We start from the raw sequence: 70,358 nt of genomic DNA, 5'->3' as shown, positions 1-70,358 counted from the left end.
CCACGTCCATGGTGACGGCGCTCGCGTCCTACACTGACCCTCCGCCTCATATAGGTTGGTCGTTGATGGAGTGGGATGTGCCGTTGCGGTTTGGGGAGGCGCAATCACGATCTGGTTGGGATCTCAGTGTGGACTCGCTCTCTGCGATGAAGGATGGCGCTGCCTCCCTGGCAAATGGGAACGGAGGAAGGGGCTCTACGTCGTGAATGTCGGCGAGGCAGCGGCCGAAGGCGAGCCCGACGGTGAGCACGGGTGTTCGTCCCATGAAATAGGTGGCCACGGAGGGCGGATCTGAGGCCACCCCAATCGCCAGTGGCCCTTCCTCCCATCGCTCATCGCCTCCATCCTCTCTCTCCTCTAAATCTTTGTCGCCCCTGCTTGATTCTGGCCGATGCCATCCGGCTCTCGCATCGACCACCACCAGCACGGCTGCGGACGAGGCGCAATCGCAGACGCCGCCGCCGCCATCCTCATCCACCTCCTCCACCATCCTTCCCAGCCGTCGTCGGGGGCACCCGCCATCTGCGCTCTAGCCCACCCGCTCCCTCCTATCCCCTCCCCTGCCTGCCAGCCCCGTGATCCATCGCACAGATGGCAGGTACTACAGCGATCTCCTCCCCAGCGGATCCGGCCTCCTCCGATGGAGATCCATCCTGGGCACCGCCTTATTCTCATGCGTGCACGTCTATATCAATGTCTCATTCCACCTCACCTGAGCCTTTACCTTCCCACCTCTGCTTTAGATCCACATCACTTTGCAAGGTATGTGCTTGATTGTTTCGAACTGGATCGATGGATTGTGCAAGGTACTTTGGGTGTCGTCATTGACGGCAATTGTCACGCCATGCTACCATCGGAGGGGTCCCTCATCGATGATTAGGGTCTTCCGAACTGCACGAGCTCCATTGAGAAGGATGTTTTTAATTCTGGTTCTGCCTACATGCTTTCTTTGCCTGTATCTACTTAGCTAATGTCTTCTTATAGATAGTAGCTGCTGAAGTGGTGATCAAAGTTGTTCACTATAAGGAAACAACCATGATAACAAAAGTGTATATTCCCTGACCTTTGACCTGAAGTACTTTTTCATTAGAAACTTGCAACAGCCAGGCATTGAAATTAGCAACAGCTTCGTACGTACTAAACTAATTTGCAGCACCACGTACTGAACTAAGTTAGGTTATGCTCATCGTTCGAACATGCTTAGTGATAACCACCTAGCAAGCTGATCAAACATGAAAAAATTGAAGTGCTACTACTAATCGTACTATTCTGAATGTGATAATCTATTTAATTGGCTCTTCTCTAATTGTACACTTGCATAAATCTCAGATCTTGCAAATTACAGTATAACCATAAAAGTCATGCTTTGACTCCTATAGGGCCTTTTGCACTTTGATATGACTAATAATTTGCCTTAATATCACAGATTGTATTACTACCTTTCTAAGTGAATGACATTCAAGAAGGTCATTAAATAAAACCAAGAAATCCTTCTGGTATTGGAGTGTAGGAAAGTTGAGACTATAAAACCAAAAGGTTATATTTACGTTTATTAGAGAAGGTTCTTTACTTTTTATAGGAAAACACAAAATGTTGCGATGTAGAGTCTAGGTGGTGGGCCTCCTTGATCCACTTGGTGGATGAGGGCGACTCCGGTCCTGGCACCCATAGTGCCAGTTATCCAAAAATCATAGGGCCTGGATATAGCTCTAGCAGACGTATGCGGCTTGCGCATCGAGCTTGGTCGTCTCGAGCATGGAGATAGGCGAGTTGTAGACCAAGAGATGGTACAGAGATAGGCGAGTTGTAGACAAGAGCTGGTGGGCAGCAAGAAACGCATGCACACCAAAGAACAAATCTGAGTCACATGCCTACTTCTATTGGTTTCTACAAAGAGCGGCTAGCTTAGATCTTAGACCAGTCGGTCACTGTAGAGGTCGCCAAGGTGATCTTACAGCACCGTCGTGGGGATTTCTCATGATTTTATGTAGGCAAGCCGCAAGCGGTGGTGGTGATTGGCTGGGTGGTGTCGCTGCCTTGGGAAGAGACGAAGTGATGGTAAAAGTAAGCAGGATCCGATGATTCTTCCGTGGGGATAGCCAAAGTCAAGATGTCGACTACAGACTCGTCGCAGACTTGCAGTGAACATGGATGCGGCGAGCCTGATTTGTGGATCGATGGCGGGTCTTGACTTTGTTAGGCTGTGATTGGATGGTTGCGGAGGGTGGTGTGCTTGGTTGGGTTCCCATGGAAGAATGTGGCCTCCTCGTGGATCTGGTCATGCCTATCCTAGAGAACATTGTGTCCCTAGCTCCCTCGAGGAGCAAGGACAGTGCAAGCGGCAGCAGGGGGTAGGGGTAGATGTGGGGAGGGATGTCGGCGGCTGCTCGAGGTCATCATGATGAAACCCTTGACGTCCCATCTTTATCAATGGAAGTGGAAGAGCACGAAGTCGAGATTGGATATGAGTTTGAGTTCTTTTTGGCACCGATCGGTTCCCCACTTTAGAGATGTATTTTTTTGCGTGCGAGCAAACAGTGGGTTGATTCTAAAAGGGATAGGCACTTTTCAACAGAAGTGCATGACGGACCAAAAATATGACCTCATTTTATTCGTTTAATAGATATCGTATTATTCGTTGTTGTTCGTTCGGTGAAATTTCCTAATATTTGATTGTTGTGTTTCTAATTAGAGCACCCCATAATCACCTAATATGAGGGGATGATAAATGAAAGATACTGATTATAAATTTTGAAGAGCCCGTGGCAACGCACGGGCGTTATACTAGTATCAGTAGGGTTTGTGAGAAACAACGATTGTTTGATGCAATAAATGTCAACTAAGGTTTTCTCCCAGCAGGCGCCTCACAGCAGCAATGATGTCGCCTAGTTGGACCAGGGCTTAAGCATTTTTATCTTTTTTTGGGTTTTTCTTTTTCTTGGTAATTTATTTTTCTCCTTTTAAAACTTTATTACTCTTTTTGAAATATGTTCAAAAAGTTGAAACTTGTTTTCAAATATTCTTTGCAATTTTAAAAAGTGTTCTAGAATTTCAGAAATGATCACGCTTTCTATAGTTTTTGTTCATAAATTTAAGAAACGTTTGCTTTTTAAGTAAAAGTTCATAGATTTTAAAATGTATGTAGTTTTCTACTCCCTCCGTTCCGAATTACTTGTCATGGGTATGAATGTATCTAGATGTATTTTAGTTCTAGATACATCCATTTTTGCGACGAATAATTTGAAACGGAGGGAGTATTTGTGTACAAAATTTTCAACAATTATTCAGAATTTGTCAACAATTTTTGAAAAAGTGCTCAACCTTGTAAAAGTTTCACACACAATTTTTTCATGTTGATTGATAATGACAGAAATTGCAATTAACATTCAAATTAGGAAAAACTACATGCTCATGGATGCACCCCAACTGGTGGTTTATTTTGATATATGAATAAGTGACCCTGACTTTTACGAGCAGGTTGGCATGCCTTGGTAGGCATCCATCCATGTTTGAACAATTTTCGACATGCCTGGCCATTTATTTGCCTTTCTCTAGCAAGAAACTCCAGAAAATGCAAAATTTATCAAAAAGGACGTGCTTCCAAACGGGGCTTTTAATGTGCTTTCAAACTTTTGTTCGCTCTTTTTAGAAAACATTTGTGTTTTGGCATTCTGCGAAATTTTGAAAGGCATGAACATTTAAAAAAATTCATACAATTTTAAAAAATGCTAATATTTGTATTTATGAACAATTTTTTGAAAGCATGAGCAGTTTTTGGAAAATAAAATGAAAAATGAAAAAGAAGCAAATAGCAAATAGAAAAAAAATAAAAAGAAATATTGTGAAAAGACTGGTTCTCTATAGTAAACCGGTCGCTGATGGATGGTTCTTATAGTCTGCGTTACCTAGTTTGATACGGAGGCCTTTTAGCTTGTGTGGCTAGCGACAAGTGGTCAGCAGTGGGAGTTACATTGTTCGATCCCATGCCCTGCCATTCTTTTTTCAGTGAGTTTGTTCTTATTTCGGCGTGCGACAATAGGGTGGCTCAGTCAGGCGGCCTTCTGTGCATGCTGCCGTCTATTTGACGTTACTCCCCGAACGTACGAAATTTCCTATTTGCCACATGTTGTGGCAAAAAACCGGGCAATCACACACACAATCGTTGAATGGGCCGGCTCATTTGAGCAATCGAGCCACAGTATTGTGAATCTTCTGGAAGGTTCCTGGCTTGTTTTGGGAACTATCTAAAAGGTGCCTAAACTGATTTGTCGTATTTTTCAACTATTTTTTTGTTTCCATTTTTCGCATTTTTGTTTCTTTTCTGATTTTATGTTTCCTTTGGAATTTGCTTATGTGAACATTTAAAAAAAATCAGAATTTTGATTTCTTTTCTCTTTTTGAATGTATTCATAATTTCAAAATGTGCTACAAATTTTCAAAAGAATGTTCTCATTTTAAAATATTTTTCACATATTTAGAGTAAAATTCATGCATTAAAAAAGTTTATGAATTTCAAAAAATGTTCGTGTTTTCAAGTTTATTTTGGAATTTCGAAAATGTTTATGTTTTAAAAAAAATTCACAGAATCTAAAAAGTATTCGTTATTAAAAAAATCACAATTTTCAGTGAAGCGTTCGAGAATTAAATGTGCTGCTTCTTGGTGTTTATGAAATGAGTGCGCTTGTAAACTTTTAAGGTTGGTTGCTGGTCGATTGACTAGCAGCACTACTACGCATCGCTTTGATCGCAAGATCGAATCCCTGGTAGCACGTATCCTACTTTTGTGATTTTGAGTTGCGCCTGCTCGGTTCCTGTTAGTGGGCCGGCCTAGTCGTTGCGCCTGCTCGGTTCCTGTTGGTTGGCCGGCCCAGTATCGGATCCTACGGGGAAACATACGATGTATACGTCCAGATACTCCCTCCGTCCGAAAATACTTGTCATCAATATGGACAAAAAAGGATGTATGTAGAACTAAAATACATCTAGATACATCCTCTTTTATTCATTTTAATGACAAGTATTTCCGGACGGAGGGAGTACATAAGAAAGTGGGTATAAATTGTGAAATGACTCTATTGCCTTTTATACGTTTTGTGAGGGGGGTTGTACAGAAGCGGAACTCATATACAGTATATACGTAGCAATAGCCTTTGGTAGGCCATCACATTTCCTTACTTAACATGTGCTCAATAATGTAGTGCCTGCTTTATATATATACCACCGCTGATGATACTTTTTGTAGTGGTCATATCATATCATATTGTATTCTTGTCGGATATATGATCAATCAATGTAGCACTTCGCAGATTGATTATCCACTTCAAGATTTGTGTCTTGTGCTAGGTAAATATGTGCATGATGCATGGCTGGAGCCTTTACTTCACGAGACTAAGCCACCGATTAGCTTAGCTCCTGGCCGGCAGCTTACCTTGATTAGACTAGTCTCCAGCCTTGCAAATTTCTCAGTAGCTTGTTTTTTGTTTCCCCGCAAGGATGCAAAAGTCAAAGAGAGAGAAAAGGAGATTCCCATTTCAGTGCGCGAAGAAGCAACTAAGAAATTCAGAAAAAGGCACAACCTTAATTTTTCCTTTGAGCATGCATGCATGGTCGCTTTTCCGACTTCCTTCAGAAATTAACAGCCATAAATTCTTGTCACGAGCAAAGACCTCATCAACTAATTTATTGGTCACACTCATAAGAGGAAAAGTGCAAAAAGAGCAAAAGAGAGAAAAAAAAGGGGGGGAGTTGGCATTTATCTGGAGTGCGCTGTGCGGTCAGAATGCAAATTGTAGTTGGACCTACCGGCAGATGCATATGGCACCTTTTTTTTTCAGGATATACATAGATGCCTTAATTTGGTAGGTCATCACACTTCCCCACTTAAACATGTGCTCTATTGATAATGCGTGCTAGGATTTAGCTTCTTTGTAGTGGTCATATCAAATCATTCTATGGCCTGATCTTTCAATGGGACACTTTGCGAATCATTTCCCCACTTGTAGATTTTGCATTCATGGTCTTATCCTAGATAGATATGCACACATCATATAATTATGTGGGGATGTTATCTAAACTTTTATTTATTTATTTTACTAGCAAAAGGGTCCCTGTGTTGCAACGGGAGAAAAAAAATCATAATGTCCAATGACCATGACAACATTTTGCCGCATCACCGATAACATTTTGCCAAACATTTTGTTAGATTTAATTAATATTTTTAATACACAAACTTTTTCTAAAAAAATCATGAACATTTTTTGGATTCCCATCATTTTACAATAAATTGAACACTCTTTTTTAAAATTTTCAAAAAAAAATTGGACTAACAAATTATTTAAAGAAGAAAAAACGAAAATGCAAAAGAAAAATAAAAACAGGCAACCCGCACAAGGGCCGACCCAACATTTTTTGATTTCTCTAAAATTTATTTTCAAAATTTCAAACATCTTTAAGAATATGCGAACATTTTTTAAACAATTAGGAACATTTTATGAATCCACAAATATTTTATGATTTATTGAACATTTTATTTTAAATTTCTCATTTTTAATAAATTTGAAACTGTTTTGAAGTACCAAATTATTTGAAGGAGAAAAAACGAAAAACGAAAAAGGAAAATAAAAAATAAAAAATAAAAAACAGGCCGCCCGCACATGTGCCTGCTCAAACGGGCGTGTTGTGTTGTGTCTTCTCCTAGTGCGCAGAGCGCAATATAGGAGGTCCTTACTCTGTGGGTTGGCCCAGACGCGGGGATTACCTGTGTGAAACGTTTTTTTGTTACTTATAACTGATATAATGTTTTTCAACTTTGGGGGCAATTTATATTACGTATCGCTGGAAGCACTAATGACTTTGGAGGCGCATGGATACCCCTCTGTTCAACTAAATAAACTAAATTTCCAGAATTCACTTCATTCCTGAAACTTTAGTATTGGAATAGTTTGGATTGCTAAACTATTCCAAAACTAAAGTATCAAAAATAAAGTAGGGTCAGAGGGTACCCTAAAGGTTTCAAATTTGCATCCCTACTGTCCTAGGTGCAGCTTGACTTGATCCATGAAGGGTGGCTTTGACTCGTGTACATCTGATTGGAATCGGTAAAACTGAGAAAACAGTGCATTCATATTAATTCATGCATATCATATCTTTTGGCACTTTGGGGTTTGTCTTGTACTACCTCCGTCCTGGTTTATTGGTCCCCTTTGTAATTTGTACTAAATTTTGATCAAAGATTTAACTGACAAAAATTAGTGCATGTCAACAAAAATTATATCATTGGATTCGTATTTAAACATAGTTTTCAACAATGTAATTTTTGGTGACATGCATGAACACTTTGTTAGTTAAATTTATGGTCAAAATTGGACACAGAACACAATAAGGACCAATAAACCAGGACGGAGGTAGTACTTCTCTCGATCTTGTATTCAACTAATGGAAACAAAAGGTCACAAGGTTCACGGTCTAGCTATTCTGACCAAAGTGTGAGCTTATTTGAAGTAATCAATGAACCCTTTGAATAGAATCCAAGTGCTTGAGGTGAGTGTGACGTTGATGTCCTCTCATGATTTCACATAGTATATACCATGGTATATATATTGAATTGATGTACACATTTGACTATTTCGACCAGCAACACTCAAGTAAAGTACATGAAGGACGGTTCCCCACGAACATGGATGCTTAATTAATTAGTTAAGTCAAAAGTTGTTGCTCATGTAAGCATGAATCCACAACTACATCTACTCCAATCTGGACACATCTGGGAGAACACAGGGCATGGTCCTTTGGTTAACACATAAACATGGCTTCACTTTGGTCTAAAACGCAGACCAAAGACCAGACGAAAGCACAGTAGTAGCTAAGTTTGGCACTTATATAATGAGTATGTTTTGAAACATTCAAGTCCCGGAGGTGCTCATAACTTTTCAAAAGTTATTCATTTTTCCGGTTCTATTTTTTGAGTGGTGTGAGACAGAGTGCCCGTAGAAATAGTGTGGGTACACTCGTTTATTATAGTGATCATACGTAGACGCCTCTCTTGTTTCTTAAAAAAGATGGCGTTTGTTGGGAAAATTGTGCCATCGGTCTTCGATCTGGACCGCACATTTTGAATCCGATGGTCCTACACACAGACATTCATGCATGCTAGACGGACAAGTATGTAACTTGTAATCTTCACAATAGGTATATGATCACTTGGTTCTGGAATACGTAGAGTTTTAAGTTTATCCTATGTCAAACATCTTTAAGTTTGAATTTATATGTTGTATGAATGTGTATTTTATGGTGAATCTAATTTGACTAATTTGACATCGTAGGTCTTAGTATATTTTTCTATTTATTTAATCAAATTTAAATTTTAGGTTCAAGATAAATCTAAACCTAATTGTTTTGAAACAGAGTAGTATTATTCAGGGACCCGTATTTATATACTAGCAAAAGTGTCCGTGCATTTCAACTTATGAACAACAAAGAAAACCATAAAATTTATAGCCTCCAAAAATAAAACTATTCAAATTCAGTCGAATTGCACCAATTTGTTGTCTGTTTTACAGATTAATAATTAAGAATATTTTTTGTGGGGTAATAATTAATAATTAAGAATACTTTTGTGTGGGGTAATAATTAATAATTAAGAATACTTGATGCAAAAAAGGCGAAGAACAAGAGATATCAATTTGTGACCCATGGAAAAATAAATTGATTAGTGAAAGAGATACTAGTTCAAGATTTTTTTTACTAATACTGTTTTAGTTAGCCCATCATATATTGTTGCATGCCTATCCATTTAATTAGCGCACCTCTTTTAATTGTGAATAATTTTCTTTCCCTCCTTATTTCTCTATCACGTTGTGTTTTCTTAATATTCAGCCCATACATCATGTATTCAATCGGGGTTCTTTTTTATAGTTTAGCCTTCATTTTATTGATCCTGAGATGACTTCTTGTACCTAGGGAACTCAAATCAAATACTTATATAAATTGACAAAATTATACGTAAGGGAGCAAGGTGAGGCTATTTAAGAAGACGAACCAACCTTTATGTGAGGCACGATAACATCGGCATGGCAGCGAGCCGAGGCCCGATAACAACATCATGTGCATGAAAAATAGAATCACTATATAAATCGGCATGGATGGAGCAAAAACTCAATTGCTATAGAAATCATTGATAAAAAAAAGTGTAGATCGAAAGAATTTAACTTATAGACATACGAACAAAGACTGGATTCAAACAGATCCATCAAAGACCAGCATTAATCGAATCCAACTAGAGCCACAACTCCTCGCCCCCTCCGATGACGCTGGACGTTCTTTCGTTTTTGACGTCACGTAGCATGTCGTACAAGTCACACACAGAGAGGATATGTACGCGCCACCGCCACGATCTGGCATGTGCATGGCACGTGTAGCTAGCGTGAGCAGGCATAAGCAGTAGAGCCACGCAACACGCTTACCTCTGATGGAGCCATGCGTCGTTATTACTGTAATCTTGACCGGCGATGGCGCCCGCGTGGTGGCCAACAGCGGCGTGCCCTGTCGGCTACCGTACGTTTCAGTGTGCTGTGGCACGGACGAGCCGGCCGGGCCCATGTCCGGTCCCTGCGTCCAGATTGACCGCTATAGTATATATATTTTTTTAACATTAGTACAGACACAAGCGCTCATATATACGCGCATACACTCATCTCTATTAACGTACACATGTACACCCTATCTCTATGAGTACCTTTGAAAGACTGAGCCGACATATCATTTTGAGATTTACAAAGTCATCGTAAACGTCTTGTCGTTGACGGAAACGTCTCTTCCACAGATTGATTCGCGACCGCTATAGTATTTGCGTACGCGCAGGTACCTACGACAAGTTGAGCGCGCTCTCTGTCCGTGTCCCCATCGCGGCATGTCGCAAGTCAACGACGACCAAGCCAAACCTGTCAGTACATCACTTTCTTGAACCATCACTCACGTATTGCAAGGACCCATTAAGCCAGGGAATCCTCAGCCGGGGGCTGCCTCCAGCAAATGACCATAAGAAACAATTTTCAAAATATATCGTGTTTGGAGGGGAGAAAATCCTAAAGTTGTCGATTTTCTAAAAATTGCCATATGACTCTTAGCAACAATTTCAAAAATTGTCAAGTCTTATAAACCAAAAAAACAAAAAAAATGCCATCTAAAACACTATTTTGTTGCCATGTGGACAATACAAAATTGTAAAAAGTTTCCATGTGACAAGTTTTGAAATTGATGAATTTGCTATGTGGGCATTGAGAAAAGTTGTGTACTTGCCATGTACCTAGTATAATTTTGTTGCCATGGCACGAATAAGATTTGCCATGCCATGAACTATACATTTTGGGTTTTGTCATGAAAAAAAATATAATTTCTAGATTTAGATTTGCCATGCCATGAACTATACATTTTGGGTTTTGTCATGAAAAAAATATAATTTCTAGATTTGCCAGGGGAATTTGGTCAATTAGCATCACACCCAAAATGATTTTTCATTAACCATGGAAATATTTAGCCAATTAGCATCACACTGCAAGATTGGCCAAGCCATGATGCTCAAAAAGCATAATGCCAACACACTAGTTCTGAAGATTTTCCATGGTGCATACAAACAATTTGTTGTGATGCTCCAAAAAAGTCATGATTTTGAAAGCAAAATTCCTAAAAGCTTGCCACATGAACATTATGAGAATTCCTACAAATTGCCATGTTTGGAATACAAAAATGTTATGAAATTGTCATGTGACCAGAAACAAATTATTCAAATTTTGCCATATGTGATTATTAAAAAAAAATCCTAGAATTTTCCATGTCTTGGAGGACAATTGTAATGAATTTGCCATGTGAGGAGATATATTTTTTAGGCCTCACAAACTCACATCTAGCGATTGAGAGGGATTAGGGATTGATAGTTTTTTGCCATATATCAGATAGATACTGTCAAAATCATTTCACTGTCTACCTTACCATTCAAAAGAAAAAAAGAGGGAAACTCACGAGCTACCTAGTTTCTCACAAATATTTCAGATAGTGATGTCTTTTCTTTTAGATACGTAGATAATGTTGAGGGAAGGAGGCGAGAAAGAAAACCTATTACCGTAAACCCTTCTGTATATATCAGTGGCAAAAACAAAAAACAAATAAAAAAATGTATGCATGCCTTGTAACTCCCGCCTTGAACATATATGGTGATGGTCACGGAAACACACTGATTAATTAGTACTATTTTTGTTTGTTGGTACGTCGCTCTTTAGGTACAATTCCCTGCAATTTTCTCCTGTTCTCTCTGAATGTTACTATTAGCCTTCTTTCCTTGCTGGATTCATTTTTCAGGCACTTTAATCAAATCATAGCTAGTCTTGCAAGCTCACCGGACACATAATAAATCTAATGCACATATGGATGTGTGCATCATAATGATGCAGAGGCCGGAGTAGTTACCTCCTTTTCAAAAAAAAAAAAAACTGATGTGCATAATCAATCTAGTCTTCGTTGGCCAAAGAGCAGCTGACGTCACCCCCTGCTAGCTTCATTGCCATCGTTTCAGCCTTGCAAAAGGAAAGAGGAGCTGTGGTTCCAGCCAGTGCCCTGAGGAAGCAACCAAGAAAACTCAGAAGAGGAAGAAAAAAAGAAGAAGCACAATTCCCCTTTGAGAGCGTGCACGGTCGATTTTCTGGCTTTCTTCAGAGACTAACTATCATCATTTCTTGCCACGACCCGGTTGATTAATTAATCTCTTTGTCAATAGCTCGGGATAGCGAAAGCGCGAAAAAGGCAGAGATTGGCATTTTTTTTGTATCCTGTTACGCGTTGTGCGATCAGCTGATTGCAGTTGGACATGCTGGCAGATGCACACATGGCTCATTTGTTTTCAGTGTTTTCAAGTCTAGTCAACTCATACTACATGGACATATATACTAGGATAAGTTTAGCAATAGTAGATGGCTAGCATGCCTCAATTTGGTAGGCCATCACATTTCCCCACTTAACATGTGCTCTGTTGATAATGCGTGCTACCTTAGCTTGTTTTTAGCTAGCTAGTGGTCATATCATATATATATCTATATCATAGCCAGATATATTGATGTCGCGCACTTTACGAATTAATTGTCCACTTGTGAGATTTTGTGTTGGTCTTGTGTGTCCTACATAGATACGGCGCATATATGCACGATGTAATTATTATCTAGGAATGCATTTGATTATCGATATCTTGATTAAGCAACATCAGAAATGATCCAACTTGTTCCTACGATCAAGTTGCCCAATCGCTTATAGTCGCAGTAAAGGCCGGTACAGCTTGACTTGATCCACAAGGCTTAGCTTTGACTTGTGCACATCTGAGATTTGAACCAGTAATCCTGAGAAAACATATGCATTCATATTCGTTCAACAGCATGGTCGTGTGGATCAGTGGATGGGTCCATCATGCCTTTTGGCACTTTGGGGTTTTGTCTTGCATAAAAAAGTCACAAGGTTGAGGAGCAGGCTATTTTTCTGACCAAAGTCTGTTTTCGTTTGTTTAACTGTGCTGATTAAGACAGTACAATTGAATGGATTACTATAGGATCAAAGTGTTTGAGGTAATTAAGGGATATGTATATGCATGGTGATGTCCTCTCATAATCTCACATAAATACTTGAGGGAATAAATGTATATATATTTGACTAATTCAACCAGCTCTCAAGTTACACCCATGAAGGACGATTCGATTCCCCGCAAACAAGGATGCTTAATTAATTAGTAAAGTCAAAAGTTGCTGCTCATGTAAGCACAAATCCACAACTGCATCTAGCTAGCTTCTTTCTGTAGCACATATATGTGTGAACAGATCTGGGAGATGCAAGACATGGTCCTCTGGTTAACACATAAACATGGTTTTAGATTGGTCTTTTTTTTTAGAAAAGGAGGATGACCCCCGGCCTCTGCATCTAGACGATGCATACCTAGACGATGCATACGGCCACTTTATTAATTATTCTCACAAGACTTTATAAAGTCATACAACAGCAAGACTAAAGCCACCATCTAAGCAACAACTGTCGCTGCACCTATCTAATTGATGAAGGGGCACTGATAGCCTGGGCCTAATACTAAACAGACATCGCAGCCAAACCTAAACATCTAAGACCTGAGGTTCCAACCAGGATGTCTTCCTCGTATGGGGCACCTACTAGTCCGGCGCACTCCTCAATCAGGACGCCTGCCGGATATGAGGCCGTCGCAGCCACCTGCCACGAGTCCATCTTCAGAGTTATACTATTGCATTACCGTGCCAGGTCTCTCTGCCATCGACGCCACCACGACGCCAGACAACGTCGTCCTTCTGCGCGAGTCCATCCTCCCACATCGAACTCCGAATCTGCACTGCGCCACGCCGTCAAGATCCGTCGCCATCAATGTATGGATGAATCACCGCTCCACCAAAGAAACCGTCCGCTGGATCCATGAAGCAAGGCGCAACACCAAGTAGAAGGCCGAAGCGTACCGCCACCACGCACCAGCAGCCCCACCACCAAGAGTTGTTCCCAGCCGCCGCCTTCAAGAAGGAACACGACACCAAGGTGTTGTCGACGCCCAGAACAGGGGAACAAAAGCTTTCGCTATAGCTCGAGGAGGAGGCGGAAGGGAGAGGATCCACCCGAAAGCCTCCAGGAAGGGGATCGGCACCAAAGGCGTCGACTTTGGGGAGGCCGCCGCGCCAGCCAGGGGTTTCCCCCGGAACCACACCCGCACGCCAGATCCGCCAGGCCGGCAATAGAAGACGCCGAAAGCAGCCGCCAAAGACCGGCGCCAGCACGGATCGGGACAGATCGGAGCAGGGGCGGATCTTCTACATGGAGCCATGACGGATTGCGAGGAGCCGCCACTGCGCCAGCGTCCGCAGCCCCCACGCCGCCCGCGCGGCCGTGGGAGGCTGCCCACTAGATCCCACCGGCGCAGCCCACCGGCTGCACCGCATCCACCAGCCGGGGCCACCGCCCCGGGGAGCCAAGGCCCTCCAATGGAGAGGAGGCGCCAGATCCCGCCGCCACCATCATTGGGGCCGAGCACCCGCGCCTCGGAGGCCCTCAGGTGGCGGCGGGGGGAGGGGAGGAGAGGGGGAAACGCGGCGGCGGCACTAGGGTTGGCCCCCCGAGTCGCCTCAAAGGAGGCGACGCGGGGGTAGAGGGGGTTCATGAGATTCGGGGTTTTAGATTGGTCTAAACCCAGAAAAAAGACCAGATGAAAGCACAATAGCTAAGTTTGACACTTGATGAACTCGTTCGGGGTACAGATCTTAAGATCATTGGCAGTCGCGGTTGCAGGAAGGGAGAGGGTGGCAGACCTTGCTCTAGTTTTTTGGGATCAGACACTGAAGGCTTTTCTTTGAGATGCGTAGATGTTGATGAGTGAAGCAGGCTAGAAAGGGAACCTACTTCCTCCGTTCCATAATAAGTGTCGTGGTTTAGTAGATATCCTTAGCCAGACTTCTACATAATATACGCATTACATTTGCCAGTACATGACAACATAAAATTGGTGCAATGTATATTGTTCCGACTCATACATTACATTACCTGTCAAGCCTGGTAAGCTATCCAAACAACCATTTGGGCTTGGATCGACATACTCAATATGATCATGATGGTCAAAGAAATACACTTATACTACACTGAATAATTAACTGTTCTTGTTGGCACGTCGCTCTCCTCCCCTAGTTAAGTAAATTTCCTGCAATTTCGTCTCCTGCTCTCTGAATCCTTCCTTCCCACCTGTATTCATTCTTCAGGTATGTATCTTAACCATAGCCAGTCTTGCAACTTTGCCGGCCGCCTGATAATTTACTATCAATCTCATACTCATTCTGGTCTTCGTTGGACAAAGCGAGCAGCAGACGTCACCCGGTCGCATGACATCACCCAGTTATCTTAATTGGCATCGTTTCTAGCCTTGCAAAAGGAGAAGAGTCGTTATTCCAGACAGTCCCTGAAAATTCAGAAGATAAAAAGTCACAGTTCTCCTTTGAGAGCATGCATGGTTGTTTCCACGCGGTGCAAAGTGCAACGATTTCTAAAGTGATGGTTTTCTGCGTCGCAAATGGGGTGGTTCTATGCATCTAACTCCCGACTCGTGCATTACATTACCAGGTGGCAAGCCTGGTAAGGTTTTCAAACAACCGTTCGGCTTGGATCGACATACTCAATATGATCATGATTGTCAAAGAAATACACTGAATAATTAAGTGTTCTTGTTGGTACGTCGCTCTCCTTACCTAGTTAAGTACCCCCTCCGTAAAGAAATATAAGATCGCTTAGATCGCTTATTAACTTTCCTGCAATTTCGTCTACTGCTCTTTTTTCTCTCTCTCTCTGAATCCCTCCCTGCTTCCCTCCTGTATTCGTTCTTCACAGGCACCTTAACCATAGCCAGTATAGCAAGTTTACCGGCCTCCTAATAATTTTTTATTGATCTAATGCTCCTACTCAATCCGGTTTTCGTTGGACAAAGAGAGCAGCTAGCAGACGTTCCCCGGTCGCATGAGGTCACCCCCGGTCAGCTTGGCTGTGAGTCCAGTGCCTGAGGAAGCAACCAAGAAAATTAGGAAGATAAAAAGGCACACTTCTCCTTTAAGAGGAGCATGCATGGTCGCTTTTCTGACTTTCTTCACAAACAAACCATCATTTCTTGCCACGAGCAAGCACTCGTTAATTGATTTTTGGCCACACTCGCAATAGCGAAAGTGCGAAAAGGGCGAAAGAGAAAGAAAAGGGGAAAGGTGGCGTTTATCTGTAATGCTTCGTGCGATCAGCGGATTGCCGTCGGACCTGCCGGCAGATGCACATACATATGGCTCATTGTTTTCAGTGTTTTCAGGGTCTAGTCAACTCACACTCACACTACATGGATATATAAATGTCCAGCATCCTTAATCTGGTAGGCCATCACATTTCCCCACTTAACATGTGCTCGATTCATAATGCACGCATGCGTCCGTGCTGCTAACTTTAGCTTGTTTTTAGTGGTCATGCTCATATCGGTTGGGCACTTTGTCAACCGATGATTGTCCACTTGTAGATTTTGCATGGCCTTGCCCTACAAAGATACGGCGTGTGCATGATGCAATTATTGCCAAAGGGATGCAGTTCATTCTCAACATTTTAATAATTAAGCCAAGGCAGAAATGATCGGAATTGTTCGTACGACCGAGTTGGCCGATCGATCATGGTCACAGTAAGGTGCAGCTTGATCCACGGAGGCTATATTAGCTTTGACTCTTGTGTGCGTATGAGATTTGAACCAGTAAACCTGAGAAAAGAATGCATTCATATTCGCATGGTCATGTGGATGGATCATGACTTTTGGCACCTTGGGGGTTTGTCTTGCATAAAAGGTCGTAATGTTGAGGAGCTGGCCATCTATCTGACCAAAGTGTGTAAGTGTGCGCACGCGCACGTGCCGTGTGCGCCTGTGTTTTTGTTTGTTCAAATGTACCGATAAAGACAGTACAAACTAATGGGTTTCATGTATATATATAATCAAAATGTTTGAGGCGAGAGACGTGTATATGCATGGTGATGTCCTCTCGTAATCTTGCATATATACCCCATGGTATGGATTGAATTAGTGTATCTGACTATTTCAACCAGCTCTCAAGTTAGACCAAACAAGGATACTTAATTAATTAATTAGTTAAGTCAAAAGTTGTTGCTCATGTAAGCACAAATCCACAACTACATCCAGCAGTTTGTTTTATAGCACATATATGTATATGTGTGAACATACCTGGGAGAAGCAAGAAATGGTCCTCTGGTTAACACGTAATCATGGTTTTAGATTGGTCTAAAACCAGGCCAAAGACCATAAGAAACCACAATAGTTAAGTTTGACATTTGATGAGCTCGTTGGGGCTATGGATGCGATGATCATTGACCGCCATGGTGGCAGGAAGGAAGAGGGTGACGGATTTAGCGCTGGTCTTTTCAGGTTCGACGAGTCCATGGACTTGCTGCTGGCATTGATGTTTCCTCATCAACTTCTTCCTCTGCATCGACCTTTACCGCCGGAGGAACGGATCCACACAAAGCATTGTCTCCGGCAAGCGATTTGAGCGGTTAGGACCGAACATGGCATCAGGTGGATATGCTAGCAATCTACGATGCCCCTGTGTCCATAGCATCTCCGACGAGGTCATCGGAGGGTTCAAGACACGATTGCATCCTTGTTTTTCCAAATGGGGTCCTAATGTAAACCAGGAGGACTTGTTGGTAATTTCCTTTTGTTTTGGGGTCCTCTATGTAATGTTGCAAAACTGTTATTACTATAATGCCAGCTCTGAGACCTTCGTATCCCTTCATGTGTTTAAAAAAACCAGGCTGCTCTCAAGTCAATTTTTCCCTTTCTAGAACACACTTGCTCTCAAGTTACAACCATCCTTGTGGGATGATTCCCAGCAAACAAGGATGCTGATAATTAGTTAAATCAAGATTAGTTTCTCATGATGCACAACTTGTGGGACCTAACATTGTTTCCACTCGACCCGACCCCTGCGTCGCCCCCGCTCGGGTGACTCGGGCGGGGCTGAAACTCTAGCCGCCGAGGGCACTCCTTCCTTTCCTTCCTCTCTCGCCACCGCCAGGCTAAGCTCGGGGGCCGACAACGGTGCCGGGGGTCTCCCTCTCTCTTGCGTCATGGGTGTGGTGCGGGGCCCCTCGGTGTGAGGAGGCGCAACCGATCTGGCCTTGGCGGCGCAGCGGCCAGCCCTGCTTGGACGGCGGCGGCCGGCCCTGCCTCAGGCGGTGATGGCTGCGGGGCACGATGGCCGTCCCTGCCTCGGGCAACGGCGTTGGCTGCGTTAAGCGGTTGCTGCTGGATTAGCGGGCGATGTGACCTCGGATCGGCGACGGCAGCATGGAGGGCCTGGTGGATGGGTCGGCGACATGTGTGGTCTAGCCTTCGGTCAGATCTTATCTGCAAGGTGCGGCCTGCTTGCTGCCTGGCGGCACAGATCAATGGCAGCCTGGGGACACGATGCTAGATGGAGGTTCGTTGAGCAGATCGGGGTAAAAAAACCTTGCTCTCGGCTAGTTGCCAAGGCCAGCGATGGCAGCACTCTTTTGTATCGTTTCCTTGTTCAAGGGATGCCATGGAGAAGCTCCAGACCTCTATCTGCTACCTTCAGGGGAAACCCTAGATTAGTTGATCGGATGACGGCGACGCTCTTGTGTCACCCCCCTTTGGGGGTTTCATTCTTGGAGGGGTGCATAGGCTCGAGGGGCTAGTGGACGGCTTATGCGGTGGAGCGGCAGTACCTGTGACGCATGGACCACGTGGAGTCTCGATGGCATGGAGTTGCATGTTTGCGACGGATGCATGATGGTGGACATGCATAGGGTGGTGGTGTTGTCTGGCGCCGTGTTGGCGTCGACGACAGTCCTGGCAAGGTGGATGCATCAGTACTTGCTCCGAAGATGGATCGGTGGAATATGGTGACGATGGCCTCTACAACGCGCGCACGTGGTGCTCGCTGAGAGTGCATTGGACATGTGTGTGGACCAAACCCGACAATTTGTCTTGGTTGGAGCCTTCGGCTTTAGATGTTGTGCTTAATTTGGTGTGAAGTCTAGGTATGCGGCCCTGACAATCTGCACCCCTTTATCAAAGTGGATAGGAGTAGCGAGAGAAGTCGTCAAAATGGTGGCTTCAGACATATTGATGTGTTACTTTATAAGATCTTGATGAATAATTAATAAAACAGCTACATGCATCGCCCCGATGCAGAGGTTGGAAGTCATCCTCCTTTTAAAAAAATTAGTTCCTCATGTAAGCGCGCACAAGTTCATATGCTAGCATATAGATGGAATCATGTGAACACATCTGGGAGAATTAAAGTCGTGGCCCTCTCTGGTTAACACGTATAAACATGGTTTTAGATGGGACTAAACCAGATCAAAGACCAGCTGAAAGTACAGTGGCTAAGTTTGACACTCCATGAGGGCATGCTTTGACACATTCTAGCTATGGCCATCAATGATAACTCTGGTGCCACTATTGTCAACCTCCCAGGATCTCATGCACCAGTCAAGTCTCATATTCCTCGTCTGCTTTTGGAACAAGATGGAGAAAAGGACACGAAAGGACAGCCAAACTAATTAACCATCCATCACTTGTGTGGTACTCCCTCCGTTCGGAATTACTTGTCGCAGAAATGAATGTATTTAGACGTATTTTAGTTCTAAATACATTCATTTTCGAAACAAGTAATTTTGAAAGAATGGAGTAATTGAAAGGAAACTCTAGCTGGATAGCTCTGCTTGGTCAAACTAACTGATTAACCACGGGCTCGCTCGATGCGTGGTGCGATCTGCGGACCATTTCCAGCCACACCCAACAAACCAAGGTGAAAAACAATTTTGCGATATTAGATGTAGTACAATATCTTTTATTATAGCATTGGTCTTATGTAAACTCGTTTTTTTAACGTTACACTGGTGCCAAAAACCATCTTGCATTATGGGACGACGAAAGTATATTTTTATAGTTGCATATTCCTCGTCTGGAATAGGGTTTTATGAACAATTCCTCACAAGTTGAAACCTCAGTCCCTTTTTGCTGCCCACCAGCAATGCCATGGGAGCGCTATATCCCTCTCTTACACACACAGACACACACGCACGCACACACAAAAAAACACGCTTACGCACGCCGATATCGGTATCGTCGAAAAGGGAAATTCCCTTTCCATTCCAGGGTTACAAGGGTTGCACATCGGTTTTAAATAGAAAAAATGCTCTCGTATTACGGGACGGATGGAGTAGAACGGAGGCATTGCGCAGCATCTTGTGTCCATTTTTTACACGCGGCCGCGGGCAGCTGGAAGAAGACTTGGCCTTTCCGGGCAATATACTATGAAGAAATGGGAGGAAAGCGGCACGCGGAGTTTCTTCCTGAGCTGAAAGGGAGAGGTGGAGTGCGGCCCGGGGCAGGCGAGGCGGGGGCCGGCCGGCCACGCCCACACGGAGACGGAGGAACAAACAAAGCCGGAGACTTTCTCGCTTCAGTTTGCAGCAGCGTCCTCTCCTTCGTCCGTCCGTCCGTCCCCCCTCGCAAGCGCTCCAGTCTCCGCTTACTTATCACGGCCAGCCCCCCCTTGACTTCCCCTCCATTCCATACTCCTCGTCTTCTTCCTCTTCCGCCTCCCCGGTTCCCCTTGTCTCCTCCTCCGCAAGCAACCCTCTTGCGTCGTTCCTGCTGGTTGGCTCCGGCGGGAGGGAGGAGGGGGCGCGGTGAGATGGGGAACATCTGCGGCGGCGCGGGGAAGGCCGATGTGGCGGCGGACTACCGGCCGTCCAGCCCAGGTGAGGACGGATCTGCTTCTCTCCAGGAACCTGATTCGGGATCCCCCTTTTCCTCCTCTTTCTGCTGACGTTGCTCTTCTTACGATCTTGTCGATCCCCGGATCCCGCGAGCTCCCCCGGCGGGGGGGATTTCTTGGTTCCTGCTCGGACGTCTTGTTTATTTATGTTGTCTGCTGCGCAGAGGCACCGTGGCTGCTGCCTCGGCCAAGACCCTGTTTTGATCCAGTCGGATTCTGATTCTTGGTTCTCCGAGGAGCTCAAGATTGCGCTGCTTCTTTCATCTCTGTCCGTCAGTCAGCCAGTCGTCTGTCGAGTTGTTTAGGGGTTGGTTGGTGGCAGTGAATCAGCACATCCTGCTTAATTTCTTCCTATTCTCTTCTCAGATTCCCCCTGTTCTTCATAGGAGTAGTCGACAGAGATCAGGGATTGGAATTGACTGAATCAGTATCATGCAACCATAGTTTTCCAATTACTACACTTGACGCTTTAGTCTTCCAAATTTTAATTTACGAGTGGAGTATTTTGTCAGTAAAAGAGAGAGTAGATTTCCCCGCTTCATGAATCATACAGGGTAAACTGAAGCAACCTATGTTACTGATGCAATCCAAACTGTTTGCTCGGAAGGGGAACTTCTCCATGTTCTCTGTAAAATTTCTCCAACAATCAAATTCAGTATTGTTAAAAACGTGTTGCTTATTGTGTAACAGGAACATCCAACTACAAGACGAGCGGCAGCGTCACCACCAGCAACAGCACCACGGGGAAGCTCTCATCGGGAGGCAGCAGCACCTTCATGGCCTCCACGGGCAGCGGCGGCACCAGCGGGGGCTTCGACGAGGCCGCGGCGGGTTTCCTCGAGGGCCAGATCCTGGAGGCGCCCAACCTCCGCACCTTCACCTTCCTCGAGCTCAAGACGGCCACCAAGAACTTCAGGCCCGACAGCGTGCTCGGGGAGGGAGGGTTCGGGAGGGTCTACAAGGGGTGGGTGGACGAGAAGACGATGAACCCCACCAAGAGCGGCACCGGCATGGTCGTCGCGGTCAAGAAGCTCAACTCAGAGAGCATGCAGGGGTATGAGGAATGGCAGGTAAATATTTCTTGAGCTCTCTGAATTACAAACCGATCGAGTATGATGAGCATTGGAATTTGGCGGTTTGACTTTGTCTTGTTTGCTCTTGATGGGAACTTCGATTCAGCTTCGGCACATGTGGAACAACTGCTATGAGTTTACTTTTGTAGTTTTAGCTGAGTTTACTGTCCACTTTCTGACAACTGTTACGAGTTTACTTTTGTAGTTTTAGCTGAGTTTACAGTCCACTTTCTGCACACGCGCACACACCATTAGTGGTCAGGTTTAAACAAATCACAACAATTTTAAAGATTCTCTTGGTCGTTACATGATGTCTTGGCTGCTAGATCTATTATATCGTAATGGAGTTGCGCTGTCTGGCCAGTGCCATTTGACTAATGCTAACCAGAGCCATCTTGTTTGAAGGTGGTATGATAAGCCGTTCACAACTGCTGACCAGGAACACCCAATAACCCACATGTTTATCACAATGTAGTCGCTTCTATTTTTGTTTGGTCAGCTCTGGTACATATAAAATGCTACTATTAGGCCGGCGGACGTGACTCGGTGCTCCTAGTTTAGTCTAACAGAATCATTGTTTCCAAAGGTTGCCGCAGCTGCTGTATCTGATAAACATTTCTGGTTGTCAACTTGCAGTCAGAGATAAACTTTCTGGGAAGGCTCTCGCATCCAAACCTTGTCAAGCTGTTGGGCTACTGCTGGGAGGACAAGGAACTGTTGCTTGTCTACGAGTTCATGGCCAAAGGGAGCTTGGAAAACCATCTTTTCAGAAGTGAGTTATTATACTGCCAATAAAAGAAATTCGTCCTTTCTTCTAGGCATTTTACCTAAAAATAGGTTCATGACCTTGCTCGTGCTCGTTGTAATCTTTCTTCTCTGCAATTATCGGAAGCGGTTGCAGTTCTTGAGCAACCAGTTGAATTCAAAATACTGATATTGGAACCTGTTGCATTTCTGTAGAAGGATGTGCTCCGCTGTCATGGGAACTGAGGCTGAAGATAGCCATTGGTGCAGCTCGAGGACTTGCATTCTTGCATGCATCAGAGAAGCAAGTTATCTACAGGGACTTCAAGGCTTCCAATATTCTTCTAGATGCAGTAAGTGTTGTACCAAGTACTCCCTCTGTAAACTAATATAAGAGCATTTAGATCACTACTTTAGTATTCTAAACGCTCTTATATTAGTTTACGGAGGGAGTACTAGGCAATGTACCTTTTTTCTGATGTCTACATATCAAGGTCAAATGCTGACTGCTTTTTTTTTGGCAGAGTTATAATGCGAAGCTCTCCGACTTTGGGCTTGCTAAGCTTGGACCAACGGGTAGCAACTCTCATATCACGACTAGGGTTATGGGCACCTATGGATATGCGGCTCCGGAATACGTAGCCACCGGTATGTGTCCTTATGCCAGTTTATTTATCACACATATATGAACAGATAATGCTGCCTGCAGTCGATGCACAAGTCATGGTACAGACTGAAACATAAACATATGACAGATAGGTTTAGTATCCCCATATAGCCAATGAAGTCTCATTTTGGATCTTTCCATATTTAGAGTTCTACATCAACTAGATTTGTCAATCATTCATGGGCCATGACAATTGCTCCTGTCAAGGACAGTTTAACAAATTAAGATTTGTCAATCATTCATGGGCCATGACAATTGCTCCTATCAAGGACAGTTTAACAAATTAAATTACTCCATCTTCTAACAATACCTTTTATGTCAAGTGAGCATTCCTCTGCTATTTCCAGTTTGCATCCCATATGAGATTCTGAATTTATATATCTGACTATAATACCTTCTCAAGTTGTTGGTAGCTCCATTCATCCAGTTATCCATACAATTTTGGAATTTACAAGTTGCTATCTGTGGTTGCTTTCTTATCTGTTGATTGCTGTTCTCACCGCATGCTCTGAACCATATCCAGGCCATTTGTATGTCAAGAGCGACGTTTACGGTTTCGGAGTTGTGATGCTGGAGATGCTGTCCGGCAAGCGAGCGTTGGACCCCAACCGTCCCAATGGACAACAGAGCCTCGTTGACTGGGCGAAGCCCTACTTGGCTGACCGGAGAAAGCTCGCCCGCCTTATGGACCCTCAGTTCGAGGGCCAGTACAACTCCAAACAGTCCCACCAGGCGGCGCAGCTGACGCTGAACTGCCTTGCCGGTGAGCCCAGGATGAGGCCGTCGATGAAGGAGGTCCTCGAGACGCTCGAGCAGATCGAGGCACTGAAGAGCCGGACAAGGGAGACAAGAGGAGGGAGCGGGACGTCATCCAGGGACCGTGCCCACGGCCGCTCTGCTGCAGTGCACCAGCGGTCATCTCCACGCGGCAACGGTGATGGGCGCCGTGGCTCGAGGCCCACCAACGGGCACGCCACGAAGGCACGGTGATCCCCAACCTGCTGGCGGATGATCTGCTGCTGCTGATGACATTCTTTCTCTTCCTGTACATACATGGCCTAATTAAATTATTTTTTGTCTGATGTTGGTGTTGAGCTTGTGTCGGATCACGGTGAGTGTAAAATACAGCAAGAAAGAAAATCAGAGATATCATGTAATTGTATATTGTGAACACCTAGAAATGGCAGAGGCAATAATTCTTTGGTGTTCCTGCACGGCTGCGCCACTATGATTGTTTGGCACTTTGTTGGACAGTACAGTAGATACCATGGTTTTTCTTTTTCTTTTGGAGCTGAGCTTTGCGAGGTTAATTGTATGGTTGTCAGTACATTCTGGGGATGACTCGGCATTTTCATTTGTTTGTGAATCTGTGATGGGTATAATATAAATTCAGTATGGAGAATTGGCCAAATGAATCCAGTGTGCAGAATCTGTTCGTCGACGACATGACATGATGATATTGTCTGAATTGGCATGGCATTGCTGGTAGTCTTCAGTTGACTGACCTCTGTTTTGGTGACGACTTGTTCCAAGTTGCAGTAGCTGAAGTTGCGTACGAATTATCAGTGTGAATGATGTGATTGTGCCAACCAGTTGTGAACCCTATTAAAAGTGGGCCGGCAATGTTGATTTCACAAGTCAAAGCAAATCAACAAGCCTAGATTCTCTTGTCTCCAACCAACCAACCAAAAGAAAGGAAAATGAATACTATGTTTTTCTACTGCTGGAGTATCGTTGGAAGAATTGACTTCAGATATCAGTCATTTCGCCATTATCAATTGATTTATAATAGTCAACAATGTTAAATGGCCCTCACTAGCCTGAAGTTTGAGCTGGTTTATTCTTGTTTATTTTACATGAAAGAATACCACTTGTGATTCATATTTCTGTTTTTTTTTTTTTTGCATTGTGGGATTCATCCTTGTATTGAATAAAGATTACTGCCCCAAACACCTGTCATAGACACAGAGGACTCCCTGCCATTATGTATTCATGTTTGCAAATTCTTCAGTCACAGATACTCTGCATGCAGCGTACACAAGCTCAGCTAAATACAGAGTACATAAACTTTTCTTTGCCAAAACTGTCAAAATATTGAACTTCATTTCATGGCGCGGCAGCAAAATTGCATTCAAAAGCTCCAAACAGCAGGAGGGAGGCTTCCCTTCCACCTGATCAAATCAAGATTTTAGTCGTATCAGATAAACGATCATGTGCCATGGTTTAGCATATCAAGATTTTTTTTTCCATTACCATGCACAGTACAGCTGCTGACTCTTATGGTCAAAATACAGTACAGAGAGGGAAGATACAGTCTTAGTTAACATGCAATTTTTTGCTTGGCACATTACCATTCTTTCAAACTGATGTAATTAATATATATACCCAATCAAGCTAATCGGCTAAAGATTCTCACTTACATTAATGCGGCAAATCAAAAGAACAAACCAATAAGAAGTGTGATATTGGCGGATGGAGGGAATAATAAGTTTTCAATTGATAAAAACAAGATTGGGAGCACATCATGGTAGCAGTAATACCTAGAATGAAGTTTCTTGTTTACATAATGATCTTCCAGCTAGCATTGTCTCTCTCCCTCTGCTATTCTTGTCTGCACATCATGGGAGTACTTGTTTAATGGTCACTTTAAGCAGAAGATGTCAGAACTTTACAGAAATCAGGAAGCAACAGAAACCAACATGCTAAGTGTGTACTGAGAAATAAGATCTGTGTATAAGCCACAAGTTCCTCATCACTGCTAATCCCTATTATGGCTGGTTGTCCGTATCCTCACGATTCCATCAGATTATCAGAAGATGCACTGGCTTCTATGTTGGCAGGTTTTGCTTTTGCAGGAAAGCATCAACTGCATCCTATTTACTTTGTAGCGGATAGTCAGATATCAGTGCAAGAGAAAGACACATGATATCTTCTCTCCACTCCAAGCAGTTACATTGGAGCATTAAGCACATTCTAGCTCAAACTTTGACATAAATAATAAACTGGAACATTTACTGATTAGCATCCCACTTCCCGAGAAAAGCCAATGAAGCTGCTCATGGTCATGAACTTGTCAATGGAGAAGCAGGAATCCAAATGTTAGAATACAATCAGCAGGTCATTCTTACTTCTTGTCATGGTTTGTATCATGCATAGTGATCTTTCCAGTTTGCAACTACTCAATATGTTTAAGATCAAAGATCTGTAGGATCATTTGCTTATAAAGGAAGTCCCCGCTTTAGGGGAAGTACAATCACAGACTAGAACTATTTTTTTGTTTGGAATAGACTGGAGCATAGGCAGGGAGACATTGACTTCGCTACAATTTGACATTTATTTAGAAAAATCCATTTGTAGAATGGATAGTATTACCAATGGAAAGGTCGGGGTTTCAATAGTTGTTCAATAGAGAAGATATAAGTATAAACAAATCATATCCAATGAAAAATTATAACTGAATTTTAACATGAATTTTCCAAAGCACACAAAACAGATGACCTTCCATATATTGACACAGCGGTCTTCACTGCCACTAGCAATCAGAGCAGATGAATGTGCATCCACAGAATATACAAGAGAAGTGTGCTCAATCATCTCCAACAGGGGCTGGCTGGTTAATGCCCATAATTTGATAGTTCTGTGGCCAACCAAAATATCATGTGTGTGAATAAACTGACGGCGGTTATAAACTCGAAGAGCAGAATTGCGGCAAATAAATGTAAAATGATAATGATAAAAATATTAAGAGGCGAGTTGCTCACAGAAGTCGATGGCTCCACTTGTTTCTTGACGCAGCAGCTGCATGGGAAAATTTTGAACCAACAAACTCAACATCTCATATATTTCCTCCATCTTTGGGTGCGACCCATCCTGTGCATTGAAAGAGTGCACCTCATTCTTCACCTCGATCCAGCTCCAACCAGGGACTTTGCTTAATCCTTTATTCTTCATTTCCCTCTGCACTATTGCTCTATCACTCCACATCCCAAGACCAGAATACATGCTGGAGAGGAGAACATAGGTGGAGTGCTGTCTAGGTTCTGCCTCCAACAGATGGCTGGCCACATCACTCGCTAGTTCCATATTCCCATGGATTCTGCAAGCACCTAATAGGGTCATCCACACCATGGCATCTGGTTCAAATGGCATAGAGTCAATAAGCTCTTTTGCTTTGTCAAGCTGCCCAGCCCTCCCATAAAGATCAATGCCACATGCATAATGCTCCATCCGAAGAGGAATTCCATACCTAGTTTCCATGGTATTGAGGATTTCTGAACCTTCGTCTACAAGACCAGCATGACTGCATGCAGTAATCAGGCCAACAAATGTAATATGATCCAAAGGAACCTTAAGCTCCAGCATCTCATTGAAAAGGTTGCGCACGGCCTGCGCCTGTCCATGCTGCGCATAACCAAACATCATAGAGTTCCAGGGCACAGAGCTAGTCTTATCTGCCTCCTCAAAAGACTTCATTGCATCATCCAGAATGCCGCTCTTAGAATACATGAAGATCAGCGAGCTGGAAACAAAATTGTTGGAAGCAAAACCAGAATGGATGACTAAACCGTGTATTTGTCTACCTAGCCGAAGTAAAGCAAGGTCTGAGCATGAACGCAGGGCAGCAGAGAATGCATACTCGTCAGTTCTAATAATTTCTGACTGCATACATCTGAAGAATCTCAAGGCATCAGCGCTCAAGCCGTGCTGCGAATACCCAGTTAACATAGAATTCCAGGAGACGGTGTCCTTGAGCAGCAAGGAATCAAAGCACTTATATGCATCTTCCATCATGCAGTTCTCACTAAATCGAGTGTACATGGCAATTAGAGCATTGCAAACAGGTGTGACTCCTTCAAAGCCCTTCTTGATCACCAAACCATGAATTACTGTCCCTCCGTGATCACGATGCTCTGCGCACGCACTTATGATACTTGTGAAACTATACATGTCAGGCTGCACTCCACCCGCTCGCATCATGTTAGCAAAGAATCCCATCGCCTCATGCTCCATCCCATGGGAAGCGTAAGCTCCAAGCATTGCGTTCCATGAGATCAAATCCCTTCTGTTCCCAATTTCATCAAAGATCCTTCTAGAATTTGCCAGGGCCCCACATTGTGAGTAGGCAGTGATTGCTGCATTCGACACTATCAAACCCAATGCCGATCCATATTTGACAATCTTCCCATGCAGCTGATGCATCAAGAAATGACTGGAGTCATCGACCGCTGTGAGCAACGCCGCGAATGTTGCCTCATCAGGAAGCAACCCCTCCCTCTCCATCTCAACAAACAGCCAAACTGCTGGAGCAACCTTCCCAGACTCCACATAACCAGCAACGAGGGCGTTCCAAGAAACAGTGTTCCGCTCCGGCATTCCATCGAACACCCGACGGGCATCGCTCGTGCGGCCACACTTAGCATACATGTGAAGCAATGCGGTCGCAGCGAAGACATTGTCGGCCAGGCTAGCTTTGACGATGAGCGAGTGCAGCTGGGTGCCGAGAGCAGGGCAGCCCATGGCAGCAGCGGAGTGGAGAGCAGGGCCGAGGGCGAAGGTGTTTGCGGCGAGCCCCCGGGCGTGCATGGCCTGGAGGAGGCTGCACGCGGCGGGGTGCGCCCCGGCGGAGACATAAGCGGTGAGGAGGGAGTTCCAGGAGGCGGCGTCCGGGTGGGGGATTTGGTCGAACACCTGGCGCGCGGCGGCGAGGCCGAGCGGGGAGAGCGAGTAGGCGGTGAGGAGCTGGTTCCAGGGCGTCGGGGAGGTGACGCCGGACTTGAGCAGCGTGGCGTGGGATTTAGCGGCGGCAGCGGCGGCGATGGTGAGGTGGTGGCGGCGGCGGAGTTGGCGCGCGGGCATTTTTCTTGCGTTTTTTGGATGGGGAATTTGACCTCGAAACCCAACTTACTTGGCACTTGGATGGTTTGAAGGGGCCAGCTCGCCACCCCCACGTCGCCGCTGTGTGCAGACCGAGGGGCCAAACTCGCCGCCTCCGTGGACGCCCCGCCGCACGCAGCTCACGGTGCCGCCTCCGTCGTCAGGCGACAGGGCACGACACCGCGCGGCTCTCTTTCTTCCATGAGAGCGCCGCACCGAGGATAGGAGCGGGCGGAGGAAGTGGGCGGGAGGGAGGATAGAAGCGGACGGAGGAGCGAGGGACGCCGGCGGCGTGGAAGAGAGCAGAGACATTGCCGGGGACGGGGTTACGCTTTTTTTTTTTGAGACAAAAGGTTACGCCTTTCTCCAGCCGATCTGGGCCTGGGCTGGAAGGAGGTGGGCAAATACCCCCAAGCTCGACCGAATAACCTTAGTTTTTTTTTCAGAAATTTTATTAAAAAACTAGGAAAATTCGAAAACATTTTCTTGAAAAATATCGTTAGAACAAGTTTATTTAAAAAAATCATCCTTTATTAATAAAATGTCTGTCAAAAATTGAAAATGTTCATCGTGTTGTAAAAAGATGTCATGTATTATAAAATATTCACCACTTATTTGAACATGTTTATGTATAAAGATATGTTTATAAAGATGAAAAGGAAAGAAGAAAACGGAAAAGTGAAATCAAAAGATGGAAGAAACAGAAGAAAAACCAGAAAAAAGTACAAAAACCAAAAAGGAAAAACCAAATGATCCAAGAAAAGTCATAGAAACCAGACTATAAATGGTTGACACACCAACATTAATTTTCTTAACATATATATAGGCATGCAGTGTGTTACCCCCCAAAAATGCAGAGAGCAAGAGATTTATTTATTGGTCGTCTGTCCCGGCCTTTCATTGATTGGAATTTTATGTGCAGACTGATGTAGAAGCAAAATGTTTCAAGGAGAATAGATCAGTGATGATAATGGCAGTTTCAGAAAAGATACTGAAGCTGATTCAACAAATGATAGCAAGGCTGACTCATGCCGATTCTTCCTATCTAAAGCAATCCTACAAAGGCTAGGTTATAGGAGCTAAAGAGAATGTATATTCTCTAGTCGAGGAACAAGCAGAAGAGATTCACCATCATCGGTACTCCCTATATCCATATATATAGGGCCTAATATGTATTTTGAGATTTACATTGAGCACAACATCTTTGCCAAATAGATAGGTGACCAATTATTTTTAAAACAAACGTTGAACTTCAATTCATTAGCACTCTCAGAGCAGTCTCTGGCTCCATTGCACCTTTGATTTTGCATCGTGCATTCAAAAGCTCCAACCAGCAGGATGAAGTGCTTCACTTCTACCTGATCAGACCAAGGTTTTGATTATTCAGATATACGACCATGCAATAGGGTTTAACATATCAATTATTCTTAGTATAGCTGCTAATTTTATTATCCAGATCACAGATCTTATTCAATATACCATCAATTAAGGCACTTGTCAGCAGAGAGGGAAATACACAAGACTCTCAGTTAATAGCTACTGATGTTTTGCTTAGCACACAGCTAACAGTTGAATCAGTTACCTTTCTTCTGGGGTTATGTAATTGATATAAAGCCAGGGGAGTTTAGTTAAAGATTCTCACATACCTATAAGAAGGGAGTTTTGCGATATTGCTGGATCGAGAGAATACATGACTCGAATCACAGCATGCTAGAGAATTTCTTTTAGATAATGACCACTTGCTTAGCAATCTGTTCTTCTCTGTGCTTCTTGTTCCTTGTCTTCATCTCCTGAGCCACTAGGAGTCTGGGATAATGATGAGCTTCTGGATAATGATGCAGCTAATTCTTCGTCCTCCTCTGTATCTACTGAGCCAACTAATGAGATGAAGGAGGGAAACAACAGGAGGAGATAAATATGGAAAATTAGTAGACAGAACGACAAAACGAACAAATTAAGATGTGTTAATTCACCTCCTGATTCAGATGACCTTCCAATCAAGAAGTGTTGTAACAGCATATCCCTTACCCTGACGGCATCTTCATTTTTCAACCGGCGAACATTCTCAATGTTCTGCACTGCTGCATCCTCCTCCATATCTATGACTATGTTATGCAACATGCAGAAGGCACAGATAATCTTAGACATAGTTTCCGGATTGACCGGCCACCACGCATCTCCCTGCAGGTACTTCCATGTATCTTGGAACCACGCCAGCGCCTTTGGCGCGCAGGTTGTGGCTGCAGAGTGTCTCCTATTGAACTCTACCTTGGAGTCTGAGAGGTCTTCCTGGTAAGGTGTGATTAGCCATGAGAGAAGAGGGTATCCTGCATCACCAATTATGTATTCCCTGACTTCTGACCCATCTAATGCTGCCTTCAGCTTGCTGCCATTCAACCAATCACGCTTCTCACACCCCTCAAAGATTTCAGAGTCATGCAAAATGCTCAACTTAGTCACGCTATCTGCCACTTCCAACCAAATGTTCATGAACCTTGTCTCTGTATCAACGACGACTTGCATTTGAATGCTGCCATTTTTCTCATGGTCGCAGTTTGGTCCAAATGGGATGTGAGTTGTACATATAACACCGCAACAGTTATGCATATTGTAGATCTTGCCAAACATGGATTTGATCTTATCCATTTTACTGGAGTCTGGCCAGCACAAGTGGTGCCTTGCTCGCTTGAACACAGCATCAATAAACCTCTCAGTTACCGACAAGATGATTGACTTGTTCACATCAACAGAGGATCCTAAAGTCTCCGGTGGCTCGCTAGAGTACAACATTCTTAGAGCAATGGCCACTCGATCTTCCAGGCAGAGTACCCTCCCGTCGACAAAGGTATACCTGTTCATATCTTCCAATGACGGCACACACACCAAGCTGCAGATGTAGCTAAAGGTTTTTCTTGTCATTCTGAAGATTGATTCAAATCTTTGTGTGTCCTCAAAAGAAGATAAGGTTCCTGCATAAGAAGAAAGCCGAAAAGTGATTATAAAATCCATTTCTTGCAAAGCAAGAGCTAAAATGTGAGGAGTTGAAATTTTGGGATCCAGAAATGACATCTGAGCAGGGGAAGTAGGGGACAAATGAGAACAAAAGAAACTTAGCAAATGAGGGACTCCAGCCAAATCAGAGTGAATTGCAAAAAACCACCACATTTGAAGTTCAGTTCTGGAATTGCCACCACATTCCTTGGGCGTCGCTCCATTTTCCGCTAATTTTCTCAATAAACACTTATGACCGATTTAAGCAGAATTAATCTGATTTCTGACATGTCGGGCCCATTGGTCAGATCCACGTGGCACTAAATGATCAACACAGACGGCATTAACTGTTAAGTCAAACGATTGCCCACCTGTCAGGGTTCCATCCCACCCAACCCATCCCCTCCCTCCCGTACTGTGGCCAAGCAGCCGCCGCCTCCTGCGCACACAACCACGCCGGCCAAGCCCCGACGACCTCGCCGCCGACATTGCGCTCCCCTCATCTTCCCCTGCTCGCCTGCTCCCCTCCCTACCCATACAATGGCCATGGCTAGAGGGGCGTCGCATCGACCCCTCAACCTTCTCCCTCTTGTTGTCCTTCTCAGCGCCGGCGAGATCCACTGCCCCGCTTCCCGTCCTGCGGGGCACCACACCGGATCCAGAGGCTCCCGCAACGCGCCTCCCCTGCCCCGATGAGCTCCACCCTCCTCCTATATGGCGCGTGGAGAGTCGGTTCCCTGCTCATGTCATGAGGTCGCCTTCTCCGTTGTCCGGCTTGACGCGCGCTGGGTCCAGGTGATGTTGGAGCGGCCATGGCCGTGGCGGGCGGGATTGGAATTCACCTACCTCCGCCTCGGGCAGATGTAGCTAGAGAAGGGTGGACGCCGTGGAACTGGGAGCCGCCGGAGCGGCCACCTCCACCACGGCGCCAGGACGAGGTCGAGGCAGCAGTGGTGCGAGAAGGCCACCGCATTTGGGGAAGACGGCCGCCACTAGGGAGTTGTCCGCCACCTCTGCCTCCTTGCTGTTCTGCGTGTCGGCCATCTCCACAGCGCCGGGGCCGTCGTCGTACTGCTGCTGCTCCCATCCTCGGGCCGGTGGTGACACGTTCAATTTTAGGGGCCCAATTGTAATCTATTTTGTTTTTAGGATGCATTGTGCAATTTTTCAGGGACCCTTCTGTCAGTTTAATTGATGACTGATGGACCCCATGTCTAATGTAACAGTCAACAAACACTATGGACCGTTTATGCATGTCAGAGCTTATAGATGGGCCCAACATGTCAGTAATGTCATTAAAATGACCTAAATACGTGATAAGTGTTTATTGAGAAAATTAGCAAGGAAAGTGGTGGAGTTTTGGGGCGCCCAAGGAATGTGGTGGCAATTCCGGCACTGAACTTCTAATGTGGTGGTTTTTTTACAATTCGCCAAGTCAGGAAGTAGCATTGGTCAACAAATAACCACTACAAACAAAAGAAAAGCCATTCATCTATTTTCTTAGAGAAAAAGCTAGCAATACATCTATGTTGACATTACTAACAAGTGTTTGTTGTCCAATAAAACTCCAACATACTGACGTAAGGTAGAAAACAAACAGGTAAAAACAACAAGAATAAATAGACAAATTAAGATGAACGAGCAATGCTAAGTTTCTGTAATACCTCTGGACATGAAAGAGCGGCTGACATTTGTCTCCAAGTTGTAGGGATTAGCTGTGTACAGGACAAACCATTTTCTTGGAGTATCTCCTTCCTGTGCATATGCCTTGACATGCTCAACATGGCTGAACTTGTCCCACAAAGGACCAGATTGCCCGGCGGCTATGGAAGCGAGCAGTGCTAGGCTGCAGTAGAGCTCCAAATGCCTTGCATTTATACCTCTCATGTATTCTGGGATTGTCTCCATGTCTAAATCCACGAGCACGAGAGTCTGGAGTGCAGGAACACCTTCTAGCAACTTCACCTTTGAGCAGTTCTTGATGGTAAGCTTCTTTAGTCTGGGGAGATTAGTGATCCTCTCTAGGTCAAGGCCTCCAGCCACTTCCAGCTCGACCAGAGATCCAAAGTTCTCTAGAGAGCTGAGACCCTGGACTTGTTGTATGGACAATACATTCAAAGCTCTTGCCTGGTAGGCAAGGCCCGGAGGAAGACGCCGCAATTTACAGCTAATTAGCGCAAGATTCTGTAAGACAGGAAAGGCTTGCACTTGCTCCTCCCACTCCCACTCTTCCCATTCCACCATTCCCGCTAAATTCATCACATGCAATCTCGGAAATGCGATAACCACCTGGGAAGGACGAGGGCTGTGCTGATGGTAGGATTGCAGGAAATCTGGTCCAACACGCTTGATGGCTGGAGCACGGTTGATCTGAATGAACTCCAAATAAGGGAGCTGACATAAGCCATCAGGAAGCTGTGTGCAGCAAGCCAGGTCGTCAATCATCAAAGTTCTCAAGCTCTTTAGGGGCACAGCTGATGATGACATCATCCACCTTGGGAGCCATCGGCCAAAATATCCTTCAATGGCAAGATATTCTAACCTGGGCGGAGGGCAGAGCTCATCAAACACCTTCTCTATTCGTTGTTGCTCTTCCTCAGAGACCATATCTTCCTCTCTAATCAGCCCATTGTCACCCAATATACTACTGCATGTTAAGTCTAGGTTGGTAAGATGCACCTTCTCACCAAGCTTTGCCTTTGCTGCAGACGAGGAAGTAGTTAAATTCTCTAACCCCTGTATTCCAACATGCTTGAGCCGATAAAGAGGGCCCAACTCTTCCACACTGCACCACTCACCATCTATCCGAGCTGGAAACCCATGTATTATCCTCAAATTTTTCAGATCACAGAACCCCCTAGGTATGCCACTTATACTTGTTTTATTGAAGTTAAGATACCTTAGCTTCCATAACTTTACAATGCTATGTGGAAGTTCCACAAATTGCTGGCATCCTCTAAGGTTAATGTACTGCAAAAATTTCATCTTACCAATGCTATCTGGCAGACAAGATATATCAGAGTTCTGTAAGGACAAGTACCGCAGGTGCTTGAATTCATGCAAAGATTCTACCAATCTAACATCATGTGCAGAATCAATATGTAGTGTCCGTAGACATGGAAAATGAACCAATGAATCACTAGACTTCATATTTATATGGCCAACTGATATTAGTGTTCTCAATGTCTTTTGTGCTTCTAAAGAACTCCAGTCTAGCCCATCTGATTCTGATGCTTTGCTTTCAAGAGATAATCGAAGAAATTTATGTGCACTAAGTTTACTATCAATATTAGTTTCTCCACTGAGAGCTGTCAATGCCTCATCTCTAGCCACAAATTGAGCAAATGAGCGCACAACATCATGCATGTTGCAGACACATTGATCAAGGTACTGTGCATTTGGCTCTATAAGGTTCCTCAGTATCAGCTCCTTATAGTACTTGCTCCCTAATTCTTCTAAGTCGTCTGAGGGTCCATGAAGAAATCCTTCACTAATCCACATGCCAATTATGTCATCTCTTCCAAACAATGCAGTTTTGGGGAGAAGGGAGTAGCATAGAAAGCATTGCTTGATGCAAGAAGGTAAATCTTCATAGCTTAAATGTACTGCATGGTTTAGCACTTCAGGCATTCCAGATACTGACCATATGGAATCATCCAGAACCATCTCCCAGTCACGGCGCTTATTGTCCTTTTGACACAAGAGTCCTCCCATTACTTTAACAGCAAGAGGCAAACCATCACATTTCGCTATAATTTTCAGCCCAATATCTTTGAGCGTATCAACTTCATGTTCATTTATTTCACTTGAGACTATCTGCAAGCAGTTTTAACTGACAGTCAATAAGGAGAAGTTTGCATTTGTTTTAAATAAACTGCAGTTACTCAGAGGCTAGTGTCAAATTGTTATGGGTTCATCTTGTAATCTCAAAGAATAACAAAAGTGTGTGTTCAATTATTATATTTCTACTCCAAGTTAAGGAACTAGCAATTACTACTGATGAATGGAGTTCAGTTATATACCTGTTTTTTGAGCAATAACCAGGCATCCTCCTCCCCTAATTTGTCGATGTGGTGGTAAGGAAGCACAGCTTTCATCCCTCGGGCAACTCTTTCATCTCTAGTAGTGACAAGGACTCGACTACCTTGGGCGACAACATTAGCCAATGGTATTTCAAGGATATCACCCCATGCTCCGTGGCTCCACACATCATCTAGCACCAGCAATAGCTTTTTCCCTGTCAAGGCAGTACTAAGGATTGGCTGAAGCACAGCCAACGCCTTTTCACCTCCGTGTATGCCCCCTGCGAGCGTGATGATTGTCCTGAGCAACTCAACCTTATCAATGTTCTGGTTGATGCTCAACCATATCGTCTTGTCAAACTCGTCCTTAACGGTTTCATCACTGAAGACCTTCTGGGCAAGGGTGGTCTTACCGATCCCGCCTACGCCAACAATAGCGACCACCATGATGTTGGTATTTCCCTCCTTTTCAGTCAGCATGATCTCAACCAGCTTTCTGGTGTCCTCTTCGATCTTCTCCCCAACTACACCCAACCGATCAAACCCTCCTGAGGTCTCACGGCTGGTATTACCAGAATTAGATGTTTGCACCTTGCTGCTACGATCCTCGTAGGCACTAAGATTGATGAAGCTGAAAGCAGTGCTTTGCTCCTTGATGGTGTCGAGCCTCTTGTTGAGCGCCTTGATGCGGGTGCCGATGTCGTGGGCATGGGAGGGATTCCGCATGCAAAAGAGCAAGGGGTTGAAGCACCACATATCTAAAGTGGACGGACGGCGCTCCATGGCCTTGAGCTGGCAGAGGTCAAGTATATCAGCAACTTCATACATGGCACGCTTGAGCTCGCCCACCCACTCTTGCACACTCTTGTCGGTGATGTTTCTCTTGTCAGCATCGGCGAGGAAGTTTTTGAGGTCCCTAAGTTTAATGTCCATCTTGTCGATCTCCCGTCTGAATCCAAGCAGCATGTGCACCTCTTCCCTCGCCATCTCCGTTAGCATGTTTAGCACATAGGACGCAAAAGCATCTAGGACCATCGCCATGTTTTCTACGTTTCTGCTGTAACAAATTTGAACCACATATCATATCTTCCCTGCCACTCGTTGCAGCTGATGATTGCCAGCCAAAATTATTGAAAAAAGGCAGCACTAGAATCCTAACATAGGCAGATGAGGAACGAGTTATAATTCATAAGCATGGGCAAGCTACCTAGATGGACAGATGCAAGCAAAATCATCTGAACATAAAGAGAGAGATGCAAAATTACCTTCAAGGTGGATGGATGTTGGGTCCTGCTCTAACTCCTCTGGAGCAACTCGTAGTACACCAGTACTGGTGAAGGGCTAACAAGGACGAGGCACTGTGTCTATATATATATAAGCCAAAGGGAAAATATATAATTAGTTCTCTAACCCTGTCATGTTACTGGATTAAATGCAACTTGTATGGAATTAAACATAACTTCCACATCGTGATCAACGGATCCATCCGCACGCGTTGAGCCTTGGATTATTCAGCAGACCAGCCTGTTAGCTGGCAGCTAAGCTAGCCGATGAATGGTACGATACAATTGATGCCGCGTCTGATGTTAAGAAACACCAACACAATTAGCTGTACCTAGATATATCCGTCTCTTATTAAAGGTTGTGCAGGGAAGGAAAGGCATAAACCAGGACCCAGGAACATCCTGGTATTTTCCGGAAGCAAGTGCTGTGCAGCTGAAAAATTGGCTGTTTGTTTGGAAGCTAGCCAGAACCAAAAGACAGTTTGTGCTTCAATATCATAGTTTCACAGTAGCCTAACTTGCTGCACAATGTACTACCTTATACTATAATAAAGGCCTTTCTGATGGGTTAACTAGCACTAAATGTCGCCATCTTCTATGGATATCTTGAGGCCTGGCAGTTTCCTAAGACTTCTTACAAGGTCGACCATTGGCCGGCATAACCTAGGTTAGGTTTCGATGCCCTGCCTTGTGCGATATACTACTGGCACCCGATATATATGAACTGCGTAGTGTAGTGAATGAGGCAATATTATCAGGGCTGTAGAAATTGAAGACTGAAGATCCCTGAGTCAATTTATGTAAGATCGTCAATCAGGCACTGTCAGTGTCATCCTTGGTGGAATCAAAATGAGTTCTGTTACTGGGCCTAACAATGATTTGTGTTGCTTACAAGTAATTCAGAGATGTGTACTGCCAGTGAACTTGGGTACTTGTAAATACAGTATGATGCTGGAACTGAATTAGACTGACGCTCTCACCAAGCACAGCAAATACGGACGCACTGTACCAAACAAAAAAAATGTGCAGATTCCAAAATTACTACTAGCAAAATTAGGGATCAAAGAGTGAATGGAAGGAACTGAATGGGAATGGGGCCTGGGTAAGGATGTGGTGGATCCAGGACGTACACTGACCGGGGCGGCGCCGGTGGACGACGGAGAAGACGGCCGCGCTGCCCCTGCCACCTGTTCGTCGGGCAGCTCCACCGGCGCCCACCACCTCACGGCGGAGCACCCCAGTTCCCCATCGCGCTGCACAGCAGCGAATCTCCTGTCGCGGCGGCATGGCGGCGCCTGCGCACAACCATCCATCCAACCAGAGTCGCTCCGACGGCGCCGCCAGCGACCTTTCCCCGGTCGTCGGGCCCGAAAAGGCCAAGCCCAGCCACAGCCATGATGGCCCAAACCCAACGAGGCCCATTTCCACTGCTCCAACAAAGAGGCAGGCCGCGACGAGCGAGACACAGTGCAGGCTCGCCTCAAGCAGCGACTAGAACGGGCCGGCCCAGCGGGAACGCAGGCCTGCAGCCTTTTCTTCTTTTGTTTCATATCTATACACATATAAAAAGCCCCAAAGGGCTAGATCCAACAAAACAGCCATCAAATATTATAGATCCAACGACTTATATCGCTTTCATGGTGAGCGATAAACATGTTTGCAATTTATAACATGTCAAATATAGAATATCCATGTAATTACGCATAATTGATATCCTACCTAATACTATTAACATTCAATTGATTTTCTGGCTAATATTTAAATGCATTTAATTTTCTACCTCAATATCAACATGCATTGCACGTACGAATTCACTAGTATAATACCAAAAAACACTTAAAAAATATTAGTCATGCATTTAAGAAATGTCAAATGTGTATTAATTTTTTTCTCATGTATACAAAAAATGTATGCCAAAAAATATACAATTTGTATGAAAAGAGTTGATCATGTATTTAAAAAATTGTTAATCAAGCATTTTAAAAATGTTGAAAGTGTATAAAAAATGTTTCTCATGTATACGAAAATTATTTACAAAAACTATAAATATGTACGAAAACAATATTTCTCATGTATTGAACTTTTTTAGCGTGTATACAAATGTTAATCATGTACTTGAAATTTTTTAAACATGTATAGGAATTATTTTTCTTGTGTATACGAAAAGGTTTACAAGAAAAAAAAGTAGAAATCAAACAAATATCTGGAAAAATATAAATGTGTATGAAAACAATGTTGATGTCATCCGCAAAAAAAAAACAATGTTGACGTATGTTAGTTTGAAAAATGATATTATATTGTGGGATGGAGGCAGTACTTCAAAAATCGTTAATGTGTTTAAGAAAAATGTTTCTGATGTATATGAATAACGTACAATCTGTATGAATAAAAGTAGACATCAAAACATATTTTTGAAAAAAAATCATGTATTCGAAAAATGTACATTGTGTGTGAAAATATGTTTACCGTTGTTAAGAAAATGTTCACGCGTGTTTGAGAAAATGTTGACCATATATTCAAAAAAGTGTTCAAAACAAGTGTTTAAGAAAAAATGTACATTGTTTATTAAAAATGTTTAGTGTGTACCAGCAAAATGTCTCACATGTACATTACACTGTGGACTGATAAAAATAGATATGTGTTGAATAAAAAAGTAACAAATTAAAACCAACAAAGAAACAAAGAGAAATGAATAAAAGCAATGAAAACTGAAAAATAAACAAAATAAAACAAAAAAAGGAGAACCAAAGGAAAAAAATGAAAATAAAAATCAATGAAAACCGAGATGGAAAAAATGAGCTTTAGAAATCGTAGGAAAGAAGAAAAGAAAAAAATTCCAATGAAAACCAAGCAAGAAACTGAGAAAACCGGTTAAATAGCAAAAGAAAAAACAAAAAAAATCGAAAAAACCTTGAGAAACAAAGAAAACTGAAAAAACAGAAAGGAAATAATGAAAGAAAACTGGATGACAACCAGAGAACGGCACACGACGGATCAAGCGAACAAGAAAGAGTGAACAGAAACAAAAACAAAAAGGGCCAACAATAGAGGAAAAACCTTCAGCGAGACGAGAGCTATTCTCGCTACCGCAATCCGCTGGTCGAGGGATCATGGTGACCTGCTGGAGGCCAGAGCTAAAGATAGCCCACCAATAGATGTTTTGTAAATTCCACAGCTACATTGCCATTTTAAAGCTTGTCGCCGATACACAAAGTTCAGACTGCTTAACAAAACTTGTCTGTGCCAAACAGACAGATGACAAGAATTACAAAATGTTGTGTTCAGTTCATGTTTGCAGCATCGATGTAATCTTTGGCTCCATTGCGACACCGGCTATTTCATGCATTCAAAAGCTCCAACCAGCAGGATGTCGGCTTCCCTTCCACCTGATCAAATCAAGGTTTTATTTGTATCAGTATTTTTCATCTTTGAGGATCGCGTAGCTGCTAATATTTTTTGTTCACATTCCCCGTGCTATCGAATGAATCATGATTAAAGCAATTGTCAATACTGAATGGGAAATACATAAGGGTCGCAGCTTATAGCTACAGAGAGGGAAATACGTTGCTCATAGGTAAGTCAATTATTTTCCTTTCGTAGTTATGTAATTAATATATAACAAAGGGAATTTATCACCTAAAGGTTATCACTAACAGCCATATCAGAGAAAATGAACCAGGAAAAAGAGAACTTGTATATTGCTGTAATCGAAGGAATAACAAGACTTTTAAGCACAGACTGCAGTGTACCTAGAATGAAGCTGGCAGAAAGAAAAAAAAATCAGTTAATGATCCCCTAAGCCTGATGCACCTACCTCATGGTCCTTCTGTGGATCTAGTAAACAGATGAAGGATGGAAACAACAGGAGGAATAAATATGAGAAATTAGTGGACAGAGTAACTAGAAAAAATTGAGATGTACTAAGAGGACTTGTGTTAATTCACCTCCTGATTCGGATGACATTCTGGCCAAATGCTAGAGAGGTTCATGCTACCTGTCAATGTCAACCAAATGTTTGTGAACCTTATCTCTGGATCAACGATGACTTGCATTATAACACTGCAATTATTCTCACTGTCGCGGGTTGGTCCAAATGGGATGCGAGTTGTACATATAACACAGCAGCAGTTATTCATATTGTGGATCTTGTCAAACATGGATTTGATTTTATCCTTTTCACTGGAGTCTGGCCAAAGCAAGTGATGCTTTGCTCGATCGCACAACACAGCAACAAAGCTCTCAGTTACCAACAAGACGGTTGACTCGTTCACACCAACAGTGGATCCTATCGTCTCCGGTGGCTCACTAGAGTACAACCTTCTGAGAACAATGGCTACTAGATCTTGTAAAGACAGCTCCCTCCCATCAGCAAAGGTGTAGCATGTCATATAATTCAATTCCAGACTCACCAAGCTGCAGATATACCTAAAGGTTCTTCTTGTCATTTTGAAGGCAGACTCAAATGTTTGCGCATCCTCCAAAGAAAATAAGGTTCCTGCATGAGAAGAATTGAAGAAAACAGTAAAGTAATTACACACTCGAGAACTTGCAAGGCAACAGCTCTGCTGTGACGGTGTTAATATGGAACAAATACTATTTAGCAACGTGAGAGAGTGCAGCCAAATCGGAAAGTAGCATTCGTCAACAGTAACCAATACAAAATGATTAGAAGCCAGTCATCTGTTTTTTACAGAAAAAGGTAGTAATGTCAATGTTGACATTAGTACCATGTTTTTTGTTGACCTACTCTGGAAGGATGCATTCAAGAGAATGAGAATAAAGAGAATATATTCAGAGTCCAACCTATGGATCTAGTTAGAAAATAAATCAAATAAACAGAGCACACAAACAAATTAAGATAAATGAGCAATGCCAATTTACCTCTATACATCAAAGCAGAGCTGCTGACATTTGTCTCCAAGTTGTAGGGATTAGTTGTGTACAATGCATACCATTTCCTTGGATTATCTCCTTCATGTGCATATGCCTTGACATGCTCAATATGGCTGAACTTGTCCCACTCAAGTCCAGATTGTGCCACTGTCATGGAAGCAAGCAGCGCCAGGCTGCAGTAGAGCTCCAAACGTCTTGGGTTTATACTTCCCATGTATTCTGGGAGTGTCTCCATGTAGTCGTCCTCGAGCATGAGCCTCTGTAGTGCAGGAACACCCTCCAGCACCTTCAACTTTGGGCAGCGGGTGATGGTAAGCTTCTGCAGTCTGGGGAGATTAGTGATTCTCTCCAAGTGGAAGTTTTCAATTACTTGCAGCTCGATCAGGGAAGCAATGTTCTCTAGAGAGATGAGACCCTTGACCTGCTGTACGGATAATACCTTCAAAGCCCTTGCCTGGGAGGCAAGGCCAGGAGGAAGACGCTTCAAATTGCATTCAAACAGAATAAGTTCAGTCAGGGCAGGAAAGGCTTGCACTTGCTCCTCCCACTTCCACTCCTCCCATTCCACCAAGCCCATTAACTTCATTGTGTGCAATCTCAGAAATGAAACCACTGCCTCAGAAGGACGAGGATTCTGGTGATGATAGGACTGCAGGAATTCATGTCCAACACGCTTGATGGCTGGGGCACGGTCAATCTGAAGGAACTCCAAATAAGGAAGCTGACACAAGCCATCAGGAAGTTGTGTGCACGAAGCCAGATCTTCAGCCATCAGAATCCTCAGGTTCTTGAGGGGCATATCTGATGATGACATCATCCACTTTGGGTGTCGTCGGCCAAAATATCCTTCGATGGCAAGAAAACTTAAGCTGGGAGGAGGGCAGAGTTCGTCAAACACCTTCTCAATTTGTTGGGTCTCTTCTTCAATCAGCTCGTCATCCCCCAATCTACTACCACAGGTTAAGCATAGGTTGGTAAGATGCACCTTCTCAACAAGCTTTGCCTTTGCTGCGAATGAGGAATCAGTTACATTCTCCAACCCCTGTATTTCAAGATACTTGAGCCGAGAAAGAGGGCCCAACTCTTCCAAACTGCACCAATCACCATCCACCCGGGCCGGAAATCCATTTACTTTACTCAAATTTGTCAGAACACGGAACCCCCTAGGTATGCCATTTATACTTGTTTGCTGGAAGTTAAGGTACCTTAGGTGTCCTAAGTTTACAATGCTATGTGGAAGATCCACAAATTGTTGGCATCCTCTCAGGCTAATGTACCGCAAGAATTTCATTTTACCAATGCTTTCTGGAAGACTGCATATATCAGACCGTTCCAAAGACAAGTACCTCAAGTGCTTGAATTCATGCAAAGATTCAACCAGCGCAGCATGCGCAGACTCTATATGCAGAGTCCGCAGACATGAAAAATGAACCAATGAATTACCAGGCTTCACATTTATACGGCCAACTGATATTAGTGTTCTCAGTGTGGTTTGCGCTTGTAAAGAACTCCAGTCTAACCCATCTGATCCTGATGCTTTGCTTTCTAGTGACAACCGAAGAAACTTATGAGCACTAAGTTTACTACTCCCTCTGTTCACTTTTATAAGACCTTGAAGACATTTCAAACAATGTGCAAAACAGCCTATTTTGAGTTGTTTGAAACGACTTACAAAAGTGAACGGAGGGAGTAACAATATTACTTTCTCCACTGTGAGCTGCTAGTGCCTCATCTCTAGCCACAAATTGAGCAAACGAGCGAATGACATCATGCATGTTGCAAAATGATTGATCAATGTACTTTGAATCTGGCTCTATAAGGTTCCTCTGTATCAATTCCTTATAGTACTTTCTTCCTAATTCTTCTAAGTCATCTGAGGGTCCATGTAGAAATCCTTCACTAATCCACATGCCAATTATGTCCTCTCTAAGAAACTTTGCAGCTTTAGGGAGAAGGGAATAGCATAGAAAGCATTGTTTGATGCAAGAAGGTAAATCTTCATAGCTCAAATATACTGCATGGTTTAGCTCTTTGGGCATTCCAGATACTGACCATATAGAATCATCCAGAACCATCTTCCAGTCACTGTGTTGATTATCCTTCTGACACAAGAGTCCTCCCATTACTTTGATAGCAAGAGGCAAGCCATCACATTTTGCTACAATTTGCAAGCCAATATCCTTGAGCATATCTATCTCATGTATATCAGTCACACTTGAGACTATCTATAAAAAATTTAAACCAATCGATTCAGTACAGAGCGGGCTGTCATAAAAGAAAAATGGTGGTCTATTAGCAGCAAGCGGAAATTAAGGTTCAGTTAATAATAAGCTCATGAAGAAAGGAAACTAATGAGAGATCAGTCAATCTGTCAATGAACTACCTAAACTGAATTTGTGAAGTGGATGAATCGCTAACCGGGGAGGTCTCTGTCAACAAGGATACCTAAAACGTGAATGATTAACATCATAACATATGCTACATGCTCACCCAAACAAGGTGCTATTTACTTTCCTTTTAACCAAGATGCTTAGTTTGTATACAATTACAAACCAAATTCTGTATTTAATTATGTCCATGAATATTACAGTGGGTGGCTAGTTGAGGTGGTTGTACCCAACCATAGTTTTTGAAACCGAATCGGTGAGGCTGTCGGTTCAGTTCAGCGGTCAAACTGCTGGTTCGCCAGTTTAGGGCTCCTTTGATTCATGGGATTTCCATAGAATTTCATAGGATTGTGATCCTATGGATTCTTTTTTTCCTGTAATAGGTGCTTGATTTGCAGGAATTTCCCTGGTCTATTTTATAGGAAATTTTCCATGAGGTCTGAACTTTTTAAAAGAATCCTGTGATTTTCCTATGCTGCCATCAAACACCCACTTGTGTCAATTCCTCTGTTTTTCGATTCCATAGAATTCAAATGGGCAGGGTACCCCAATCCTCCATTTTTCCTATCTTATGAATCGAAGGAGCCCTTATTGTCCTGTTTTTTAGGCCATTAAATAATTATGTTTTGTGTACTAATGCTGTAGATGTCAAATAAGCTCATTCTCTTCTATGTAACAAGAATGCATGCCAGCCGAGTTGGTTATTGGGCCAAACCTGGAAGCTTTGGCCTGTTACGGTTTATCCCCGGTTAGCATAACAACCGCCCAATTCGACGATAGCAAGACATGAGTGGTGGCTTCCTTAATCTTGAATTTTCAATATATATGCTTTCTCACAATCTGGACTTGCCAAATAAGCATAATTAGCGACGATGCATGGAGTTTGGCTATGTACCTGTTTCTTGAGCAATGACCAGGCATCCTCCTCCTTCAATTTGTCAACGTGGTGGTAGGGAAGCACAGCTTTCATCCCTCGAGCAACTCTCTCATCTCTAGTAGTGAGGAGGACCCTACTACCTCGAACCAGAGTATTAGCCAAGGGTATTTCAAGCACATCACCCCATGCTTCGTGACACCACACATCATCTAGCACCAGCAAATAGCTTCTTCCCGGTCAGGGCAGTAGTGAGAATTGGCTGAAGCACAGCCAACAACGCTTTTTCACCAGTGTTTTCCCCCAGCAAGGGTGATGATTGTCCTGAGCAGCTCAACCCTGTCGAAGTCCTGGTTGGTGCTCAACCATATTGTGTTATCAAACTCGGCCTTCACGGTTTCTGCCATTGAAGACCTTCTGGGCAAGAGTGGTCTTACCTATGCCGCCGACACCAACAATGGCAACCACCATGATGTTGGCGTTGCCCTCTTTTTCAGTCAACATGATCTCAACCAGCTTTCTTGTGTCTTCTTCGATCTTCTCCCCGACTATACCCGACCGATCGAACTCCCCTGATATCTCACGGCTGGTATTTCCAGAATGAGAAGCGTGCACCTTGCTGCTACGGTCCTCGTATGAACCAAGATTGATGAAGCTGAAAGCAGCGCTTCGCTCCTTGATGGTGTCGAGCCTCTTGTTCAGAGCCTTGATGCGGGTGGCGATGTCGTGGGCATGGGAGGGATTCCGCATGCAAAAGAGCAAGGGATTGAAGCACCCGACATCCACAGTGGATGAACCACGCTCCATGGCCTTGAGCTGACAGACGTCGAGTATGTCGGCAGCTTCGTACATGGCGCGCTTGAGCTGGCCCACCCACTCTTGCACGGTCTTGTCTGTGATGTTCCTTCTGTCAGCATCGGCAAGGAAGTTCTTGAGATCCCCAAGCTTAACATCCATCTTGTCGATATCATCTCTGACTCCAAGCAGCATGTGCACTTCCTCCTTGACCATCTCCGTGAGCATATTTTGCACATAGTATGCAAAGGCGTCTAGGATCATCGCCATTTTTGCTGCGTCGTGGCTACAGATTAAGCAGAGTCAGCTATGGATGAACCACAAAAGCAAAAGCTGAGAGACCCGAGACTGCTGTCAGCTGGGGTTCACCAGTTAGATTTTTTTCCCCTGCACTTCAACTTTCCCCAATCTCACGCCGTCGTCACCCAGACCCAGATGCGTTCCGCCCGGCGCGCCACGCACCCGTCCGTCAGCCACCGCCAAGGCGCCGCAACCCAACGTCGTGACCTGCGTTGCATCCACCACCAGGGGCGGGCCCAGGAATTCAAGACCGTGTATTCAAAATTTGGAAACTTTTTTTTGGAGGCGTAAAGCCTTCCTTTTGGTGCGTAAAACTGATTATAACAACGTATTGTACTAGTTCTAAACTATATAAAAGATACCACATAATATATTATATTCATAAAAAATGATCATAACTTGGTATTGTTCGACATATAGAAGTAAAAAATTGTTCGACATATCATGGCAGAATCTAAGATATATAGAGGATAGAAAATAGTAAATGATAAAAAAAAGCTTACAAATTACATGATAACTTTGCGATCCTTGATGCTCTGGAAATGAGTGATGATGTCCTCATCCTTAACTTGCAAGAATGTATAAACATTCTCCCATCACAAACTTAAATGGAAAATTGCACATTCTCATGTCTAAACAATTCATAATTGGCTGAAAACTAGTCTTTACTTAACCTATAATTCAATAAGAAAGTCAAGTGGTGAAAATACTTACTTAGGAGCCAAACTATGCTCCTGCAATAGTGCAGCCTGCTGGACAGTGAGAAGAACCGTGCCTGTTGCTTACAAAATCAGAGTGACAGAACCTACAGAAGTAAAAAAAGGAGACATAACCTGTAAAATGAATTCAGTGCCACTTCAGGTTCAGAGATGAGATGATTCGGAAATTGGAAGTTGGTTGTTCCTTACAAAATTAGTGCTTGTGTATTTGAAACTGAATCAATGCGGTCTGTTCGCTGTTGCCGTTGCCTGCTTCTGTGCTTCAGGTTCAGAGATGAGAAAATTCAGAGCTTAGAACAGAAGGGATGCAGGGAGAGGAAGCGAGGGGTTTGTCGCGGCGGACCGGCGGCGCTCCGTGCGCACGCGCGCGAGGCGACGGCGACAACAGCCCTGCCGGCCGGCCGGCGCAGTGGCTGTGGCGGCGGCCCGACAGTTCGTGTGTGATCTGCGGATGCGGCTATGGCGGAGTAGAGGAGGGGAGGTGCCGGTTCATCTTGTGTCTGATAGATCGATTTATTTTTTGGCGATGATGTATCCGCACGATGCGCTTCTGGGCCAAGGTGTGGACTCGAGGAGAAGGTGGGCTACTGGGCCAGCCTATGTTTTGGGCTTATAAATGCTTACCAAGCACGTTGGCGTACCAATTTCGTTTTTTCTTATACTGACACAGTATATATGCTATATATACCTATTTTTTTTGCCAAAAACAATGGGTATTCAGCTGCATACCCTTGAATTGAGGTGGGCCCGCCCCTGTCCACCACGGCCAGTTAGCCGAGAGTAAAATTCAGATAAAATTCACCGCCGAAGCAGCGTGATGCGACTCAATCAATCAATTCAAGCTCACGTCTGGGCTTTGGGCGCCGGGTGGGGAGGCCGTCCTTGTCGACGGCGAGCGGGTACTCGGGGCAGTCGATGTCCTCCGGCCGGCAAACTGACGGCAGCCGCGATAAACCAGCGCGTGGTACTCCTCCAACAACGGCCCCGTCAGTCGTCAGAGCGCCGCCGGCTCCGCTTCAAGAAAATGAAACTCCGGCCTCCAACCATACTTCACAACTCAACGACGGCTCAAGCAACTCCAACGCGCGACCCGATTTTGTCCTTTTTTTTGTCCGTTTTAAATCGGTCGAGCAGACGGGGATGTCCTCTTTTTTATTTAGGTCAGCCATGCACCCACGGAGGAGGATGCATTTTTTTATGGATTGAAATGAAAAAAAAATGAAGCAAAACGTGCGCACAATTAAACATAGTCAGCATTAAAAACACCGGTCAACCCTGATTAAAGTCCACTTAGACTTGATTAAACATAAATTAATACTCCCTCCTTCTTAAAATCTAGGGCGTATTAGTTGTTAGCACGAAAATTAGCGCAGAGTCAGTTACATGAGCAAATCGCACGAGGGAGCCATCCACGATTGGAGATAAAAAAAGAAGACATGCATGATTTGGGTGCTAACCCCACAAAAGGATTGGCCGCATCTTTTTATTTCCAAAAAAGTAGCGATCTTTGGCTAGGCTTTAACTGTCCGTCCTACATTATGGGATTGCATGTAAATCCTAATACGCCTAAGATTTTGGGAAGGAGGGAGTACTTAAAAAACGCCGCCTTGCCCTGACCCAGCAAGCTGCCCTACGAGTCGTCGTCCGGACCGGTGAGGCCGACGAAGTACGACGGCGGAGCCGCCCAGGGGAAAATTCTTTTTTTTTGTCGAAGAGTTAAGAAAAACCGTTGGACAACCAAAAATAAAAAAAGAACGAAAACAAAACCATCTAAAAAGCTGAATACACATACGAGAAAATTAAAAAACAAAATCTGAAGAAAGCGTCCAACGCATGACATGTGACGACGGTTGAGAGCTCGTCAAGTTGTTCACTTTCAGACCACTCCAAGTGATCATTGGAAGGCTCCCGAAAGAGCACTCCTCAACTAGTTGCTCTCCAGTTTAGTTTGATTTGGGTTTTCGTAAAAGAAAGTTGGTTATGGCTGGGTGTGGGCCTAGATGGTGTGGTCGCTGACAGTTACGAATCGTGGTTTAAAACCGGTTCTTGAAATGGATGTACGCACGTGATACGTCTCCAACGTATTTATAATTTTTTATTGTTTCATGCTATATTATCTACTGTTTTGGATGTTTATGGGCTTTATTATACACTTTTATATCATTTTTGGGACTAACCTATGAACCCAGAGCCCAGTGCCACTTTTTGTTTTTACCTTGTTTTAGGGTTTCGAAGAAAAGGAAAATTAAATGGAGTCCAATTGACCTGAAACTTCACGGAACTCATTTTTGGAAGGAAAAAAGCCCAGAAGACTTGGAGTGCACGTCAGGGGACTTACGAGGAGGCCACGAGGCAGGGGGCGCGCCCTCCACCCTCGTGGGCCCCTCATGGCCCCCCTGACGTACTTCTTCCGCTATATATCTCCATATGCCCTAAAAACATCCAAGAGCACAGTAGATCGGGAGTTCCACCGCCAGAAGTCTCCGTAGCCACCGAAAGCCAATCTAGACCCGTTCCGGCACCCTGCCGGAGGGGACAATCCCTCTCCGGTGGCCATCTTTATCATCCCGGTGCTCTTCATGACGAGGAGGGAGTAGTTCTCCCTCGGGGCTGAGGGTATGTACCAGTAGCTATGTGTTTGCTCTCTCTCTCTCTCTCTCTCTCTCTCTCTCTCTCTCTCTCTCTCTCTCGTGTTCTTGATTTGGCATGATCTTGATGTATCGCGAGCTTTGCTATTATAGTTGGATCTTATGTTTCTCCTCCCCCTCTACTCTCTTGTAATGAATTGAGTTTCCCCTTTGAAGTAATCTTATCAGATTGAGCCTTTAAAGATTTGAGAACACTTGATGTATGTCTTGCCGTGCGTATCTGTGGTGACAATGGGATACCACGTGATTCACTTGATGTATGTTTTGGTGATCAACTTGCGGGTTCCACCCATGAACCTATGCATAGGGGTTGGCACACGTTTTCGTCGTGATTCTCTAGTAGGAACTTTGGGGCACTCTTTGAGGTTCTATGTGTTGGTTGAATAGATGAATCTGAGATTGTGTGATGCATATCGTATAATCATACCCACGGATACTTGAGGTGACATTTGAGTATCTAGGTGACATTAGGGTTTTGGTTGATTTGTGTCTTAAGGTGTTATTCTAGTACGAACTCTAGGGCTGTTTGTGACACCTATAGGAATAGCCCAACGGATTGATTGGAAAGAATAACTTTGAGGTGGTTTCGTATCCTACCATAATCTCATCGTCTGTTCTCCGCTATTAGTGACTTTGGAGTGACTCTTTGTTGCATGTTGAGGGGTAGTTATGTGATCCAATTATGTTAGTGTTGTTCAGGGAACTTACACTAGTGAAAGTATGAACCCTAGGCCTTGTTTCCTATCATTGCAATACCATTTATGCTCACTTCTACCATTAGTTACCTTGCTGTTTTTATATTTTCAGATTACAAATACCTTTATCTACCATCCATATAGTACTTGTATCACCATCTCTTCGCCGAACTAGTGCACCTATACAATTTACCATTGTATTGGGTGTGTTGGGGACACAAGAGACTCTTTGTTATTTGGTTACAGGGTTGCTTGAGAGAGACCATCGTCATCCTACGCCTCCTACGGATTGATAAACCTTAGGTCATCCACTTAAGGGAAATTTGCTACTGTCCTACAAACCTCTGCACTTGCAGGCCCAACAACGTCTACAAGAAAAAGGTTGTGTAGTAGACATCAAGCTCTTTTCTGGCGCCGTTGCCGGGAAGATGCGTGCTTGAAGGTATATCTTTAGATTTTGCAATCGAGTCTTTTAGTTTCTTGTTTTATCACTAGTTTAGTTTATAAAAGAAAATTATAAAAAATGGAATTGAGTTTGTCTCATACGCTTCACCTTTTTAATGTATTTCGTAAGTATGATGGAAAGGATAATTGTGCTCAAGTGCTAGACGAAGAAATTTATAAAATGTTTGGCACTAAATATTTGAATGATGAGCATGATTGCAATGTTGTTAGTATGAATTCCTTGAATATCCATTATGCTAATGATATGCAAAGCCACAAGCTTGGGGAAACTATGTTTGATGAAGATGATATTTTTTGTTCCCCAAGTTTTGATGAGCAAATTTATTATGATGAAAGCATGCCTCCTATCTATGATGATTATTGTGATGACACGTATGCTTTAAAGAATAATGATAACAATGAAACTTGTCATCTTGATCTTAATTTTCAATCACATGATAGTTACTTTGTTGAGTTTACTCCCACTATCCCGAATGAGAAAAAAAATTCTTATGTGGAGAGTAATATAAATTCTATGCTTGTAGATCATGAAAAGAATTCTTTAGGTGCTGGTTATATTGTTGAATTCATTCATGATGCTACTGAAAATTATTATGAGGGAGCAATATATGCTTGTAGGAATTGCAATAATATCAAGTTTCCTCCCTATGTGCTTAAAGTTTTGAAGTTATGCTTGTTTTGCCCTCCTATGCTAGTTGATTATTGTTCCCAGAAGTTGTTTGCTCACAAAATCCCTATGCATAGGAAGTGGGTTAGCCTTAAATGTGCTAGTCATATTCTTCATGATGCTCTCTTTATGTTTCAATTCTTATCCTTTATGTGAGCATCATTGTCATTATCATGCCTAGTTAGGGGCGTTAAACGATAGCGCTTGTTGGGAGGCAACCCAATTTTATTTTAGTTCCTTGCTTTATGTTCCTGTTTAGTAATAAATAATTCATCTAGCCTCTGTTTAGATATGGTTTTATGCTTTTAATTAGTGTTTGTGCCAAGTAGAACCTTTGGGAAGACTTGGGAAAAGTCTTGTTGATCATGCTGTAAAAAACAAAAACTTTAGCGCTCATGAGAATTGCTGCCATTTTTATTTGGAGAGTGATATTTAGTTAATTCTTTTTGCAAATGATTAATAGATAAATTCCTCAGGTCCAGAAACTTATTTGAGAATTTTATGAGTTCCATAAGTATACGTTTGATCCATATTACTACAGACTGTTTTGTTTTTGACAGATTCTGTTTTTCATGTGTTGTTTACTTATTTTGATGAATCTATGGCTAGTAAAATAGTTTATAAACCATAGAGAAGTTGGAATACAGTAGGTTTAACATCAATATAAATAAAGAATGATTTCATTACCGTACCTTGAAGTGGTGATTTATTTTCTTATACTAACGGAGCTTACGAGTTTTCTGTTAAGTTTTGTGTTGTGAAGTTTTCAAGTTTTGGGTAAGGATTCGATGGACTATGGAATAAGGAGTGGCAAGAGCCTAAGCTTGGGGATGCCCGACGCATCCCAAGGTAATATTCGAGGATAGCCAAGAGCCTAAGCTTGGGGATGCCCCGGAAGGCATCCCCTCTTTCGTCTTCGTTCATCAGTAACTTTACTTGGAGCTATATTTTTATTTGCCACATAATATGTGTTTTGCTTGGAGCGTCAATTTATTTTGTTAGGATTTGCTTGCTGTTATTTAGAAGAATGTTTTGCATCTTTTATTTCAATAAAAATGGCATTGATAGCTTTTACTATGCCTATATTGGAAGTCCACATGTTGCTATTTGAAAACAGAAAGTTTACCGATGTTGCAATAATTCCTTAGAAAAGTCAGAATGTGATAAAATGTTGAAACATTTTTCATATTAAGCTCTGATAAATTTACTACAGTGGGAATTTTATTTCATAATTTTGGGGGCTAGAGAAGTATGGATGTTGCTGCATTATTTACAGACTGTCCTGTTTAGGCAGATTGTTGTTATGTTCACATTGTTTGCATATGTTTGCTTCTTTAATGCTTCTATTTGAGAATAGAACTATTAAATATGCAAAGGCATTTAGTATGCAATGTTGAATAATAATTTTAGTGATTTGCTACAGTAGAGTATGATAAGGTTTTGACAATGGTTTATACTAACTTATCTCACGAGTCCCTGTTGAGTTTTGTGTGGATGAAGCTTTTGAGATTTGGGGACCGTGATATGAGAGGAATTAAGGAGACACAAAAGCTCAAGCTTGGGGATGTCCAAGGCATCCCAAGATAATATTTCAAGAAGTCTCAAGCATCTAAGCTTGGGGATGCCCCGGTTGACATCCCACCTTTCTTCTTCAACAACTATCGGTTAGTATCGGTTGATCCTAAGTTTTTGCTCTTTCACATGATGTTTACTATTCTTAGATGTCATTTTATTTTGCTTTGCTTGCTGTTTGAATAAAATAACAAGATCTGAAATTATTAAATGTTAGAGAGTCTTCACATAGTTGCATAATTATTCAACTACTCATTGATCTTCACTTATATCTTTCGGAGTAGTTTGTTGTTGCTCTAGTGCTTCACTTATATCGTTTTAGAACACGGTGATGGTTTTATTTTGTAGAAATAGATGAACTCTCATGCTTCACTTAGATTATTTTGAGAGTCTTAAATATCATGGTAATTTGCTTAAAATCCTAATATGCTAGGTATCCAAGATTAGTAAAATTTTCTTATGAGTGTTTTGAATACTAAAAGAAGTTTGATGCTTGATGATTGTTTTGAGATATGGACGTAATAATATTAGAGTGATGCTAGTTGAGTAGTTGTGAATTTGAGAAATACTTGTGTTGAAGTTTGTGATTCCCGTAGCATGCACGTATGGTGAACCGTTATGTGATGAAGTCGGAGCATGATTTATTTATTGATCGTCTTCCTTATGAGTGGCGGTCGGGAACGAGCGATGGTCTTTTCCTACCAATCTATCCCCCTAGGATCATGCGCGTAATACTTTGTTTCGATAACTAATAAATTTTTGCAATAAGTATGCGAGTTCTTTATGACTAATGTTGAGTCCATGGATTATACGCACTCTCACCCTTCCACCATTGTTAGACTCTCTAGTACCGTGCAACTTTCGCCGGTACCATAAACCCACCATATACCTTCCTCAAAACAGCCACCAACCTACCTATAATGGCATTTCCATAGCCACTCCGAGATATATTGCTATGCAACTTTCCATCATTCCGCTTATTATGACACGCTCCATCATTGTCATACTGCTTTGCATGATCATGTAGTTGACATCGTATTTGTGGCAAAGCCACCGTTCATAATTCTTTCATACATGTCACTCATACATCATTGCACATCCCGGTACACCGCCGCGGGCATTCATATAGAGTCATATCTTGTTCTAAGTATCGAGTTGTAATTCTTGAGTTGTAAGTAAATAAAAGTGTGATGATCATCATTATTAGAGCATTGTCCCAGTGAGGAAAGGATGATGGAGACTATGATTCCCCTACAAGTCGAGATGAGACCCCGAACGAAAATAAATAAATAAAAGAGGCCAAAGAAGCCCAAATAAAAAAGAAGAAGAGAAAAGAGACCATAAAAAAAAGAGAAAGACCCAAATAAAAAAATAAAAAAAATAGGAGAAAAAGAGAGAAGGGGCAATGCTACTATCATTTTACCACACTTGTGTTTCAAAGTAGCACCATGATCTTCATGATAGAGAGTCTCCTATGTTGTCACTTTCATATACTAGTGGGAATCTTTCATTATAGAACTTGCCTTATATATTCCAATGATGGGCTTCCTCAAAATGCCCTAGGTCTTCGTGAGCAAGCGAGTTGGATGCACACCCACTAGTTTCTTTTGTTGAGCTTTCATACATTTATAGCTCTAGTGCATCCGTTGCATGGCAATCCCTACTCACTCACATTGATATCTATTGATGGGCATCTCCATAGCCCATTGATATGCCTAGTTGATGTGAGACTATCTTCTCCTTTTTGTCTTCTCCACAACCACCATTCTATTCCACCCATAGTCCTATGTCCATGGCTCACGCTCATGTATTGCGTGAAGATTGAAAAAGTTTGAGAACATCAAAAGTATGAAACAATTGCTTGGCTTGTCATCGGGGTTGTGCATGATTTAAATATTTTGTGTGGTGAAGATGAAGCATAGCCACACTATATGATTTTGTAGGGATGAACTTTCTTTGACCATGTTATTTTGAGAAGACATAATTGCTTAGTTAGTATGCTTGAAATATTATTATTTTTATGTCAATATGAACTTTTGTCTTGAATATTTCGGATCTGAATATCCATGCCACAATTAAGAAGAATTGCATTGAAATTATGCCAAGTAGCACTCCGCATCAAAAATTCTGTTTTTATCATTTTACCTACTCGAGGGCGAGCAGGAATTAAGCTTGGGGATACTGATACGTCTCCAACATATCTATAATTTTTGATTGCTTCATGCTATATTATCTACTGTTTTGGATGTTTATGGGCTTTATTATACACTTTTATATCATTTTTGGGACTAACCTATTAACCCAGAGCCCAGTGTCACTTTCTGTTTTTACCTTGTTTTAGGATTTCGAAGAAAAGGAAAATCAAACGGAGTCCAATTGACCTGAAACTTCACGGAACTCATTTTTGGAATGAAAGAAGCCCAGAAGACTTGGAGTGCATGCCAGGGGACTTACAAGGAGGCCACGAGGCAGGGGGTGTGCCCACCCCCCTAGGGCGCCCTCCACCCTCATGGGCCCCTCGTGGCCCCCCTAACATACGTCTTCTGTCTATATATCTCCATATACCCTAAAAACATCCGAGCAGCACAATAGATCGGGAGTTCCGCCGCCAGAAGCCTCCGTAGCCACCGAAAGCCAATCTAGACCCGTTCCGGCACCCTACCGGAGGGGGCAATCCCTCTCCGGTGGCCATCTTTATCATCCCGATGCTCTCCATGACGAGGAGGGAGTAGTTCTCCCTCGGGGCTGAGGGTATGTACCAGTACCTATGTGTTTGGTCTCTCTCTCTCTCTCTCTCTCTCGTGTTCTTGATTTGGCACGATCTTGATGTATCGCGAGCTTTGCTATTATAGTTGGATCTTATGTTTCTCCTCCCCCTCTACTCTCTTGTAATGAATTGAGTTTCCCCTTTGAAGTAATCTTATCGGATTGAGTCTTTAAAGATTTGAGAACACTTGATGTATGTCTTGCCGTGCGTATCTGTGGTGACAATGGGATACCACGTGATTCACTTGATGTGTGTTTTGGTGATCAACTTGCGGGTTCCGCCCATGAACCTATGCATAGGGGTTGGCTCACGTTTTCGTCGTGATTCTCCGGTAGGAACTTTGGGGCACTCTTTGAGATTCTATGTGTTGGTTGAATAGATGAATTTAAGATTGCGTGATGCATATCGTATAATCATACCCATGGATACTTGAGGTGACATTAGGGTTTTGGTTGATTTGTGTCTTAATGTGTTATTCTAGTACGAACTCTAGGGCTGTTTGTGATATCTATAGGAATAGCCCAGCGGATTGATTGGAAAAAATAACTTTGAGGTGGTTTCGTACCTACCATAATCTCTTCGTTTGTTCTCCGCTATTAGTGACTTTGGAGTGACTCGTTGTTGCATGTTGAGGGATAGTTATGTGATCCAATTATGTTAGTATTATTGAGGGAAATTACACTAGTGAAAGTATGAACCCTAGGCCTTGTTTCCTATCATTGCAATACCATTTATGCTCACTTTTACCATTAGTTACCTTGCTGTTTTTATATTTTCAGATTACAAATACATTTATCTACCATCCATATACCATTTGTATCATCATCTCTTCGCCGAACTAGTGCACTTATACAATTTACCATTTGTATTGGTTATGTTGGGGATACAAGAGACTCTTTATTATTTGGTTGCAGGGTTGCTTGAGAGAGACCATCTTCATCCTACGCCTCCTACGGATTGATAAACCTTAGGTCATTCACTTGAGAAAAATTTGCTACTGTCCTACAAACTTCTGCACTTGAAGGCCCAACAACGTCTAAAAGAAGAAGGTTGTATAGTAGACATTAGCACGCGACGCGACACAGCTGGACACGCACGTACATACACAACACAAAGAGGCTGGACACATACGTATAAGCTACTAGCTAGCTTGCTTGTCTTTTCTATTAGCTTTGCAGATACAATAGATTGATTTGGTTTCAACCCAAAACTAAGAACTAGATTAAACCCATAGGTGGACAGAGTGGTTTGGTTTTGATTGAGATGGACAGACGGTAGGGTTTGGTTTGGTTTTGGTTATGCGCGATAATTGGAGGTGTGGTTTAGTTTTGGTTCAATTCCCAAATCGCTAATTGAGGAGTACTCTTGATCACTTTCACCTCCGAGGTTGCAACAAGTGGTGCACAACATGGGCACCACTTGTCGCAACTTAGAAGTTTTCCTTTTTTTAGATCTCTTTATTCAAAACGATGTATCTCTTAAACCGTGCGTGCAAATCTCGAACCATTTTCATCATCGGATTTTTCGCTTTGAGATCTTTAAAACTAGATCCCATGTTGATAGGTATCGATGGACTTTTTTTTTATAAAATTCAACTAAAAAGGGAACGAAAAAACCATGCCTCTCGTGAAAGAAAAACCATGTCTCTTGCAAAAGAAAAAAACCACATTTTTCCTTTTTAAGAAGCACGATCGTGTCTCTCGTGGAAGAAAATAAATGCATTTATTTTTCATTTCCGAAAGACACGGCCGTGCCTCTCATAAAAAATAGAGAAAACACATTTTCTTCCGTTTCCCAGAACCACGACCGTGCCTCTTGCGAAAACAAAACCGTGCCTCTCGTAAAAAAAACATATTTTTTTCATTTCCGAGAGGCATGGCCGCGCCTCTTGCAAAAAAAAGAAGAGAAAACACATTTTTTTGTTTTCGTTTTCAAAAACAATTTGGTCAACAGCTAAGGAAGACTGGTGAAAAACTGAAAAAACCATACAAAACTATAAAAAAACAAAAATGTGTGCGGAAAAATAAAAATAAAAACAAATTTCAGAGGAAACGTCCAAAGCGCGACATGTGGAGGCGGCTGAAAGCGCGCCAAGTGGCACGCTCTCCGTCCATCCCAACCGACCCTTGGGGAGGCTAGGAATGAGCGCTCTTTAGTTAGGTGCTCTCTCAAACACGTTTTTTTTTCATTTCCGAGAGGCACCACTATGCCTCTCACGGAAGGAAAAAAAATATGTTTTTTTGTCTCCAAGAGGCACGGCCGTGCCTCTCGCAATAACAAAACCGGGCCTCTCATGAAAGACAAAAAAAAGAAAATGAATTTTTTATTTTCGAGAGGCACGGTTGTTCCTCTCACGGAAGCAAAACCATACTTCTCGCGGAAGTAAAATCGTGCCTCTCGTAGAAAAAAAAACACATTTTTTGTTTCGATGCCTCTCGCGAAAAGGAAAAATACGTGTTTTAGTCAAAAGCTAAGGAAGACCAGTGAAAAACCATCTAAAAAGCCGAGACGTGCGAAAAAATAAAAATAAAATACAAAATCGGAGGAAGCTTCCAGAGCGGGACACATGGCGGTGGCTGAGAGCGCGACACGTGGCGGTGACTGAGAGCGCGCCAAGTTGCTCTCTCAAATTTCACATTGATTACTTATGGTTTAGGTTTGGTTGAGTTTTTTTTTTGTTTGGTTGAATTTTTTGTGAGAAACATTGACAAAAGCTTTAAGTGCTTGCAAAAATTCGTCATGGAATAACATACCTGTAAGGTGTGGCAAAAAAACAAATTCAGTGCTCCAAAAATGCTTTTCAAAGGAGCATTTTCAGTGTACCAATTTTGTTTTTTTGCCACGCCTTCTAGCAATGAGATTTCGTGACGAATTTTTGCAAGCACTTAAAATTTTGTCAATATTTCTACCAATTTTTTTTGAATTTTTTGAATTTTTTGGGTTTCAATTTTACTGTTCACATGAGCTTATTTGAGCTCCGGTGCCTAAACTCTGCGCCCCTCTTCATTGCCTAGATCTGCTCAAGCGCCTCAAGAGCCACCTTCATCGAGGGCTTGTTTGGAGTTGTATTGGCCCCGGAGCGAGGGGTCCATAAGATGAGCGAGCTTTGTCTGATCAGCCAAGTTAAAAGTACTTTAAAAATCGTAAAAAAACAGAGTGCGACCATCTAGGTCACTTATGTACATTTGGATATTTCTTTTAGTAACTGTACATTCAGATACTGTTCAGCATTCAACTAAATATGGGAATGGGTTTTAATTAACTGGGGCGAATGGTTTGGTTATTTGCTTGGGCTTGATTGGTTCAGGTTATGATGGGTCCAGACTGTTATCAGTTTGATCGAAATCAATAATTGAAGAGTATTATTTTCAAAGATCACTCTTGCTTCTGAGGTTGTAATAAGCGACGCACTACATTGCGTCACTTATTGCAACCTACGTATTTTATTTCATAGATCCATTTATTTAAAATATTTTATCTCTTAAACCGTGTATCCAAATCTCAAACGATTTTTATTATTGGATTTCTCGCTTCGAGATCTTCAAAACAAGATCCCATGTTAATAGATTTTAGCGAATTTATTTTTTCATAAAAAGAAATGTACGAAAAAAACCAGAGTGGGAGCACTTTTTTCCATTTCGAAAGCCGTTTCATAGAGCCACGGAAGCAAAACCGTGCCTCTCATGTAAGAAAAAACCATGCCTCTCACGGAAGTAAAAACCGTGCCTTTCACGAAAAAAAAGAGAAAATACTTATTTTTTCCATTTTTCGAGAGGCACGACTATGCCTCTCGCGGAAACAAAACGGTACCTTTCACGAAAGAAAAGAAAAAGAGAAACACATTTTCTCCGTTTTCAAGAGGCACAACCATGATTCTCACGGAAGAAGAAAAAAAGAAAACACATTTCTTCTGTTTCCGAAGACACGTACATGCCTCTCGCGGAAGTAAAATCGTACCTCGCGTAGAAGAAAAAAATAGAACACATTTTTTCGTTTCCGAGAGGCACGACCATGCCTCTCACGGGAAGCAAAAGCGTGCTTCTCACGGAAAAGAAAAGGGGAAAACACCTTTTTTTGCGTTTTTGAGAGGCATGGCCGTGCCTCTCGCGGAAGAAAAACTATGCCTCTCATGAAAAAAAACTTGTTTTTTTGCATAAAAAAATTCTATTCTTTTTGTCGAAGAGCTAAGAAAACCGCTGGACAACTAAAAATTCAAAAAAAAAAACAAAGACAAAACCATCTAAAAAGCCAAAAACACGTGCAAGAAAATTAAAAAAAACAAAATTCGAAGGAAGCGCCCAGCGCATAACACGTGACGATGGCTGAGAGCTCGCCAAGTTGTTCACTTTCAGACCACTCCAAGTGATCATTGGGAGGCTCCTGAAAGAGCACTCCTCAACTAGTTGCTCTCAAGTTTAGTTTAGTTTGGGTTTTGGTATAAGAAAGTTGGCTATGGCTGGGTGTGGGCCTAGATGGTTTTGTCGCTGACAGTTACGAATCGTGGTTTAGAACCGGTTCTTGGTATGGACGTACGCACGCGACGCGACGTGGCTAGACACACACGTACATACAACACAAAGAGGCTGGACACATACGTACATACACAACGCAAAGAGGCTGGACACATACGTATAAGCTACTAGCTAGCTTGGTTGTCTTTTCGGTTAGCTTTGCAGATACAACAGAATAACAGATTGATTTGGTTTCAACCCCAAAACTAGTAAGAACTAGGTTAAACACATAGGTGGGCAGACTGGTTTGGTTTTGATTGAGATGGACAGACCGTACAGTTTGGTTTGGTTTTGGTTCTGATTCTGCGTGATGATTGGAGTTGGAGGTGTGATTTAGTTCTGGTTCAAATTCCCGAAATCGCTAATTGAGGAGTACTTTTTTTCAAAAATCACTTTCACCTTCCAGGTTGCGACAAGTGATGGGTAACATGAGCGCCACTTGTCGCAACTTAGAAGTTTTCCTTTTTTTTTAGGTCTGTTTATTCAAAACGATTTATCTCTTAAACCATGCGTCCAAATCTTGAACCATTTTTATCGTCAGATTTCTCGCGTTGAGATCTTTAAAACTAGATCCCATATTGATAGGTATTGATAATTTTTTTTATAAAAAAATCAACCAAAAAACGGGACGAAAAAACCATGCCTCTCGCGGAAGAAAAACCACGTCTCTCGCAAAAGAAAAAACACATTTTTTTTTCCGTTTCTAAGAAGCATGACTGTGCCTCTCATGAAAGAAAAAAAAATAAAAATGCATTTTTTTTCATTTCCGAAATGCACGGCCGTGCCTCTCACGAAAAAAAGAGAAAACACATTTCCTTCCGTTTCCAAGAACCACGACCGTGCCTCTTGCGGAACCAAAACCGTGCCTCTCATGAAAAAAAGGGAAAATATTTTTTTTTCATTTCTGAGAGGCATGGCCGCGCCTTTTGCGGAGGCAAAACCGTGCTTTTCATGAAAAAAAAGAGAAAACACATTTTTTTTTGTTTTCAAAAAAATTTTGGTGCAATAGCGAAGGAAGGTTAGTGGAAAACCGAAAAAACCGTAAAAAAACTATCCAAAAAGCCGAATACGCGTGCGTAAAAACAAAAAAAAACAAATTTCAGAGGAAACGTCCAAAGCGCAACATGTGGCGGCGGTTGAAAGCGTGCGAAGTGGCACGCTCTTCGTCCATCCTAAGTGACCCATGGGAGGCTAGGAATGAGCACTCTTTAGTTAGTTGCTCTCTCAAACATGTTTTTTTTTCATTTCCGAGAGGCGCGACCATGCGTGCATCTCGCGGAAGGAAAAAAACATGTTTTTTTGTCTTCAAGAGGCACGGCCATGCCTCTCGCAGAAGCAAAACCGGGTCTCTCGTGGAAGACAAAAAAATAAATTTTTTTATTTCCGAGAGGCACGGTTGTTTCTCTCACGAAAGCAAAACCTTGTTTCTCGCGGAAGTAATATCGTGTCTCTTGCAGAAAAAGTAGAGAACGCGTTTTTTGTTTTGAGAGGCACGTCCATGCCTCTCACGAAAAGAAAAAAAAGTGTTTTTTCATGTAAAAATGATTTTTTTTCAAAAAAAAGTTTTAGTCAAAAGTTAAGAAAGACCACTAAAAAACCGAGAAAAACCATCTAAAAAAATGAAAAGACGTGCGGAAAATTAAAAATAAAAACAAAATCCGGAGAAAGCTTTCAGAGTGCAGCACGTGGCATGCTCTCAGTCCGTCCCAAGTGACCCTTGGGGAGACCGGGAACGGGCACTCTTTAGTTAGTTGCTCTCTCAAACTCCACATTGATTACTTATGGTTTAGGTTTGATTAAGTTTTTTTTTTGTTTGGCTGAGTTGTATGACCATTGCCAACCGGCGTACGATGGAGTGAAGAGAAAAAAAATAAAAGGAAAAAGCCCAAAACCGCGTCTGTGGGGAAGAGCCGACCGAAGCCCAAACCCACGTCTTTGCGATGGGCCCACCGAAACCCAAACCCGCGTCTTGAACAACCCTCCCAAAGCCGCGTCCCCCTTCCCGCCAGATCTCAGGTAGAAAAGGCGGCAGAGCGCGCGCGTCTTCTTCCACGCTCCCCTTCCGATTCCCAAATCTCAAATCCTCCCCAAACCCTAGCTCGTTCCCCGCCGGCCGTCACCTCCATGTCCCATGGCGCCCTCCTCCGCCCTTCCCCCGGGTTGCAGGTTCGACCCACACGATGCCGACCTCATCTCCGCCTACCTCCGCCCCATGATCGCGGGCGAGCGCCTCCCTGAACCAGCCGCCAGCTTCCTGCACTCGGCCGACGTCTACGCCGCCGATCCGGCCACGCTCGTCGCCGGACACCTGCCCGCGGTCCTGGTGTCGCCCAGGACCGGCGACGAGAGGCGCTACTGGTACTTCTTCGGCTCCGCCAAGGCCAGGTCCGGGCGCGACAGGCGCAGGTCCCGAGTCGTCGGCGACGGCAAGGGCCAGTGGCACTCCGAGAAGGGCAGGAAGGTTGTTTCCGACGAGCAGGGACGAAACATCGGAGGATACAAGCAGGAGTTCACCTATAAGCCCACCAACGCCGACGGATCTGGAACGGAGGTCTGGCTCATGGTTGAGTTCGGTGTGGATCAAGACGATGATGAGACCGGCAAATCCATCCCCACTCTTTGCAAGATCTATCGAAGCCCGCGTAAGCCCAGATCATCTACCCCGATTTCGTCCACATCATCAACACGGATGAGGAAGAGGAAGGCTGGAGATACGCCATTGCCAGCACCATCTCCTGTGAGGCGGCGACTGCTTGTTTCCCCTGCGGCACCAATTTTGCCGCCGCCCGTACAGACACAGCCAGACTTGAGCAACGACTTGGATGGCGTCTCCTGGGACGAGCTTCTTCAAGATCTCATGTCCGGCCTCACACCCGACCATGTCCTGGGCGACATGTTGACGCCTGTCCCTGAATCAAATGCCAATTGCAGCTTCTACATGGCCGACCACGCCGGTTCTGCAGTGAGCAGCAGCTACTGCGACACTGTCCTGGACGAAGGTGGTGCACGCATGCCTTTTCCTCACAATTCTGATCAAGTCCTTCTGGGTGACCTGTTCATGCCTGTCCCTGAATCAGAGATCAATTACAGCTTCTCCATGTCCGACCATACCGGTTCCACGGTGAGCGTGAGCACCTATCCCTATGACAACATGGTCCTCCATGGTGCTTCAGTCACGCCCTTCTCTGAGATTTCTGATCAAGCCGACTTCTTCATGCCAGTCTTCGAACCACAACAACCCGTTATTGAGTCGCAGGGCCATAGTACAATGCTAAATTGCAGCTTCCTGCCGTGTGCCCCAAATGCTGGCATTTCTGGTTCTTGGACAGGAGGCGACACCACGGACGATGAAGTGGCCTCGATCAATTGGTATGGTTCTGCTCCAAGCTCACCGGTGACTCCAACCGAGTGGATGATGCAATCAGCATTTGCCAGCACATATCAGTTCTGAAGCTGACCAGCTTGTGCTGTCTTTTTTCTGTTAGGCTAAGGATAGGATACATGTTTTTGTTGCCTGTACCAAGGTTCAAGACCTGGATGAGTTGGCTGACCATTGATATAGTGTTGACTTACCATGATCTGGATATGTATGTCAGTATGCATTATTAAGTAGAAATGGCTAAAAGGCTGGGCTGTGTATGTCATCTTTAACTGAATTTAGATGTTCATTCGATCTGAATTTAGATGTTTTATCATTCAGCATGCGCTTTGCTTGTGATTTCTTGTGCTGTAAACTGTAATCAATCATCTTGAGCTGTTGTCTGTGATCCTACAGCTTGGCTCATGCTCTTGGAATTCTTTGCCGCCTGATAATTAATGAAGGTGGTATATCTCTGGTTCATAATGCTTAACTAATTGTTATTTTTTACTTTATCCTAGCCCATTAGATTAGTTGGTGAAGTACATGTATCATCTTACACTTCCTATCTGTGCAGACTGCAGACAGACAGTGGATTACTCTATCTTTCAGGCGCTGATTAATTAACTACATTACTAATCTGAGACACTACTGTTTACTGGGAGCTGGTAGTACTACTGGCTTACTCCTTGGAAACTTCTTTCTGGTAAAGATTTACTACTAGTGCACAAGTTAAATGATTCCATGTTCAACTGAATTATGACTGAGTTTAGATGGTTAACTGAATTATGACTGTGCATATACGTTATTAAGTAATGTGTAAAAGATCTGGATGTGTATCTCATCTTTAACTGAACTTAGATGTTTATTCAATCTGAATTGAGTTGATGTTTTATTCAGCATGTACATTATCAACTCAATAATGATGTTTATTCAATCATCATTATTGAGTTGATGTTTTATTCAGCCTGTGCTATGTAAACTGTAATCGTCTCTAGCTGTAGCTGTTGTCTTTTATCTTACAGCTGACTCGTGCACTTGGAATCCTTTGCCGTATGATAATTAATTAATGAAGCTAGTATGTGTAGTTTGGATCTTAATTAGAGCGCCAGCGCTTCTAACAGCTGGTGAAATTTAACCGCAATCGAACTCATGGAAAAGGAAAACAATAAATCTACTACTCATACAGTTTAACACTGTTCTAGCTTACTCCTTAAGTACGTAGACCTGACTCTTCAGATTGGATCCCCTTTCAGCAAGTAATTCAGCATCGCCTCCAGCCTCCATCGACCGGCAAGTTGTGTCACTCAATAATTTCCCAAATTTGTGGAGCTTCCATTGATCAATTCTTCCATTCCACTACTGCTATGACATGGAAATCTAGTTCCATCTCCAACAAAAATAAAATGAAATACAGGTGCGACAAGCACACAACCCGAAATGCAGGAACCGACAAGCACAGAATCATCTTTCAAGCCAGGAACCGATCATGTTTGCATGGTCATCCCAACAGAAACTCATTCAACATGCTTATAAATGTATACAATAAAACAAAAGCAACATCATAGATGAAGATATCCGCAGCCCTTCATTGCCTAGATCTGCTCGAGCGCCTCGAGAACCACCTTCATCGAGGGCCTGCAACTAGGCTCCCTGTCAAGGCAGCTCAGCGCCACATGCACCGCCTGTAGGGCTTGTTTCGAGTTGAACTGCCCCTTGAGCCGGGGGTCCATAAGACGAGCGACCTTTCTCCGGTCAACCAAGGGCTTTGCCCAGTCAATGATGCTCATTTGCCCCTTTGGGCGGTTGGGATCCCTCGCTCGCTGACCGGACAACATCTCCAGCATCATAACCCCGAAACCGTAAACGTCACTCATCTCATACAGAAGGCCTGGACATGGTTCAGAGCATGAAGTGAGAACGACCATCAATCAACTCCTAAAAAAAACTACCATATCTAGCAACTTGTAGATTCTAAATTTTGAAAGATTGAATGGTGCTAGAAATTGAACATTCAGTACATGGAGCAATTTATTATGAAAAATTATCCACTTGAGAAAGCTCAATTTTCATGAATGACCACAAACCTATTTGATGCAGAACTCTAAATTTGTAAAGATGTGATGAGTGAGAAGGGCACATACCAGTTATTACATATTCCGGAGCTGCATACCCGTGGGTACGCGTGGGCATGATAGTCATACGCGAGTTACCGGTTGACCCAAGCTTAGCAAGCCCATAATTAGAGAGCTTCGCGTTATAGTCCTGCCAGCAAAACACGGCCAGATTTTGATCTTGATAAACAGACAACAGATAAAACATGCATTGTAGGGTAGAAAGAATACTGCATCTAGAAGAATCCTGGAAGCCTTGAAGTCACGGTACATAGCTTTCTTCTCTGATGCATGCAAGAATGCAAGTCCTCGTGCTGCGCCGATGGCGATCTTAAGCCTCATTTCCCATGATAGTGGAGCACATCCTCCTGAAAAGTATTTCAATCGCCTCAGGTTCCATTGTCAGTACTTTTCAGCCAATTGGGTTTTTCAAGAATTGCAATCTCTTCCCGAATCAGTATCACAGAGACGAAGTAAAAGCACAGCGAGCACAAGCAAGGCCATGAACAATTTTCTGCAAGTAAAATTGCCTAGAGTATAGGATGAAACAAAGGGTCGTCAGTAACGGCTCACCTCTGAAGAATAGATGGTCTTCTAAGCTTCCTTGGGCGATGAACTCGTACACAAGAAATAGTTCCATGCCCTCCCAGCAGTAGCCCAGTAGCTTGACAAGGTTTGGATGAGAGAACCTTCCCAAAAGTTTTACGTCCGATTGCAAGTGGACAGTCAGAAATTTCTGTTACGCATAGTTGCAGCAACATTTAGAGGTGATGACGCTGTTGGAATTTCAAAATTCAAGGTTTACTTAATCAGTATAAGGGCCAGATTTTACCTGCCATTCCTCCTTTCCTTGCATAATAGCAACAGCCATGCCAGGGCCACTCGTTGTCGGGTTCATCGTCTTCTCATCGACCCACGCTTTGTACACCCACCCAAATCCCCCGAACCCAATGAGACTATCTGGCCTGAAGTTCTTGGTAGCTGTCTGGATCTCAAGGAATGTGAATTTCCGGAGGTTCGCTGCGTCCAGTATTTGGCCTTGGAGGAAGCACCCCTGTTTGGTTCCACCATTTGTACTGTCACTGCCGGCAGAGGCCATGATGCTGCTGGTGGCACTGCTGCTTGCCTTGGAGTTCATTGTCCCTGTTATACAATTAACACACTGAATTTGATCATCACAGATTTTTTTTTTCTTTGGAAGAATGGGAAAGTTTTTTTTTAAGGGTACCATCACAGAATTTTGCGAAGAACATAGAGTTCAACTGAAGTAGGAAACAGATTGGATGGCACAAGCAAGATATGGGTGCTGCAGGCTGTATGGTTTCTGAAATAGGGAAAACTACTCTGTTTCTGAAACTGGGAAAAGCACTCTGTTTTCCGAACAAAGCACTTCTAAAAATTCTGTAGATGTTTATCAAAGAAAACTAAGGACGCATCAAGCTTAGAGAACTATGGTTGTATGGTACTAATTCAGTTAATTCCCATCCTTGATCTCTACTGACTGCTTCTATGAAGAACAGAGGAAATCTTAGCGCTCACCTGAATTAGGTTCTTGGAGACCAGATTCCTCATCTGGGTTTGACTGCGTGTAATCTGCTGCGACATGAGCCCTTTCCCGGCCACCGCAGATGTTCGCCATCTCCCTCTCCTCTCTCTCTCTCTATGGCGTCAAGGAGAAACAAGTAAAAGACGGAAGGAAGAGGAAGAAGACGAGCAAGGAGACTGGAGTCAATTGGGGGCTTGATAAGTAAGCAGAGAATCCAAGCTAGAAACTGAAGAAAGTCTCCGGTGGCTTTGAAGAAAGTCTCCACCGAGTGGGCTGGGGCCTGCCCCGCACCGCACTTCAGCTTTTCCATTAAATCAAACTGCGTGTCCTACTTTCCGCTTTACATTACCATCTTTTTAAATGGAGAACTTTTCATCCTATTATTATTTATTTAGGTACATCTTCTCCTAGTTGCAGCTACATATAACAAAGATGAATAAAAGCTCAAGGTCTGTTCTCCACATGGGTTAAACCCGAATTACCAATCAAAGAGATGGATGTCCTTGCATGTCCTTTTCCCTCTTTTTCTGAAAGCAGAAAGGGAAGGGCATTGGGGGGGGGGGGGGGGGGGGGGTTAGTACAGAACAGTTATTGACGGTGCTAGAATTCTTTAACACATTCTAACTTGTTGATTTCTCTCAAGAGTGCCAAACTTAGCTACGCGCTTTCATTTGGTCCTTGGTCCAGTTTACACTAATCTAAAGCCGTGTTGACTGGAGACCATGACTTATATCAATTCTCCCATATATGTGTTCACGCGACGCATATATCCATACATAAAAGAAGCTAGATGTTGTTATGGACTTTGTGCTTACATAAGCAACAACTTTTTATTCGCAAAATAAAATAAGCAACAACTTTTGACATAAGTAACCAGGCATCTTCTGTTTGTAAGATACCACGAGAGGACATCAACAAAACTCTCGGCTCAAAAACTTTAGATTCTATACATAAAATCTATTAGTTTCTGTTGTCTTAATCAGTTCAATTAAACACGCGCGCTTTGGCTGTAGGCCACGTATATGGCTGCTCTTGCTGGGGCTGGCGAACCATGGCGATAAAATGTGGACTGGCCGTTGAAGTGATGGAGCATGTTTCACCCTTTTTTTTCAAAAGCAAAATAACGGAATCAGTTTGGCAAGAATTTTATTTATATTCGAAAATAATGCCACTTTTTTGGTAAACATAATACTTTAGGGTTGCAATAAATAAGATCTTGATCTCAAAATTAGAACACCTTTTGTGGGGAGAATTAGAGACTAACCCGAATTAGCCGCGGCCGCTAAGGTGCAGTGGTCTATGACTGCACTTGAGGTCTCCAGCTGTGAGGAGATCATCAGGGACGAAGTGCATCAGTAATGCCATAATAGGTGGGGGCTGCGATGGCCGCCGGTGGAGACGGCCTTCGGATCCTCTTAGCACCTATTTAGGGTTGGTAGTTAGAGAGGGATGTGGCTTATCTAGTGAGATCGTTATATCCAACATGTGGGATCCCTTTTCGTTATGTATTAGGTGTTGGGGACCGGGATCGGGACCGAGACCAAGACATTGATTCGGTGCTCCACTGCACCTGATCAGGGCACGTATGTGGAGATCTCCCTTTTTTTTCTTGGTTTGTTTCAACCGTAGGTCAATCCCAATATTTTTTTTGGAGGAAAACTATTGCCGCTTTATTTAATCATATGCGTTCGGAATCTCATCCAAAATTACATCAAAAACACAGTCCGGGAGGATCCCCAACCAAACCTTACAAAGTTCATCACCAACATCGACTCTCGCTAACCTATGCGCGGCAACATTAGCAGACCGGCGAACCCAAGTAACTTTAAAATCGGAAAACGAATTGAGCAGAGACTTGATCTCTTGTATCCACGGCCCAGCACTCGACAGCTCCTTCTGATGGCTAGTTAGCATCCGTACCACTCGCTAGGAGTCAAGCTCGACGTGTACCTTGTCTGCATTAATTTCCTTTGCCACCTCAAGAGCTCTCTTGCAGGACAGAATCGATTCAGGATCGTCAACGCCCCTGAAACAATGACAGAGCCCCGCACGGAAAGCCCCGTCTTGGTCTCGGATCACCGCTCCGCCTCCTCCGCTCTTGCTCACCTTAGAGACTTCTCCATCAGAGTTGACCTTTAGCCACCCACCATCCGGCGGTCGCCATTTCTGCTTGGGCTGCACCATTGCCGGGCGCGGGTCACGCACGTGAGCATCCTGCCAATCCCTCATGTGGGAAGCTACCGTCTCCATGATTTCATGTGGTGATGATATCATTCTTCCATCCCTCGCCTCGTTACGTGCCAACCAGAGCCCGTACGTCGCTTGAATCATGGCCGCCTTATCCTCATCCGATGCTTCTGCAAGCCATCCGAGCAGCCAGCTCGCTAATGCACTTTGAGAGTCGATCGGACTCGGTGGGGTCGCCACCGAAACTCCCTTTTCCGAATGCAAAAGCTGCCAGAACTGTGCAGAGTGTTGACACGACCAAAAACGGTGCAGCACCGTCTCCTCCTGTCCACACGCTACACAAAAAACACCAGGTTTAATCCTCCGACGGTGCAGTTCAGCCCCCACAGCGAGGCCATTACGAATCAGTCTCCACATATGTATCTTAGCCTTGGCCGGAGCAGAAGTATCCCATAGAGCCAAGTATCCCTTATGTTTCGTCACAGAACTTGAACCTTCCGGCCGTCTGGAAGTCGCATTATTCAGTGTCATACGCAAGTGATATGCAGAACGGACAGCAAAGTCACCATTTTTTATGAAATTCCAAGCCGGGTAGTCTTCCGTACCAGGGCCCCCAATGGCGATCTGCTTGATATCGTTCACCTCATCTTCAGAGAACATGTCTTGCAATTTGTTTATATCCCATCTTCTGCCATCCGCAGTTAGGAGGTGAGCAACTTTGGTCATACCCGGAACAAAAACCTGCCCCAAAGGGCGCATACTTCCTGCTCTAGGGATCCAATTCGCATGATGTATATTCACTGAAGTACCATCCCCAATGCGCCATATAAG

The 70,358-nt window shown here is 43.4% G+C and overlaps 5 protein-coding genes and 1 pseudogene across 10 annotated transcripts; 2 read left to right on the top strand and 4 right to left on the bottom strand.

Moving 5' to 3' along the window:
• Positions 1–19,964: 19,964 nt before the first annotated feature.
• On the top strand, positions 19,965–24,073 carry LOC123131808 (probable serine/threonine-protein kinase PIX13). The gene is made up of 6 exons (XM_044551491.1): positions 19,965–20,358; positions 21,066–21,445; positions 22,085–22,220; positions 22,409–22,545; positions 22,717–22,840; positions 23,383–24,073. The coding sequence occupies exons 1-6, from the start codon at positions 20,292–20,294 to the stop codon at positions 23,847–23,849; spliced, it is 1,311 nt and encodes a 436-aa protein (XP_044407426.1). The 5' UTR covers positions 19,965–20,291; the 3' UTR covers positions 23,850–24,073.
• Positions 24,074–24,818: 745 nt separating this feature from the next.
• Positions 24,819–28,930, bottom strand: LOC123131807 (putative pentatricopeptide repeat-containing protein At3g25970). Of its 2 annotated transcripts, XR_006464329.1 has the most exons (4): positions 26,621–28,930; positions 26,358–26,496; positions 25,400–25,470; positions 24,819–25,030 (listed from the first exon to the last, which is right to left on the bottom strand). XR_006464329.1 is itself a non-coding variant. In XM_044551490.1 (1 exon), exon 1 carries the CDS (start codon positions 28,713–28,715, stop codon positions 26,601–26,603), a length of 2,115 nt encoding a protein of 704 aa, XP_044407425.1. In that variant the 5' UTR covers positions 28,716–28,930; the 3' UTR covers positions 26,596–26,600. The 2 variants fall into 2 exon arrangements, 1 of the variants encoding a protein (XP_044407425.1); XM_044551490.1 differs by lacking the exons at positions 24,819–25,030; positions 25,400–25,470; positions 26,358–26,496 and having other exon boundaries at positions 26,596–28,930.
• Positions 28,931–29,729: 799 nt separating this feature from the next.
• LOC123131806 (putative disease resistance protein RGA3) lies at positions 29,730–38,366 on the bottom strand. Of its 5 annotated transcripts, none has more exons than XM_044551485.1 (7): positions 38,160–38,366; positions 37,012–37,110; positions 35,747–36,900; positions 33,389–35,540; positions 30,707–31,702; positions 30,380–30,610; positions 29,731–30,091 (listed from the first exon to the last, which is right to left on the bottom strand). In XM_044551485.1, the coding sequence occupies exons 3-6, from the start codon at positions 36,785–36,787 to the stop codon at positions 30,477–30,479; spliced, it is 4,323 nt and encodes a 1,440-aa protein (XP_044407420.1). In that variant the 5' UTR covers positions 36,788–36,900; positions 37,012–37,110; positions 38,160–38,366; the 3' UTR covers positions 29,731–30,091; positions 30,380–30,476. The 5 variants fall into 5 exon arrangements, with proteins under 5 accessions (XP_044407424.1, XP_044407420.1, XP_044407422.1 ...); XM_044551487.1 differs by having other exon boundaries at positions 35,747–36,800; XM_044551489.1 differs by lacking the exon at positions 38,160–38,366 and having other exon boundaries at positions 29,730–30,091; positions 30,380–30,592; positions 37,012–38,152.
• Positions 38,367–40,187: 1,821 nt separating this feature from the next.
• Positions 40,188–48,035, bottom strand: LOC123131805 (disease resistance protein RGA2-like; annotated as a pseudogene).
• Positions 48,036–62,453: 14,418 nt separating this feature from the next.
• LOC123130126 (NAC transcription factor 47-like) lies at positions 62,454–63,773 on the top strand. Its single transcript, XM_044550074.1, has 2 exons — positions 62,454–63,268; positions 63,344–63,773. The coding sequence occupies exons 1-2, from the start codon at positions 62,454–62,456 to the stop codon at positions 63,771–63,773; spliced, it is 1,245 nt and encodes a 414-aa protein (XP_044406009.1).
• A 1,298-nt stretch (positions 63,774–65,071) lies between these two features.
• LOC123130125 (probable serine/threonine-protein kinase PIX13) lies at positions 65,072–67,610 on the bottom strand. The gene is made up of 6 exons (XM_044550073.1): positions 67,334–67,610; positions 66,627–66,937; positions 66,368–66,530; positions 66,026–66,162; positions 65,825–65,945; positions 65,072–65,571 (listed from the first exon to the last, which is right to left on the bottom strand). The coding sequence occupies exons 1-6, from the start codon at positions 67,431–67,433 to the stop codon at positions 65,276–65,278; spliced, it is 1,128 nt and encodes a 375-aa protein (XP_044406008.1). The 5' UTR covers positions 67,434–67,610; the 3' UTR covers positions 65,072–65,275.
• Between the last annotated feature and the right edge of the window lie 2,748 nt (positions 67,611–70,358).

This window comes from Triticum aestivum, chromosome 6A, assembly GCF_018294505.1.
Source record: "Triticum aestivum cultivar Chinese Spring chromosome 6A, IWGSC CS RefSeq v2.1, whole genome shotgun sequence".
NCBI classification, from domain to species: Eukaryota; Viridiplantae; Streptophyta; class Magnoliopsida; order Poales; family Poaceae; genus Triticum; species Triticum aestivum.
This window is presented reverse-complemented; position numbering and strand designations above follow the sequence as displayed.

Excerpts from the sequence above, each read along its gene's own strand:
- LOC123131807 (XM_044551490.1), bottom strand. The coding sequence starts at position 28,715 with ATGCCCGCGCGCCAACTCCGCCGCCGCCACCACCTCACCATCGCCGCC.
- LOC123131808 (XM_044551491.1), top strand. The coding sequence starts at position 20,292 with ATGGGGAACATCTGCGGCGGCGCGGGGAAGGCCGATGTGGCGGCGGAC. Across the intron at positions 21,446-22,084 it reads AGGGGTATGAGGAATGGCAG|TCAGAGATAAACTTTCTGGG; the intron begins GTAAATATTTCT and ends GTCAACTTGCAG. Across the intron at positions 22,546-22,716 it reads CCAATATTCTTCTAGATGCA|AGTTATAATGCGAAGCTCTC; the intron begins GTAAGTGTTGTA and ends TTTTTTTGGCAG.
- LOC123131806 (XM_044551485.1), bottom strand. The coding sequence starts at position 36,787 with ATGGCGATGGTCCTAGATGCTTTTGCGTCCTATGTGCTAAACATGCTA. Across the intron at positions 35,541-35,746 it reads GGTTATTGCTCAAAAAACAG|ATAGTCTCAAGTGAAATAAA; the intron begins GTATATAACTGA and ends AACTGCTTGCAG. Across the intron at positions 31,703-33,388 it reads CCGCTCTTTCATGTCCAGAG|GAACCTTATCTTCTTTTGAG; the intron begins GTATTACAGAAA and ends CTTCTTATGCAG.
- LOC123130126 (XM_044550074.1), top strand. The coding sequence starts at position 62,454 with ATGGCGCCCTCCTCCGCCCTTCCCCCGGGTTGCAGGTTCGACCCACAC. Across the intron at positions 63,269-63,343 it reads TGCAGCTTCTACATGGCCGA|TCACAATTCTGATCAAGTCC; the intron begins CCACGCCGGTTC and ends CATGCCTTTTCC.
- LOC123130125 (XM_044550073.1), bottom strand. The coding sequence starts at position 67,433 with ATGGCGAACATCTGCGGTGGCCGGGAAAGGGCTCATGTCGCAGCAGAT. Across the intron at positions 66,163-66,367 it reads AGACCATCTATTCTTCAGAG|GAGGATGTGCTCCACTATCA; the intron begins GTGAGCCGTTAC and ends AATACTTTTCAG. Across the intron at positions 65,572-65,824 it reads TCCGGAATATGTAATAACTG|GCCTTCTGTATGAGATGAGT; the intron begins GTATGTGCCCTT and ends AACCATGTCCAG.